This window comes from Pseudophryne corroboree, chromosome 11 (assembly GCF_028390025.1).
Source record: "Pseudophryne corroboree isolate aPseCor3 chromosome 11, aPseCor3.hap2, whole genome shotgun sequence".
Taxonomy (NCBI): Eukaryota; Metazoa; Chordata; class Amphibia; order Anura; family Myobatrachidae; genus Pseudophryne; species Pseudophryne corroboree.
Genome location: NC_086454.1, coordinates 337,962,391 through 338,023,338, shown reverse-complemented (window position 1 = coordinate 338,023,338; position 60,948 = coordinate 337,962,391). Strand labels below are relative to the sequence as shown.

General features: G+C 52.5%; 1 protein-coding gene across 2 annotated transcripts; it reads left to right on the top strand.

Annotated features, from left to right (window-relative positions):
* Positions 1-956: 956 nt before the first annotated feature.
* MMP15 (matrix metallopeptidase 15) lies at positions 957-50,080 on the top strand. 2 transcript variants are annotated; one of them, XM_063945847.1, is made up of 10 exons: positions 957-1,415; positions 14,090-14,238; positions 14,482-14,604; positions 17,665-17,969; positions 23,433-23,594; positions 28,858-29,066; positions 31,072-31,210; positions 32,310-32,460; positions 46,400-46,515; positions 49,056-50,080. In XM_063945847.1, the coding sequence occupies exons 1-10, from the start codon at positions 1,302-1,304 to the stop codon at positions 49,463-49,465; spliced, it is 1,878 nt and encodes a 625-aa protein (XP_063801917.1). In that variant the 5' UTR covers positions 957-1,301; the 3' UTR covers positions 49,466-50,080. The 2 variants fall into 2 exon arrangements, with proteins under 2 accessions (XP_063801917.1, XP_063801918.1); XM_063945848.1 differs by lacking the exon at positions 957-1,415 and adding an exon at positions 13,930-14,017.
* Positions 50,081-60,948: the final 10,868 nt, after the last annotated feature.

Sequence of the window (60,948 nt, the reverse complement as noted above, 5' to 3'; positions counted from 1 at the left end):
GGGGAGGGGGTAATGGCAGGGTAATGGAGGGGGTGTTGCTGGTAGGGGGGGGGGGGTGGTGTGTGTGTGTGTGTGTGTGTGTGTGTGTGTGTGTGTGTGTGTTGGCAGGGTAATGGAAATGGGGGGTACAGGCAAGGCAGGGAAAGATAATGGGATTGGGGAGGAGGGTACTGTCAGGACAGGGTAATGAAGAGGGGGGGACAGGATAATGGGAAAGGGGATACAGGCAGGGTAGGATAATGAGGAGGGCGATACAGGCAGGGTAATGGGGAGGGGGTACTGGCTGGGCCGGGTATTGGAATTGGGGAGGGGGGTACTGGTAGGGTAATGGGATTGGGGAGGGGGTTACAGGCAGGGCTGGATAATGGGGTGGGGGTACAGGCAGCGCAGGGAACGATAATGGGATCGGGATGGGGGTACTGGCAGGGTAATGGGGAGGGGATACAGGCTGTGTAATGGGATTGGGGAGGGGGTACAGGCAGGGCCGGGTAATGGGGTTGGGGAGGGGGGGTACTGGCAGGGCAGGGTAATGGGGAGGAGGTACTGCACGGCCGGATAATTTGGAAGGGGGTACTGGCAGGGCAGGGTAATGGGGTTCGGGAGGGGGGTACTGGCAGGGCAGGGTAATGGGGAGGAGGTACTGCACGGCCGGATAATTTGGAAGGGGGTACTGGCAGGGCAGGGTAATGGGATTGGGGAGGGGGGTACTGGCAGGGCAGGGTAATGGGGAGGAGGTACTGCACGGCCGGATAATTTGGAAGGGGGTACTGGCAGGTCAGGGTAATGGGATTGGGGAGGGGGGTACAGGCTGGGTAATGGGATTGGGGTACAGGCAGGGCAAAATAATGGGATTGGGGAGGGGGGGTACTGGCAGGGTAGTGGGGAGAGGGTATAGGTTGGGTAATGGGATTGGGGAGGGGGTACAGGCAGGGCAGGATAATGGGGAGGGCGGTGACCAGGGAGGGGCTCAGCCTCAGTGCATGGTGCAGTAGCAGCAGAGACAGATGGACGCCCCTCGCCCGCTGCCAGGGACTCTGGCCGCCGCCCTCCTGTCACACTGACCCGGGCTCTCCTGGGGTGGGGGAATCACCGTTCATGGATCACAGCGGGATTATTTCGGGGAGACTGAGCGCCTGAGATTTGCAGCCGGTGCCTGGCGGAGCCCAGCTCTAAACTGCGAGGTGTGCCGGGGGTGTGGCCTGGGATCCGGGCCAGCGGGCTCCGTTCAGGGAGCGTCACACAAGCCGCATCCCGACACCGGGCCGAAAGGAAACAGAGAGGGGAGAAAGTGACCCCCAAATATGGCCGAGAGGGGGGGACTGCGCCGGACTAAGGAGTTACTGCTGGAATGGGGTCTGATCCTCCTCTGCTGTCAGGGATACAATGCGAGCAATGAGGATGACTCCAGGACTGAGGTACAATGCATGCTGTGCAGCCCAGAGCCCTAACAGCCCTCTGCCCCCTTAATACCCCTGCAGCCTGCCCTCTACCCCCCCCCCCCAATACCCCTGCAGCCTGCCCTCTGTGTCCCCCTAATACCCCAGCAGCCTGCCCTCTGCCCCCCTTATTCCCATGCAGCCTGCCCTCTGTGTACCCCCAATGCCCCTGCAGCCTGCCATTGGCCCCCACTAATACCCCTGCAGCCTGCCCTCTGTGTCCCCCTTAATACCCCAGCAGCCTTCCCTCTATGTCCCCCTAATTCCCCAGCAGCCTGCCCTCTGCCCCCACTAATACCCCAGCAGCGTGCCCTCTGTGTCTCCCCTTATTACCCATAGCAGCCTGCCCTGTGTCCCCCTAATACCCCTGCAGCCTGCCCTCTGCCCCCACTAATACCCCTGCAGCCTGCCCTCTGTGTTCTCCTAATACTCCTGAAGCCTGCCCTCTGCCCCCACTAATACCCCTGCAGCCTGCCCTCTGTGTTCTCCTAATACTCCTGAAGCCTGCCCTCTGCCCCCACTAATACCCCTGCAGCCTGCCCTCTGTGTTCTCCTAATACTCCTGAAGCCTGCCCTCTGCCCCCACTAATACCCCTGCAGCCTGCCCTCTGCCCCACTAATACCCCTGCAGCCTGCCCTCTGCCCCACTAATACCCTTGCAGCCTGCCCTCTGCCCCACTAATATCCCTGCAGCCTGCCCTCTGCCCCACTAATACCCTTGCAGCCTGCCCTCTGCCCCACTAATATCCCTGCAGCCTGCCCTCTGTGTCCCCCTAATACTCCTGCAGCCTGCCCTCTGCCCCCCTAAAACCCCTGCAGCCTGCCCTGTGTCCCCCTTAATACCCAAGCAGCTTGCCCTCTGTGTCCCCCTCATACCCCTGCAACCTGCCCTCTGTGTCCCCCTTATACTCCTTCAGCCTACCCCACTAATACCCCTGCAGCCTGCCCGCTGTGTCCCCCCTAATATCCCAGCAGCCTGCCCTCTGCCCCCCTAATACCCCTTCAGCCTACCCTCTGCTCCCCCAAAACCCCTGCAGCCTGCCCTGTCCCCCCTAAAACCCCTGCACCCTGCCCTCAGCCCCAAATATCCCTTCAGCCTGCCCTCTGTCCCCCCCTAATATCCCTGCAGCCTTCCCTCTGCCCCCCTAATACCCCTGCACCCTGCCTTCAGTCCCCCCCCCCTAATATCCCTGCAGCCTGCCCTCTGTCCCCCCAATACCCCTGCAGCCTGCCCTCTGTGTCCCCCCAATACCCCTGCAGCCTGCCCTCTGTCCCCCCAATACCCCTGCAGCCTGCCCTCTGTCCCCCCAATACCCCTGCAGCCTGCCCTCTGTCCCCCCAATACCCCTGCAGCCTGCCCTCTGCCCCCCTAATACCCCTGCAACCTGCCCTCTGTGTCCCCCTTATACCCCTACAGCCTACCCACTAATACCCATGCAGCCTGCCCTCTGTGTTCTCCTAATACTCCTGAAGCCTGCCCTCTGCCCCCCTAATACCCCTGCAGCCTGCCCTCTGCTCCCCCAAAACCCCTGCAGCCTGCCCTCTGTCCCCCCTAAAACCCCTGCACCCTGCCCTCAGCCCCAAATATCCCTTCAGCCTGCCCTCTGTCCCCCCCTAATATCCCTGCAGCCTTCCCTCTGCCCCCCTAATACCCCTGCACCCTGCCTTCAGTCCCCCCCCCCTAATATCCCTGCAGCCTGCCCTCTGTCCCCCCAATACCCCTGCAGCCTGCCCTCTGTGTCCCCCCAATACCCCTGCAGCCTGCCCTCTGTCCCCCCAATACCCCTGCAGCCTGCCCTCTGTCCCCCCAATACCCCTGCAGCCTGCCCTCTGCCCCCCTAATACCCCTGCAACCTGCCCTCTGTGTCCCCCTTATACCCCTACAGCCTACCCACTAATACCCATGCAGCCTGCCCTCTGTGTTCTCCTAATACTCCTGCAACCTGCCCTCTGTGTCCCCCTTATACTCCTTCAGCCTACCACACTAATACCCCTGCAGCCTGCCCGCTGTGTCCCCCCTAATATCCAAGCAGCCTGCCCTCTGCCCCCCCTAATACCCCTTCAGCCTGCCCTCTGCTCCCCCAAAACCCCTGCAGCCTGCCCTCTGTCCCCCCTAAACCCCTGCACCCTGCCCTCAGCCCCCATATATCCCTTCAGCCTGCCCTCTGTCCCCCCCTAATATCCCTGCAGCCTTCCCTCTGCCCCCCTAATACCCCTGCACCCTGCCTTCAGTCCCCCCCCCTAATATCCCTGCAGCCTGCCCCCCCCCAATACCCCTGCAGCCTGCCCTCTGTCCCCCCAAATACCCCTGCAGCCTGCCCTCTGTCCCCCCAAATACCCCTGCAGCCTGCCCTCTGTCCCCCCAATACCCCTGCAGCCTGCCCTCTGCCCCCCTAATACCCCTGCAACCTGCCCTCTGTGTCCCCCTTATACCCCTACAGCCTACCCACTAATACCCCTGCAGCCTGCCCTCTGTGTCCCCCCTAATACCCCTGCAGCCTGCCCTCTGCCCCCCTAATATCCCTGCCCTCTGCCCCCCTAATACACCTGCACCCTGCACTCAGCCACCCAGTACCCCTTCAGCCTGCCCTCTGTCCCCCCCCCTAATATCCCTGCAGACTTCCCTCTGCCCCCCTAATACCCCAGCAGCCTGAGCTCTGCCCCCCCAATACCCCTGCAGCCTGCCCTCTGTCCCCCCCTAACACCCCTGCCCTCAGCCCCCCATACCCCTTCAGCCTGCCCTCTGTCCCCCCTAATACCCCTGCAGCCTACCCTCTGCCCCCTAATACACCTGCAACCTGCCTTCAGTCCCCCCTAATACCTCTGCAGCCTGCCCTCTGTGTCTCCCCTAATACCCCTGCAGCCTACCCTCTGCCCCCGCTTACCCCACCAGCAGCCTGCCCTCTGTGTCCCCCTAATACCCCAGCAGCCCGAGCTCTGTCACCTGAAGCTAAGCACAGTGAAGTGTAGCAGTGACATTTCCTCATGGTGTATAGTGTCTCCTGTGCTTCCCATCACTGTTACATTGTGTTACTGTTACACCTGTGCACATTCCTGCACTGTACATCACATATAATACACTGGATGCTCTTGAAGACTGTAAAGGGTTAATTGTTCCTCTACATCCTAATCCTGTTCCTCCTCGATACAGACATGCAGGGAGGTCACCTACCTCCCCGAAGTGCAGTACCATGTGCAGTATCTCCTGCCCATACATTATCATAGAGGTAGACCGGATTTCCATTAATCTGCACAATGTATCCATCCGCAGCTGTAGCCCATATTCTATCTATCTATCTATCTATCTATCTATCTATCTATCTATCTATCTATCTATCTATCTATCTATCTATCTATCTATCGATCTATCGATCTATCGATCTATCACCATATGTCTCTACATGAGCCTTGTGCAGCAGTCACTCTCTCCTGGTGATAACTATTGCTCCAATCACTCAGTTCTCCTGGCTCAGGACACATAGACGATCAGTAATTAGTAATAATACAGCCGCCTATTGTGTCTCTACATGAGCCTTGTGCAGCAGTCACTCTCTCCTGGTTGTGACCGGACGGTCCCGTATGAGAGCCCTCACCGCTTCGCATCCCGTCCCCAGTCACAGAATGGAGTTTTAGGTCACACGGGACCTGGCCAATTAGGGGATTCCCGCTTACCATCAGTAACCGCCTGTTACTGACTCCACCCACTGCGCAGTGAGCGGGTACTATGCTGCCACCACCAGACTCCTAACCTGCCATGGCGTCTGGAACTACGGTTCTGCTCTGTATGCGTCGACACGCTGTCTTACCACCCCTGTGTGGTGTGATGAATCCCCACTAGTCACTTGACTAGGCCTCTACCCGGTAGCTGGCTGGAGGCGGACCTTGGAGCTGGGTGCATCCTGGACAGCCGGAAAACTGAGCTAGGTTTCACCTAGTCCTGCAGGTCACAAGATCTTTATTTGCCCAAAAATAGTTCTGAAAAGAGCTCAGCAATACAGCAAGATGTTCACAGGAGAATGAAAATGGTATAATACACTGGAGCTCACAGGCCTCCTCTTCTTATCTCAATTCCACACACAGTACCACAGGGGGGTAAGCCCTCCCTGTCTTCTCCAACCAATCAGGTTATTGCACAAAATATAAATAAATACAAGTTACATTTCAAAAGTGTTAATAATCAGATAAAGCAATGTTCTGCTCCTTTTCATTCATGAACCAAACCAGTGGCTTTCCCAAACACAATCTGATTAACATGTTCCTGTCTCTTTCACAAATGTAAATATAACTTGAATTTCTATTGCAGTCACCCTCTCACACATAGACAACGTTCTTGACATTTTAAACATAAATCTTAATTGTTGTTACACGAAACCCACTAGTTTGCATTCGTAAAACACAATCTGATTTAGCAGCCACTTTTGTCTCACACCTCCATGTAAAACCAGTTTTGACTTATCACACAACAGGTGATGCTGAAAGCACAAGCAGTCTTCTTTCCAAACCTTAGTTTGTATCTAAAAGAAAATGTTTGACCACCAAAAGGCCTGTTAATCGCCACCTATCCCCTGCTGGAACTAGGACAATTACCATATGACTTGCTATGTATAAGTTGCTGAAGAACAATTGCCACAGCCTATTAGAAACAAAATAACTCATACCTGTGCTTTGTCCATGCAGTTCTATAACTGTGCAGTCTATAATTCTCCAACTACGCGCTGCACAGCGATATAACATATTAAGTCACATTATTAAACATGCATTTAGTCATGTATAGTGCATGGTGCCTAGAGCCAAGTGTTCCTTTTTAAAATGGCACCTAGTGCCCGTTGTCCATTTAAAATGGCGCCTGGCAGCTAAGGGTTAACTCCTTCAATGCCTCGGTTGCCATTATCCACGTGGCTGGGGGGTCTCCGGCCACACTTGTGATAACTATTGCTCCAATCACTCAGTTCTCCTGGCTCAGGACACCTAGACGATCAGTGATTAGTAATAATACAGCCGCCTATTGTGTCTCTACATGAGCCTTGCGCAGCAGTCACTCTCTCCTGGTGATAACTATTGCTCCAATCACTCAGTTCTCCTGGCTCAGGACACCTAGACGATCAGTGATTAGTAATAATACAGCCGCCTGTTGTGTCTCTACATGAGCCTTGCGCAGCAGTCACTCTCTCCTGGTGATAACTATTGCTCCAATCACTCAGTTATCCTGGCTCAGGACACCTAGACGATCAGTGATTAGTAATAATACAGCCGCCTATTGTGTCTCTACATGAGCCTTGTGCATCAGTCACTCTCTCCTGGTGATAACTATTGCTCCAATCACTCAGTTATCCTGGCTCAGGACACCTAGACGATCAGTGATTAGTACTAATACACCCGCCTATTGTGTCTCTACATGAGCCTTGTGCAGCAGTCACTCTCTCCTGGTGATAACTATTGCTCCAATTACTCAGTTATCCTGGCTCAGGACACCTAGACGATCAGTGATTAGTACTAATACACCCGCCTATTGTGTCTCTACATAAGCCTTGCGCAGCAGTCACTCTCTCCTGGTGATAACTATTGCTCCAATCACTCAGTTATCCTGGCTCAGGACACCTAGACGATCAGTGATTAGTACTAATACACCTGCCTATTGTGTCTCTACATGAGCCTTGTGCAGCAGTCACTCTCTCCTGGTGATAACTATTGCTCCAATCACTCAGTTCTCCTGGCTCAGGACACCTAGACGATCAGTGATTAGTACTAATACACCCGCCTATTGTGTCTCTACATGAGCCTTGCGCAGCAGTCACTCTCTCCTGGTGATAACTATTGCTCCAATCTCTCAGTTATCCAGGCTCAGGGCATCTATATTGGAGACATTACCACATAAATGTAGGGAACCCCCGGTAACACGTTGGCAGGGTATACTTCCTGCGGCCACACTAGGAGCAGCTCTGTGAGCACTGAAGCCCCTGCACCTGTATAGATATAATGCTGATTCTTCCTTTAGGTTATGCTGCAGAAGGCTTTATAACGTTATGCAACGATTGACACCTGGCTTTCCCAGTTTATGACCCCTGCGTGGCGCTGGTCCATATGGCTTCTGTGGGACAAGATTGCAGTGTGTTGCTAGTGTCCCGGCGAGGGTTAATGCGCTGAGTTTCCCGGCGAGGGTTAATGCACTGAGGTTATCGCTGTCCTTGGCTGGTTAATATGTTCTCATCAGACAAACACTTTCTATTTCAGGCCCTGGCACCTGATCTGTAATCTCACACCCTGGGAGGCTGCACTCCCCAGCCCCAAACACAGAGGCCCGTATCCCCTGAACACCCGCCTCTGGGAACCCATCGTCCCTTCCTGAGCCGTCTCTAATGTTTCCTTGGTTTGTGGCTAAAAGAGCCCGAGGCAGCCAAGGTCCACGCCAACGCGGGTTACTGATTTACCAATCATTGTGCCTCATAGCTCACTGAGAATTGCTGTACACTGTCCCTAATCACCTCCCGTATCTTACTGCAATTGTCAGTACAAACCTTTCCTGGTTAAGGGTGAGGTTTACCTTCAGTTTATACACGCCCGCCTTCAGCCTTTTCTTTTCAGCCATGTTTCTACATAATCAGTTGTGTATTCCCCTGGGCTGTGCTCTCTGCAGTGGACACAACTGGATCAGAAAAGTAGCTCCGTGTCATGCACTCAAGTCACACGCACAAGCCACTGCCCGATTATATAAAGACATGGCTAAAATACACGGAAGAAGCCTGCAAGGTGAAATAACCCTTGTTTCTCTATCGTCCTAGTGGATGCTGGGGTTCCTGAAAGGACCATGGGGAATAGCGGCTCCGCAGGAGACAGGGCACAAAAAGTAAAGCTTTACGATCAGGTGGTGTGTACTGGCTCCTCCCCCTATGACCCTCCTCCAAGCCTCAGTTAGATTTTTGTGCCCGGCCGAGAAGGGTGCAATCTAGGTGGCTCTCCTAAAGAGCTGCTTAGAAAAGTTTAGCTTAGGTTTTTTATTTTACAGTGAGTCCTGCTGGCAACAGGATCACTGCAACGAGGGACTTAGGGGAGAAGAAGTGAACTCACCTGCGTGCAGGATGGATTGGCTTCTTGGTTACTGGACATTAGCTCCAGAGGGACGATCACAGGTACAGCCTGGATGGTCACCGGAGCCTCGCCGCCGGCCCCCTTGCAGATGCTGAAACGAGAAGAGGTCCAGAATCGGCGGCAGAAGACTCCTCAGTCTTCTAAAGGTAGCGCACAGCACTGCAGCTGTGCGCCATTTTCCTCTCAGCACACTTCACACGGCAGTCACTGAGGGTGCAGGGCGCTGGGAGGGGGGCGCCCTGGTAGGCAAATGAAAACCTATTTTGGCTAAAAATACCTCACATATAGCCTCCGGGGGCTATATGGAGATATTTAACCCCTGCCAGAATCCACTAAAGAGCGGGAGACGAGCCCGCCGAAAAAGGGGCGGGGCCTATCTCCTCAGCACACAGCGCCATTTTCCTCACACAGCTCCGCTGGTCAGGAAGGCTCCCAGGCTCTCCCCTGCACTGCACTACAGAAACAGGGTAAAACAAGAGAGGGGGGGCAAAATTGTGGCAAAATTATATTATTAAAGCAGCTATACAGGGAGCACTTATTATAAGGCTATCCCTGTCATATATAGCGCTTTTTGGTGTGTGCTGGCAAACTCTCCCTCTGTCTCCCCAAAGGGCTAGTGGGGTCCTGTCTTCTTTAAGAGCATTCCCTGTGTGTCTGCTGTGGGTCGGTACGTGTGTGTCGACATGTATGAGGACGATATTGGTGTGGAGGCGGAGCAATTGCCAAATATGGGGATGTCACCCCCTAGGGGGTCGACACCAGAATGGATGCCTTTATTTATGGAATTACGGGATAGTGTCAACACGCTAAAGCAGTCGTTTGACGACATGAGACGGCCGGACAATCAATTAGCACCTGTCCAGGCGCCTCAAACACCGTCAGGGGCTGTAAAACGCCCTTTGCCTCAGTCGGTCGACACAGACCCAGACACAGGCACTGATTCCAGTGGCGACGGTGATGAATCAACCGTATTTTCCAGTAGGGCCACACGTTATATGATTTTGGCAATGAAGGAGGCGTTACATATTGCTGATACTACAGGTACCACAAAACAGGGTATTATGTGGGGTGTGAAAAAACTACCTATAGTTTTTCCTGAATCAGATGAATTAAATGAGGTGTGTGATGAAGCGTGGGTTGCCCCCGATAAAAAAATGCTAATTTCAAAGAAGTTATTGGCTTTATACCCTTTCCCGCCAGAGGTTAGGGCGCGCTGGGAAACACCTCCTAGGGTGGACAAGGCGCTCACACGCTTATCAAAACAAGTGGCGTTACCCTCTCCTGAGACGGCCGCACTTAAAGATCCAGCAGATAGGAGGATGGAAAATATCCAAAAAAGTATATACACACATACAGGTGTTATACTACGACCAGCTATAGCGACAGCCTGGATGTGCAGTGCTGGGGTAGCTTGGTCAGAGTCCCTGATTGAAAATATTGATACCCTGGATAGGGACAATGTTTTACTGTCTTTAGAGCAAATAAAGGATGCATTTCTTTATATGCGTGATGCACAGAGGGATATTTGCACACTGGCATCACGGGTAAGTGCTATGTCCATTTCGGCCAGAAGAAGTTTATGGACGCGACAGTGGTCAGGTGATGCGGACTCAAAACGGCATATGGAAGTTTTGCCGTATAAAGGGGAGGAGTTATTTGGTGTCGGTCTATCGGATTTGGTGGCCACAGCTACAGCCGGGAAATCCACCTTTTTACCTCAAGTCACTCCCCAACAGAAAAAGACACCGACTTTTCAACCGCAGCCCTTTCGTTCCTTTAAAAACAAGAGAGCAAAGGGATATTCATATCTGCCACGAGGCAGAGGAAGGGGGAAGAGACTGCAACAGGCAGCTCCTTCCCAGGAACAGAAGCCCTCCCCCGCTTCTACAAAAGCCTCAGCATGACGCTGGGGCTTCTCAAGCGGACTCGGGGGCGGTGGGGGTCGTCTCAAGAATTTCAGCGCGCAGTGGGCTCACTCGCAGGTAGATCCCTGGATCCTGCAGATAATATCTCAGGGGTACAGGTTGGAACTAGAGACGGATCCACCTCGCCGTTTCCTGAAGTCTGCTTTACCAACGTCCCCCTCCGACAGGGTGACGGTCTTGGAAGCCATTCACAAGCTGTACTCTCAGCAGGTGATAGTCAAGGTACCTCTTTTACAACAAGGAAAGGGGTATTATTCCACTCTATTTGTGGTACCGAAGCCGGATGGCTCGGTAAGACCTATTCTAAATCTGAAATCCTTGAACCTGTACATAAAGAAGTTCAAGTTCAAGATGGAGTCACTCAGAGCAGTGATAGCGAACCTGGAAGAAGGGGACTTTATGGTATCCTTGGACATCAAGGATGCGTATCTCCACGTTCCAATTTACCCCTCACACCAGGGGTACCTCAGGTTCGTCGTACAGAACTGTCACTATCCGTTTCAGACGCTGCCGTTTGGATTGTCCACGGCACCTCGGGTCTTTACCAAGGTAATGGCCGAGATGATGATTCTTCTTCGAAGAAAAGGCGTATTAATTATCCCATACTTGGACGATCTCCTAATAAGGGCAAGGTCCAGAGAACAGCTAGAGATGGGATTAGCACTGTCTCAAGAAGTGCTAAAACAGCACGGGTGGATTCTGAATATTCCAAAATCCCAGTTAATTCCGACAACACGTCTGCTGTTCCTAGGGATGATTCTGGACACGGTTCAGAAAAAGGTTTTTCTCCCGGAGGAAAAAGCCAAGGAGTTATCCGAACTTGTCAGGAACCTCCTAAAACCAGGAAAGGTGTCTGTACATCAATGCACAAGAGTCCTGGGAAAAATGGTGGCTTCTTACGAAGCAATTCCATTCGGCAGATTCCACGCAAGAATTTTCCAGAGGGATCTGTTGGACAAATGGTCAGGGTCGCATCTTCAGATGCACCAGCGGATAACCCTGTCTCCAAGGACAAGGGTATCTCTTCTGTGGTGGTTGCAGAGTGCTCATCTATTGGAGGGCCGCAGATTCGGCATACAGGATTGGATCCTGGTGACCACGGACGCCAGCCTGAGAGGCTGGGGAGCAGTCACACAAGGAAGAAACTTCCAGGGCGTGTGGTCGAGCCTGGAAACGTCTCTTCACATAAACATTCTGGAACTAAGAGCAATCTACAATGCTCTAAGCCAGGCAGAACCTCTGCTTCAAGGAAAACCGGTGTTGATCCAGTCGGACAACATCACGGCAGTCGCCCATGTGAACAGACAGGGCGGCACAAGAAGCAGGAGTGCAATGGCAGAAGCTGCAAGGATTCTTCGCTGGGCAGAGAATCATGTGATAGCACTGTCAGCAGTGTTCATCCCGGGAGTGGACAACTGGGAAGCAGACTTCCTCAGCAGACACGACCTTCACCCGGGAGAGTGGGGTCTTCATCCAGAAGTTTTCCACATGCTGGTAACCCGTTGGGAAAGACCAATGGTGGACATGATGGCGTCTCGCCTCAACAAAAAACTGGACAGGTATTGCGCCAGGTCAAGAGATCCGCAGGCAATAGCTGTGGACGCGCTGGTAACGCCTTGGGTGTACCAGTCGGTGTATGTGTTTCCTCCTCTGCCTCTCATACCAAAAGTATTGAGAATTATACGGCAAAGAGGCGTAAGAACGATACTAGTGGTTCCGGATTGGCCAAGAAGGACTTGGTACCCGGAACTTCAAGAGATGATCACGGAAGATCCGTGGCCTCTACCTCTGAGAAGGGACTTGCTTCAGCAGGGTCCCTGTCTGTTTCAAGACTTACCGCGGCTGCGTTTGACGGCATGGCGGTTGAACGCCGGATCCTAAAGGAAAAAGGCATGCCGGAAGAAGTCATTCCTACTTTGATTAAAGCAAGGAAGGAAGTAACCGCGCAACATTATCACCGCATTTGGCGAAAATATGTTGCGTGGTGCGAGGATCGGAGTGCTCCGACGGAGGAATTTCAACTGGGTCGATTCCTACATTTCCTGCAATCAGGATTGTCTATGGGTCTCAAATTGGGATCTATTAAGGTTCAAATTTCGGCCCTGTCGATTTTCTTCCAGAAAGAATTGGCTTCAGTTCCTGAAGTCCAGACTTTTGTTAAGGGAGTGCTGCATATACAGCCCCCTGTGGTGCCTCCAGTGGCACCGTGGGATCTCAATGTTGTTTTGGACTTTCTCAAATCTCATTGGTTTGAACCACTAAAAACTGTGGATTTGAAATATCTCACATGGAAAGTGACCATGCTACTAGCCCTGGCTTCGGCCAGGAGAGTGTCAGAACTGGCAGCTTTATCTTACAAAAGCCCATATCTGATTTTCCATTCGGACAGGGCAGAACTGCGGACTCGTCCGCATTTTCTCCCTAAGGTGGTGTCAGCATTTCATCTGAACCAGCCTATTGTAGTGCCTGCGGCTACAAGCGACTTGGAGGACTCCAAGTTGTTGGACGTTGTCAGAGCTTTAAAAATATACATTTCAAGGACAGCTGGAGTCAGGAAATCTGACTCACTGTTTATACTATATGCTCCCAACAAGTTGGGCGCTCCTGCGTCTAAGCAGACTATTGCTCGCTGGATTTGTAGTACGATTCAGCTTGCACATTCTGTGGCAGGCCTGCCACAGCCAAAATCGGTAAAAGCCCACTCCACAAGGAAGGTGGGTTCTTCTTGGGCGGCTGCCCGAGGGGTCTCGGCATTACAACTCTGCCGAGCGGCTACGTGGTCGGGGGAGAACACGTTTGTAAAATTCTACAAATTTGATACCCTGGCTAAGGAGGACCTGGAGTTCTCTCATTCGGTGCTGCAGAGTCATCCGCACTCTCCCGCCCGTTTGGGAGCTTTGGTATAATCCCCATGGTCCTTTCAGGAACCCCAGCATCCACTAGGACGATAGAGAAAATAAGAATTTACTTACCGATAATTCTATTTCTCGGAGTCCGTAGTGGATGCTGGGCGCCCATCCCAAGTGCGGATTATCTGCAATAATTGTACATAGTTATTGTTACCTAATTCGGGTTATTGTTGTAGGGAGCCATCTTTCAGAGGCTCCTCTGTTATCATACTGTTAACTGGGTTTAGATCACAGGTTGTACGGTGTGATTGGTGTGGCTGGTATGAGTCTTACCCGGGATTCATAAATCCTTCCTTATTGTGTACGCTCGTCCGGGCACAGTATCCTAACTGAGGCTTGGAGGAGGGTCATAGGGGGAGGAGCCAGTACACACCACCTGATCGTAAAGCTTTACTTTTTGTGCCCTGTCTCCTGCGGAGCCGCTATTCCCCATGGTCCTTTCAGGAACCCCAGCATCCACTACGGACTCCGAGAAATAGAATTATCGGTAAGTAAATTCTTATTTTTGTTCATACAGACTCTCATCAGCTGCTGATTGCACCATCATAGTGTCTCTGCATTGCAGGATAACCTGTACGCTCTGGCTGGTCAGTGTTGGAGTTGGCAGAAGGCTGTGTGGCCAGGGTTGGTCACTCCGGGCTCCTGTACAAGGCCTCCAGCTGTAAGGGCTGACAGGAACGTTCCGGCCTGTCTTTGGATTTTGGTGGGATACTGACCTGTCTCTCTGTTCCAGGCCTGGCTGCGGCTGTACGGGTACCTGCCTCAGACCAGCCGCCAGATGTCCACCTTACGCTCCGCGCAGATCCTGTCGTCGGCTGTTTCTGAAATGCAGCAGTTCTACGGCATTCCAGTGACTGGAGAACTGGACCAGACCACTAGAGAGTAAGTGGCACCCGGGCACGGGGAGAAGGGGGGTCCCATAAGCGCGTATCACCACACAGCCAGTAGGAGGCGACACGGCACAGTGTTCTCGAGGCACTGACGCATCTCATTATTGTAATAAATGAGGGAGGAACCTGTTATTCCGGTTCCGATTCTCCCAGTGATGAGCGATTGCCCCACTATGTGTTGCCCTGATGTCCCTAACTGCATATGTGTAACCTCACCGTGTACCCTCGTTATCAGGTGGATGCAGAAACCGCGCTGTGGCGTCCCAGACCAGTTCGGTAGTAGAGGCAAATCAAGCATGCGGCGAAAACGTTACGCTCACACAGGACGCAAGTGGAACCAGCATCAGCTGACGTACAGGTATACCGCGGCTGTGCGCGGCCTTTATACTACGAGACGGCGGATGCCTTGCCACCATAAGGTCACAGGGAAGCACACGGTTACTTACATAGCACCAGCATATTCCGTTGCTCTGTACAATTGGGAGCAAAGCAGTAATAAGGTGAGACTGGTCAGTAACAGGTGTGAGGGCCCTTCACACAGGCTTACACTCTATAGGGATCGTTTTTTATTGATTGCTCCGTGCTTCGATTGTACGCCTGACCCCAATTAGCCCAATGCAGTAATTTATTTATTTGTTACCAGTTATATATATATATATAGCGCACACATATTCCGCTGTACAGGGAATATTTGACCATTCACATCAGTCCCTGCCCCAGTGGAGCTTACACTCTATATTCCCTATCACATGTACACGCACACACATTCACGCTAGGGTTAATTTTTGTTGGGAGCCAATTAACCTGTTTATTTTTGGATTGTGGGAGGAAACCCACGCAATCACGGGGAGGATATACAAACTCCACACAGTTAGGGCCATGGTGGGAATCGAACCCATGACCTCAGTGCTGTGAGGCAGTAATGCTAACCATTACACCATCCGTACAGCCCAGTAATTATAGCTTATTAGCGGAGACTTTAAAAGAGAAATAACAGAATTTTTTATTTATTTTTGATTATGACAAGTTCCCCCACTAATTGTGAGGCCTGTGGTAGGACCCGTTATTCAGGTGTCTCTCCATCACGCCAGCTGCCCCGCTTAGTCGCTTTGTAGCCATTGTTTCTGTCTCTGTACCCTGCATTTATTCACGTGGTACCAGGACGTGGCATGTTACCTAGTGGGAGGAGCTATGTGACCTCTTTGGGAGCGTGGCAAAGCCGGACAATAAAGTCCTATAGCATCCAGACACCACCATGGTTGGGCACAGAGGCACAGAGTGACATCTGGTACATACAGTGCTCAGCACTCAGTTTGGGTAGAGAAATGTTGGAGCGCCCCTTTAGGTGCCAGAGTTTGGGATGACCGAAGTCCTTCCACAGACTCTGATTAGTGAACGTGGGTCCCCGTCCCGTTACCGGACCCTGTGCTGGGACACCTGTAACCTCGGTGAGGGGGTCAGTGGGTATCAGTAATGGGGGAAGCCTCTGACCCGTACCGTTACTGGACCCTGTGCTAGGACACCTGTAACCTCGGTGAGGGGGTCAGTGGGTATCAGTAATGGGGGAAGCCTCTGACCCGTACCGTTACTGGAGCCTGTGCTGGGACACCTGTAACCTCGGTGAGGGGGTCAGTGGTATCAGTAATGGGGGAAGCCTCTGACCCGTACCGTTACTGGAGCCTGTGCTGGGACACCTGTAACCTCGGTGAGGGGGTCAGTGGTGTCAGTAATGGGGGAAGCCTCTGACCCGTACCGTTACTGGAGCCTGTGCTGGGACACCTGTAACCTCGGTCAGGAGGTCAGTAATGGGGGAAGCCTCTGCTCCTCTCCAGGAAGTTACAATTACAATGTATACATCACTGCGTGCGATTATTACAATACACAGATGTATCTTCCATCTCACAGACTACACCAAAAGGTTTCATTATTATGTATCTGAAATGGCACCCCACGCCTGGTGCCTTACAGAGACCGTCCCAGTATCAGTGCTGGGAGGCAGTGGGTACATGGGGTACACAGACGCCATCCTTTATCAGAGCTGGGTGGCGGTGGGTACATGGGGTTATCAGATGCCATCCTTTATCAGTGCTGGGTGGCGGTGGGTACATGGGGTTCTCAGACGCCATCCTTTATCAGTGCTGGGAGGCGGTAGGTACATGGGGTTATCAGATGCCATCCTTTATCAGTGCTGGGAGGCGGTGGGTACATGGGGTTATCAGATGCCATCCTTTATCAGTGCTGGGTGGCGGTGGGTACATGGGGTTCTCAGACGCCATCCTTTATCAGTGCTGGGAGGCGGTAGGTACATGGGGTTATCAGATGCCATCCTTTATCAGTGCTGGGAGGCGGTGGGTACATGGGGTTCTCAGACGCCATCCTTTATCAGTGCTGGGAGGCGGTAGGTACATGGGGTTATCAGATGCCATCCTTTATCAGTGCTGGGAGGCGGTGGGTACATGGGGTTATCAGATGCCATCCTTTATCAGTGCTGGGTGGCGGTGGGTACATGGGGTTCTCAGACGCCATCCTTTATCAGTGCTGGGAGGCGGTAGGTACATGGGGTTATCAGATGCCATCCTTTATCAGTGCTGGGAGGCGGTAGGTACACGGGGTTATCAGACGCCATCCTTTATCAGTGCTGGGAGGCGGTAGGTACATGGGGTTCTCAGACGCCATCCTTTATCAGTGCTGGGTGGCGGTGGGTACATGGGGTTATCAGACGCCATCCTTTATCAGTGCTGGGAGGCGGTAGGTACATGGGGTTATCAGATGCCATCCTTTATCAGTGCTGGGAGGCGGTAGGTACACGGGGTTATCAGACGCCATCCTTTATCAGTGCTGGGAGGCGGTAGGTACATGGGGTTCTCAGATGCCATCCTTTATCAGAGCTGGGTGGCGGTGGGTACACGGGGTTATCAGACGCCATCCTTTATCAGTGCTGGGAGGCGGTAGGTACATGGGGTTCTCAGATGCCATCCTTTATCAGAGCTGGGTGGCGGTGGGTACATGGGGTTATCAGACGCCATCCTTTATCAGTGCTGGGAGGCGGTAGGTACATGGGGTTATCAGATGCCATCCTTTATCAGTGCTGGGAGGCGGTAGGTACACGGGGTTATCAGACGCCATCCTTTATCAGTGCTGGGAGGCAGTGGGTACATGGTGTACATAGACACCATCCTTTATCAGTGCTGGGAGGCGGTGGGTACACGGGGTTCTCAGACGGCATCCTTTTTCAGCGCTGGGAGGCGGTAGGTACATGGGGTTCTCAGACGCCATCCTTTATCAGAGCAGGGAGGCAGTGGGTATATGGGGTTATCAGACGCCATCCTTTATCAGTGCTGGGAGGCGGTGCGTACATGGGGTTCTCGCATGGTGGGCGTTGCTCTCACTGACCTCCCCTTCTATTTACACTTCGCAGTATCCAGAACCACTCGGACAAGCTGGGCGAGTACAACTCTGTGGACTCCATACGCAAAGCCTTTGCTGTGTGGTCAGCTGCCACTCCCCTGACCTTCAAGGAAGTGCCATACGAGTCTTTGCAACAGCGCCAGTCCTCTGCCGACATTGTCATCCTCTTCGCCTCTGGTTTCCATGGCGACAGCTCCCCTTTTGATGGGCCCGGAGGCTTCCTGGCGCACGCTTACTTCCCCGGGCCAGGGATGGGAGGTGACGCACACTTTGACCTAGAAGAACCTTGGACTGTGGACAACATGGATCTGTCCGGTAAGCCATGTGACGTGCGGGACTGTGCGCTGTGCTCACTGCTCTACCCGTGCTGGTGCAGTGGTAACGTTCTCAGAGTGACGAGATGGGCCCTACAGCGCGTAACACAGCCTGTAACATGGCAGCTAGGAGCTGATTGGCTGGCACTTTATCTCTCTCCCCCGTGGCGACCACTGTGTAATTAAGGTGACATTTGTCAGTACACGTTTCCCTATTATTTTCACACTGCGGGCGCACGATCATGGCGGTGGTCACATGGGCTGTGTTCTGCCACTTGTCGCGTCCTCTGTATCAGACACGGTTTCTGTATATGTGTGTATATATAATGTGGGAGGTGGCTCTTACCACAAGCTACTAGTGCCACGAGACTGGGCCACCTTGCTCCCTTACTGCTGTGAATATCATCTTCTGCGCCCTGAAGCGTATGAAACCTCCTGCCATTACTATTATATGTCCCTCACCACTGCCCCATACCCCCCTCTGTGCGCTCTACCTTACCGTAACCCCCCTCTGTGCGCTCTACCTTACCGTAACCCCCCTCTGTGCGCTGTACCTTCCCCGTAACCCACTCTGTGCGCTCTACCTTCCCGTAACCCCTCTGTGCGCTCTACCTTCCCCATATCCTCCTCAGTGTCCTCTACCTTCCCCGTAACCCCCTCTGTGCGCTCTACCTTCCCGTAACCCCTCTGTGCGCTCTACCTTCCCGTAACCCCTCTGTGCGCTCTACCTTCCCCATATCCTCCTCAGTGTCCTCTACCTTCCCCGTAACCCCCTCTTTGTCCTCTACCATCCCCGTATCCCCCCCTGTGCACTCTACCTTCCCCGTAACCCCCTCTATGCGCTCTACCTTCCCCGTAACCCTCTCCGTGCGCTCTACCTCCCCGTAACCCCTCTGTGTGCTCTACCTTCCCGTAATCCCCTTTGTGTGCTCTACCTTCCCGTAACCCCCTCTGTGTGCTCTACCTTCCCGTAACCCCCTCTGTGCGCTCTACCTTCCCCGTAACCCTCTCTGTGCGCTCTACCTCCCTGTAACCCCTCTGTGTGCTCTACCTTCCCGTAACCCCCTCTGTGCGCTCTACCTTCCCGGATCCGTCTCTGTGTGCTCTCCCTTCCCCATAACCTCCTCTGTGCGCTCTACCTTCCAGTAAACCCGTCTGGGTCCTCTACCTTTCCGTAACCCTTTCTGTTTGCTCTACCTTCCTGTAACCCCCTCTGTGCGCTCTACCTTTCCGTAACCCCCCTCTGTGCACTCTACTTCCCCGTCACCTCCTCTGTGCGCTCTACCTTCCCGTATCCGTCTCTGTGTGCTCTACCTTCCCATAACCTCCTCTGTGCGCTCTACCTTCCTGTATCCGTCTCTGTGTGCTCTCCCTTCCCCATAACCTCCTCTGTGTCCTCTACCTTCCAATAAACCCGTCTGGGTCCTCTACCTTTCCGTAACCCTTTCTGTTTGCTCTACCTTCCTGTAACCCCCTCTGTGTGCTCTACCTTCCCGTAGCCTCCTCTGTGCGCTCTACCTTCTCGTAACCACATCTGTGCGCTTTACCTTCTCGTAACCCTCTCTGTGCGCTCTAACTTCCCGTAACCCTCTCTGTGCGCTCTACCTCCCCGTAACCCCTCTGTGTGCTCTACCTTCCCGTAACCCCCTCTGTGCGCTCTACCTTCCCGTACCCGTCTCTGTGTGCTCTCCCTTCCCCATAACCTCCTCTGTGTCCTCTACCTTCCAGTAAACCCGTCTGGGTCCTCTACCTTTCCGTAACCCTTTCTGTTTGCTCTACCTTCCTGTAACCCCCTCTGTGCACTCTACCTTTCCGTAACCCCCCTCTGTGCACTCTACTTCCCCGTCACCTCCTCTTTGTGCTCTACCTTCCCGTAACCTCCTCTGTGCGCTCTACCTTCCCGTATCCGTCTCTGTGTGCTCTCCCTTCCCCATAACCTCCTCTGTGTCCTCTACCTTCCAATAAACCCGTCTGGGTCCTCTACCTTTCCGTAACCCTTTCTGTTTGCTCTACCTTCCTGTAACCCCCTCTGTGTGCTCTACCTTCCCGTAGCCTCTGTGCGCTCTACCTTCTTGTAACCACATCTGTGCGCTCTACCTTCCCGTAACCCTCTCTGTGCGCTCTACCTTCCCGTAACCCCCTCTGTGCGCTCTACCTTCCCGCAACCCCCTCTGTGCGCTCTACCTTCCCGTAACCCCCTCTGTGCGCTCTACCTTCCCGTAACCCCCTCTGTGCGCTCTACCTTCCCCGTAACCCCCTCTGTGCGCTCTACCTTCCCCGTAACCCCCTCTGTGCGCTCTACCTTCCCTATATCCTCCTCAGTGTCCTCTACCTTCCCCGTATCCCCCTCTGTGCACTCTACCTTCCCATAACCTCCAGTGTGCGCTCTACCTTCCCCGTAACCCCCTATGTGCGTGTCACCTTCCCCGTAACCCCCTATGTGCGTGTTACCTTCCCCGTAACCCCCTATGTGCGCGTTACCTTCCCCGTAACCCCCTCTGTGCGCTCTACCTTCTCATAACCCTCTCTGTGCGCTCTAATTTCCCGTAACCCTCTCTGTGCGCTCTACCTTCCCGTAACCCTCTCTGTGCGCTCTACCTTCTCGTAACCCCCTCTGTGCGCTCTACCTTCCCCGAAACCCTCTCTGTGCGCTCTACCTTCCCCGTAACCCCCTTTGTGCGCTCTACCTTCCCCGTAACCCCCTCTATGCGCTCTACCTTCCCTATATCCTCCTCAGTGTCCTCTACCTTCCCCGTATCCCCCTCTGTGCACTTTACCTTCCCATATCCTCTAGTGTGCGCTCTACCTTCCCCGTAACCCCCTATGTGCGCGTTACCTTCCCCGTAACCCCCTATGTGCGCGTTACCTTCCCCGTAACCCTCTCTGTGCGCTCTACCTTCTCATAACCCTCTCTGTGCGCTCTAACTTCCCGTAACCCTCTCTGTGCGCTCTACCTTCCTGTAACCCTCTCTGTGCACTCTACCTTCCCGTAACCCCCTCTGTGCGCTCTTCTCCCCGTAACTCCCTCTGTGCGCTCTACCTTCTCGTAACCCCCTCTGTGCCCTCTACCTTCTCGTAACCCCCTTTGTGCGCTCTACCTTCCCCGTAACCCTCTCTGTGCGCTCTACCTTCCCGTAACCCCCTCTGTATGCTCTTCTCCCCGTAGCTCCCTCTGTGCGCTCTACCTTCTCGTAACCCCCTCTGTGCGCTCTACCTTCTCGTAACCCCCTCTGTGCGCTCTACCTTCCCCGAAACCCTCTCTGTGCGCTCTACTTTCCCGTAACTCCCTCTGTGCGCTCTTCTCCCCGTAACTCCCTCTGTGCGCTCTACCTTCTCGTAACCCCCTCTGTGCGCTCTACCTTCCCCGTAACCCCATCTGTGCACTCTACCTTCCCGTATCCCCCTCTGTGCGCTCTACCTTTCCGTAACCCCGTCTGTGCGCTCTACCTTTCCGTAACTCCCCTCTGTGCGCTCTACTTCCCCGTCACCTCCTCTGTGTGCTTTACCTTCCCGTAACCACCTCTGTGCGCTCTTCTCCCCGTAACTCCCTCTGTGCGCTCTACCTTCTCGTAACCCCCTCTGTGCGCTCTACCTTCTCGTAACCCCCTCTGTGCGCTCTACCTTCTCGTAACCCCCTCTGTGCGCTCTACCTTCTCGTAACCCCCTCTGTGCGCTCTACCTTCCCCGTAACCCCCTCTGTGCGCTCTACCTTTCTGTAACCCTGTCTGTGCGCTCTACCTTTCCGTAAACCCCCTCTGTGCGCTCTACTTCCCCGTCACCTCCTCTGTGTGCTCTACCTCCCCGTAACCCCTCTGTGTGCTCTACCTTCCCGTAACCCCCTCTGTGCGCTCTACGTTCCCATCCCCGTCTCTGTGTGCTCTCCCTTCCCCATAACCTCCTCTGTGTCCTCTACCTTCCAGTAAACCCGTCTGGGTCCTCTACCTTTCCGTAACCCTTTCTGTTTGCTCTACCTTCTCGTAACCCCCTCTGTGTGCTCTACCGTCCCGTAACCCCCTCTGTGTGCTCTACCTTCTCGTAACTCTCTCTGTGCGCTCTAACTTCCCCGTAACCCTCTCTGTGCGCTCTACCTTCCCGCAACCCTCTCTGTGCGCTCTACCTTCCCGTAACCCCCTCTGTGCGCTCTACCTTCCCGTAACCCCCTCTGTGCGCTCTACCTTCCCCATATCCTCCTCAGTATCCTCTACCTTCCCCGTATCCCCCTCTGTGCACTCTACCTTCCCATAACCCCCAGTGTGCGCTCAACCTTCCCGTAACCCCCTATTGCGCGTTACCTTCCCCGTAACCCCCTTTGTGCGCTCTACCTTCTCATAACCCTCTCTGTGCGCTCTACCTTCCCGTAACCCCCTCTGTGCGCTCTACCTTCCCGTAACCCTCTCTGTGCGCTCTACCTTCCCGTAACCCCCTCTGTGCACTCTACCTTCCCGTAACCCCCTCTGTGCGCTCTACCTTCCCCGTATCCCCCTCTGTGCGGTCTACCTTCCCCATATCCTCCTCAGTGTCCTCTACCTTCCCCGTATCCCCCTCTGTGCGCTCTACCTTCCCGTAACCCCCTCTGTGCGCTCTACTTCCCCGTAACCCCCTCTGTGCGCTCTACCTTCCCCATATCCTCCTCAGTGTCCTCTACCTTCCCCGTATACCCCTCTGTGCACTCTACCTTCCCATAACCCCCAGTGTGCGCTCAACCTTCCCGTAACCCCCTCTGGGAGCTCTACCTTCCCGTAACCCCCTCTGTGCGCTCTACCTTCCCGTAACCCCCTCTGTGCGCTCTTCTCCCCGTAACTCCCTCTGTGCGCTCTACCTTCTGGTAACCCCCTCTGTGCGCTCTACCTTCTCGTAACCCCCTCTGTGCGCTCTACTTTCCCCGAAACCCCATCTGTGCGCTCTACCTTCCCGTATCCCCCTCTGTGCGCTCTACCTTCCCCGTAACCCCCTCTGTGCGCTCTACCTTCCCGTAACCCCCTCTGTGCGCTCTACTTCCCCGTAACCCCCTCTGTGCGCTCTACCTTCCCCATATCCTCCTCAGTGTCCTCTACCTTCCCCGTATACCCCTCTGTGCACTCTACCTTCCCATAACCCCCAGTGTGCGCTCAACCTTCCCGTAACCCCCTCTGGGAGCTCTACCTTCCCGTAACCCCCTCTGTGCGCTCTACCTTCCCGTAACCCCCTCTGTGCGCTCTTCTCCCCGTAACCCCCTCTGTGCGCTCTACCTTCTGGTAACCCCCTCTGTGCGCTCTACCTTCTCGTAACCCCCTCTGTGCGCTCTACTTTCCCCGAAACCCCATCTGTGCGCTCTACCTTCCCGTATCCCCCTCTGTGCGCTCTACCTTCCCCGTAACCCCCTCTGTGCGCTCTACCTTTCCGTAACCCCCTTCTGTGCGCTCTACTTCCCCGTCACCTCCTCTGTGTGCTCTACCTCCCCGTAACCACTGTTCTCTTACCGCAGGTAATCACCTGTTCCTGGTCGCTGTCCATGAACTCGGACATTCTCTCGGACTGGAGCATTCAAATAATCCCACCGCCATAATGGCTCCTTTCTACCAGTGGATGGACAGCGAGAATTTCCAGCTACCTGAGGATGATAGACGCGGGATACAGCAGCTGTATGGTGAGACAATGATGACTGTGTCCGACTGATATCTTCCACTGCTACACATCCCTGCTGACCTTCATCCTCATCCCTACTCATTGTCCCTACTGACCCCCCCTCTCCCCGTCCTCATCCTACTCATTGCCCCTACCGTCCTCATTTTACTCATTGTCCCTACTGACCCCCCACCCAGTCCTCATCCTACTCATTGACCCTACTGACCCCCCGTCCTCATCCTACTCATTGTCCCTACTGACCCCCCCCCCCGTCCTCATCCTACTCATTGTCCCTACTGACCCCCCCCCACGCTGTCATCATCCTACTCATTGTCCCTACTGACCCCCCCCCCATCCTCATCCTACACATTGTCCCTACTGACCCCCCCCCCCGCTGTCCTCATCCTACTCATTGTCCCCACTGACCCCCCTTCCTCATCCTACTCATTGTCCCTACTGACCCCCCTCCCCTGTCCTCATCCTACTTATTGGCCCTCATTCCGAGTTGTTCGCTCGCAAGCTGCTTTTAGCAGCTTTGCACACGCTAAGCCGCCGCCTACTGGGAGTGAATCTTAGCATATTAAAATTGCGAACGAAAGATTAGCAGAATTGCGAATACACACTTCTTAGCAGTTTCTGAGTAGCTCCAGACTTACTCGGCATCTGCGATCAGTTCAGTGCTTGTCGTTCCTGGTTTGACGTCACAAACACACCCAGCGTTCGCCCAGACACTCCTCCGTTTCTCCAGCCACTCCCGCGTTTTTCCCAGAAACGGTATCGTTTTTTTCACACACTCCCGTAAAACGGCCAGTTTCCGCCCAGAAACACCCACTTCCTGTCAATCACATTACGATCACCAGAACGAAGAAAAAACCTTGTAATGCCGTGAGTAAAATTCCTAACTGCATAGCAAATTTACTTGGCGCAGTCGCACTGCGGACATTGCGCATGCGCATTAGCGACTATTCGCTCCGTTGCGACAAAAAAATAACGAGCGAACAACTCGGAATGACCCCCATTGTCCCTACTAACCCCCCCCCCGTCCTCATCCTACTCATTGTCCCAATCGCACCCCCTGTCCTCATCCTACTCATTGTCCCTACTGACCCCCTGTCCTCATCCTACTCATTGTCCCTACTGACCCCCCCCCCCCCCCGCTGTCCTCATCCTACTCATTGTCCCTACTGATCCCCCTCCCCCCCTTCCTCATCCTACTCATTGTCCCTACTGACTCCCCCCCCCTGTCCTCATCCTACTCATTGCCCCTACTAACCCCCCCCCCCCCCCCCGTCCTCATCCTACTCATTGTCCCTACTGACCCCCCCCCTCCCCCCGTCCTCATCCTACTCATTGCCCCTACTGACACCCCCCCCCCCGTCATTTTACTCATTGTCCCTACTGACCCCCCACCCAGTCCTCATCCTACTCATTGTCCCTACTGACCCCCCCGTCCTCATCCTACTCATTGTCCCTACTGACCCCCCACGCTGTCCCCATCCTACTCATTGTCCCTACTGTCCCCCTCATCCTACTCATTGTCCCTACTGACCCCCCCCCCCCCCGCTGTCCTCATCCTACTCATTGTCCCTACTGACCCCCCCCCTTCCTCATCCTACTCATTGTCCCTACAGACCCCCCCCCCCCCCGTCCTCATCCTACTCATTGTCCCTGCTAACCCCCCCCCCCCCCCCGTCCTCATCCTACTCATTGTCCCAACTGCACCCCCTGTCCTCATCCTACTCATTGTCCCTACTGACCCCCCCGTCCTCATCCTACTCATTGTCCCTACCGACCCCCCGCTGTCCTCATCCTACTTATTGTCCCTACTGACCCCCCCACGCTGTCATCATCCTACTCATTGTCCCTACTGACCCCCCCCCCCCCCGTCCTCATCCTACTCATTGTTCCTACCGACCCCCCTACCCTCCCCCCCTTCCGCATCCTACTCATTGTCCCTACTGACCCCCCTCCCCTGTCCTCATCCTACTCATTGTCCCTACTAACCCCCCCCCCTCATCCTACTCATTGTCCCAACTGCACCCCCCGTCCTCATCCTACTCATTGTCCCTACTGACCCCCCCCCCCCCCGCTGTCCTCATCCTACTCATTGTCCCTACTGATCCCCCTCCCCCCCTTCCTCATCCTACTCATTGTCCCTGCTGACCCCACCCCCCCCTGTCCTCATCCTACTCATTGCCCCTACTAACCCCCCCCCCCCGTCCTCATCCTACTCATTGTCCCTACTGACACCCCCCCCCCCCCACCCGCTGTCCTCATCCTACTCATTGTCCCTACTGACCCCCCCCCCCCGTCCTCATCCTACTCATTGTCCACACTGACGCCCCACCCCGTCCTCATCCTACTCAGTGTCCCTACTGACCACCCCCGTCCTCATCCTACTCATTGTCCCTACTGACCCCCCCCCCCCGTCCTCATCCTACTCATTGTCCCTACTGACCCCCCCCCCACGCTGTCCTCATCCTACTCATTGTCCCTACTGTCCCCCTCATCCTACTCATTGTCCCTACCAGTGGCGGATCTAGACTTAACTTTTAGGGGGGGCGGTTTAAGCATGATGACCCCTCCCCCTAATCATAGCTCCTCCCACTGTGAAATGTCCCTCCCGTTCGCTTCTAAAATGTCCTATTATTGCCAGTTAGTGGAGAGAACCATGCGCACTGGTGATACAGACTGGCGAATCGCCATTCCTGCATGCATCTGCACATTCATAGATCACACATGCACAATCATGCAGACCAGATTTGGGCTACCAGTCCACTTTCAGAGAAAAAAAAGTGAAATAAATTTACTTTAGCAGGAAAAAAATGCTTTATATAAATACTCATTTCTTTTAATAGATCCTGTGATGGCATAAGTAATAAGACAACAATGGTACACATTATTGCACACAGTATGAGCCGAAATTCACATTATACCACACAGAATGAGCCGAAATTCACATTATAGCACACAGAATGAGACGAAATTCACATTATACCACACAGAATGAGCCGAAATTCACATTATAGCACACAGTATGAGCCGAAATTCACATTATAGCACACAGAATGAGCCGAAATTCACATTGTAGCACACTGAATGAGCTGAAATTCACATTGTAGCACACTGAATGAGCCGAAATTCACAATATAGCACACTGAATGAGCTGAAATTCACATTATAGCACACTGAATGAGCCAAAATTCACATTATAGCGCACAGAATGAGCCGAAATTTACATTGTAGCGCACTGAATGAGCTGAAATTCACATTGTAGCACACTGAATGAGCTGAAATTCACATTGTAGCACACTGAATGAGCCAAAATTCACATTGTAGAACACTGAATGAGCCAAAATTCACAATATAGCACAGGGTATGAGCCGAAATTCACATTGTAGCACACTGAATGAGCCAAAATTCACAATATAGCACAGGGTATGAGCCGAAATTCACAATATAGCACACTGAATGAGACGAAATTCACAATATAGCACACTGAATGAGACGAAATTCACAATATAGCACACTGAATGAGCCAAAATTCACATCATGCCACATGGAATGAGATAGCAGGGACATAGGTAGTGACAGAGTGACAGGGAAGTGACAGATCTAGACAGCTCACCTACACACACAATGAGGCAATTACAGGCTTTAGCTCCTCTCTCCGTGCCCACTCCTCTGCTGCTGGAAAAATGGCGCCAGCCTGCCCCTGAATAAAACCTTGGCGTACACAAATGCCCATTGCCTACTGCGCATGACAGTGTTTGTCATTGCGCAGAGGCATCGTATCACTGAGGAGGAGGAGGAGCTGGAGCGGCTGAGACAGGGTTGTGTCTATGCTCCCTTCGTGATCAGGACCTGGAAGGTCCTCTCCATGAAGGGAAATTAGACGCTACCGCTGGTACGGGGGACTGGGGAGCCGGGCGCGGTGGAGATGACAGTGAGAACACTGCTTGCTTCGGGGCTCCGGCTCCTGCACTTACTAGCCTCTCCCTCAGTCAGACTCTCAGCGGTGGCGGGCGCTGCGGGCTGTGTTAGTGCTGCCGCAGCCGAAGGTCCTGCTCGTCGCGGTTACCGGAACCGGCCCCTTTTATCCCGCCGCAGTATGTGTAGGGGGGGCGTTCGCCCATTTCGCCCCTGTCTGTATCCGCCACTGGTCCCTACTGACCCCCCCCCCCCCCCCGCTGTCCTCATCCTACTCATTGTCCCTAATGACCCCCCTCCTTCCTCATCCTACTCATTGTCCCTACAGACCCCCCCCCCCCCCGTCCTCATCCTACTCATTGTCCCTACTGACTCCCCCCCGCTGTCCTCATCCTACTCATTGTCCCTACTGACCCCCCCACGCTGTCCTCATCTTACTCATTGTCCCTACTGACCCCCTCATCCTACTCATTGTCCCTACTGACCCCCCCATCCTACTCAATGTCCCTACTGACCTCCCTCCCCTCCCCCCCTTCCTCATCCTACTAATTGTCCATACTGACCCCCCCCCCCCCCCCCCCCGTCCTCATCTTACTCATTGTCCCTACTGACCCCCTCATCCTACTCATTGTCCCTACTGACCCCCCCATCCTACTCAATGTCCCTACTGACCTCCCTCCCCTCCCCCCCTTCCTCATCCTACTCATTGTCCATACTGACCCCCCCCCCCCCCCCCCCCCCCCCCCCCCCGTCCTCATCCTACTCATTGTCCCCACTAAACCTCCCCGTCCTCATCCTACTCATTGTCCCAACTGCACCACCCGTCCTCATCCTACTCATTGTCCCTACTGACCCGCCCCCCCCCCCCCCCCCGCTGTCCTCATCCTACTCATTGTCCCTACTGACCCCCCTCCCCGCCCTACTGATCCCCCTCCCCCCCTTCCTCATCCTACTCATTGTCCCTACTGACCCCCCCCCCCCCCCCCGTCCTCATCCTACTCATTGTCCCTACTGACCCCCCCCCCCCCCCCGTCCCCGTCCTTTTCCTACTCATTGTCCCTACTGACCCCCCTCCCCGTCCTCATCCTACTCATTATCCCTACTGACCCCCCCCCCCCCTCTCCCCCCTGTCCTCATCCTACTCATGGTTCCTACTGACCCCTCCCCTGTCATCATCCTACTCATTGTCCCTACTGGCCCCTCCGCTATCCTCACCCTGCCCATTGTCCCATCCCTAGTGGGTAAGCTACTGTGGGCTGTTACCATGGATGCCATGCATAATGTGATCCTTTCCATTACATGTAACCCGCGTTCCACCCAGCTCAGACTGAGTATTCTGTTGCTTGTTCTTCCAGGGAGTCCTGACAATGAGGAACTGAGCACCCTACCTCCAATTCCCACACCAGGCACACCTGAGAAGAGACCCCCGAAGCCACCACCAAGAGGGAAACCAGAGCGGCCTGGGAATGCCCCCCCACGCACCCCCGAGCAGTATGGCCCAAACATCTGTGATGGAAACTTCGATGCCGTGTCTATGCTGCGCGGAGAGATGTTTGTGTTCAAGGTCAGTCTGTGTCCATGTTCCCATCGCTCCCTACACGTATCCCTCAGTATAACATGCCTCTGTGTCCGTGTTCCCATCGCTCCCTACACTTTCCCCTCAGTATAACACGCCTCTGTGTCCGTGTTCCCATCGCTCCCTACACTTTCCCCTCAGTATAACACGCCTCTGTGTCCGTGTTCCCATCGCTCCCTACACGTCCCCCTCCGTATAACACGCCTCTGTGTACGTGTTCCCATCGCTCCCTACATGTTCCCCTCAGTGTAACACGCCTCTGTGTCCGTGTTTCCATTGCTCCCTACACGTATCCCTCAGTATAACATGCCTCTGTGTCCGTGTTCCCATCGCTCCCTACATGTTCCCCTCAGTGTAACACGCCTCTGTGTCCGTGTTCCCATCGCTCCCTACACGTCCCCCTCCGTATAACACGCCTCTGTGTCCGTGTTTCCATCGCTCCCTACACGTTTCCCTCAGTGTAACACGCCTCTGTGTACGTGTTTCCATCGCCCTCTACACGTTCCCCTCGGTGCAACACGCCTCTGTGTCCGTGTTTCCATTGCCATCTACACGTTCCCCTCAGTATAACACGCCTCTGTATCCAGGATCCCATCGCTCCCTACATGTTCCCTTCAGTATAACACGCCTCTGTGTCCGTGTTCCCATCGCCCCCTACACGTTCCCCTCAGTATAACACGCCTCTGTATCCAGGATACCATCGCTCCCTACATGTTCCCTCAGTATAACACGCTTCTGTGTCCGTGTTCCCATCGCTCCCTACACTTTCCCCTCAGTATAACAAGCCTCTGTATCCAGGATCCCATCGCTCCCTACATGTTCCCCTCAGTATAACACGCCTTTGTGTCCGTGTTCCCATTGCTCCCTACACTTTCCCCTCAGTGTAACACGCCTCTGTGTCCATGTTCCCATCGCTCCTTACACTTTCCCCTCAGTATAACACTCCTCTGTGTACGTGTTCCCATCGCTCCCTACACTTTCCCCTCAGTATAACACGCCTCTGTGTCCGTGTTCCCATCGCTCCCTACATGTACCCCGCAGTATAACACGCCTCTGTGTCCAGGATCCCATCGCTCCCTACACGTTCCCCTCAGTGTAACACGCCTCTGTATCCAGGATCCCATCGCTCCCTACATGTACCCCGCAGCATAATACGCCTCTCTGTACGTGTTCCCATCGCTCCCTACACGTTCCCCTCAGTGTAACACGCGTCTGTGTCCGTGTTTCCATCGTCCTCTTCACGTTCCCCTCGGTGTAACACGCCTCTGTGTCCGTGTTTCCATCGTCCTCTTCACGTTCCCCTCGGTGTAACACGCCTCTGTGTCCGTGTTCCCACCGCTCCCTACACTTTCCCCTCAATGTAACACGCCTCTGTATCCAGGATCCCATCACTCCCTACATGTTCCCCTCAGTATAACACGCCTCTGTATCCGGGATCCCATCACTCCCTACACGTACCCCTCAGTGTAACACGCCTCTGTGTCCGTGTTCCCATCGCTCCCTACACGTATCCCTCAGTATAACACGCCTCTGTATCCAGGATCCCATCACTCCCTACACGTACCCCTCAGTATAACACGCCTCTGTGTCCGTGTTCCCATCGCTACCTACACGTATCCCTCAGTATAACACGCCTCTGTATCCAGGATCCCATCACTCCCTACACGTACCCCTCAGTATAACACGCCTGTGTGTCCAGGATCCCATCGCTCCCTACACGTACCCCTCAGTATAACACGCCTCTGTATCCAGGATCCCATCACTCCCTACACGTACCCCTCAGTATAACACGCCTGTGTGTCCAGGATCCCATCGCTCCCTACACGTACCCCTCAGTATAACACGCCTCTGTATCCGGGATCCCATCACTCCCTACACGTACCCCTCAGTGTAACACGTCTCTGTGTCCAGGATCCCATCGGTGCAACCCATGACATTCGGGGGCTATGTTGGGGTTCGGAATCTGTTGCCCACACTGTGGTTTCCTGTGCAGGGTGCCTGGTTCTGGAGGGTACGACATAACAGAGTCCTGGATAATTACCCTATGCCCATTGGCCATTTCTGGAGAGGACTTCCAGCTAACATAAGCGCCGTCTACGAGCGTCATGATGGCAAATTTGTCTTCTTTAAAGGTCAGTAGTGATAACGGTGCTGGTCCCACACTGTACACGGGATATAGATTATATAGGATCAGGGAGGGGACGCTGTAATATGGGGGGGCCCTGACACAGCGCTGATAGTCCCCGGACCTCTCCCTGACCCAGTAACTGCAGTGGTCAGTAGTGTACACAGGATATAGATTATATAGGATCAGGGAGGAGACGCTGTAAGATTGGGGGGCCCTGACACAGCGCTGATAGTCCCCGGACCCCTCCCTGACCCAGTAACTGCAGTGGTCAGTAGTGTACACAGGATATAGATTATATAGGATCAGGGAGGAGACGCTGTAATATGGGGGGGCCCTGACACAGAGCTGATAGTCCCCGGACCCCTCCCTGACCCAGTAACTGCAGTGGTCAGTAGTGTACACAGGATATAGATTATATAGGATCAGGGAGGAGACGCTGTAATATGGGGGGGCCCTGACACAGCGCTGATAGTCCCCGGACCCCTCCCTGACCCAGTAACTGCAGTGGTCAGTAGTGTACACAGGGTATAGATTATATAGGATCAGGGAGGAGACGCTGTAATATGGGGGGGCCCTGACACAGCGCTGATAGTCCCCGGACCCCTCCCTGACCCAGTAACTGCAGTGGTCAGTAGTGTACACAGGATATAGATTATATAGGATCAGGGAGGAGACGCTGTAATATGGGGGGGCCCTGACACAGCGCTGATAGTCCCCGGACCCCTCCCTGACCCAGTAACTGCAGTGGTCAGTAGTGTACACAGGGTATAGATTATATAGGATCAGGGAGGAGACGCTGTAATATGGGGGGGCCCTGACACAGCGCTGATAGTCCCCGGACCCCTCCCTGACCCAGTAACTGCAGTGGTCAGTAGTGTACACAGGATATAGATTATATAGGATCAGGGAGGGGACGCTGTAAGATGTGGGGGCCCTGACACAGCACTTATAGACCCCGGACCCCTCCCTGACCCAGTAGCTGCAGTGGTCAGTGCCGTATAACCTACCTATTCTGTGCCGCTGTCCGCTCATTGATTATCAGCCATGTGTTAGGTGTGGGATTGCTGATGAATGATAACTGACAGGACTGTATTGGTCTGCAGGAGATAAGTATTGGCTGTTCCGCGAGGCCAATCTAGAATCCGGCTACCCGCAGCCTCTCACTAACTTTGGCTACGGCATTCCCTACGACAGGATTGATACGGCGATATGGTGGGAGCCGACGGGACACACTTACTTTTTCCAAGGAGACAGGTAAGGGACAAAGCTACAGAGGATGTAAAATTGAAAGCGCGACGGGGATCATTGTGCCAGACACAGACGCTCAGTGAGACGCACAATTATACACGGTATATCTCTTACTGTTGTGTCACATATAACCAGTAATGTCTGAGCTCACAGGAGAAAGGAAAGCATCACCTACACCTGGCTGTTCCCCTGTGCTCCCTCTGTTACCACACAGTATATGTGGGAGGGCACAGAGCACAGTATATGCGGGAGGGCACAGCGCACAGTATATGCAGGAGGACACAGCGCACAGTATATGTATGAGGGCACAGCGCACAGTAAATGCAGGAGGGCACAGCGCACAGTATATGCAGGAATGCACAGCGCACAGTATATGTATGAGGGCACAGCGCACAGTATATGTATGAGGGCACAGCGCACAGTAAATGCAGGAGGGCACAGCGCACACTAAATGCAGGAGGGCACAGCGCACACTAAATGCAGGAGGGCACAGCGCACACTAAATGCAGGAGGGCACAGCGCACACTAAATGCAGGAGGGCACAGCGCACACTAAATGCAGGAGGGCACAGCGCACACTAAATGCAGGAGGGCACAGCGCACACTAAATGCAGGAGGGCACAGCGCACACTAAATGCAGGAGGGCACAGCGCACACTAAATGCAGGAGGGCACAGCGCACCGTAAATGCAGGGGGCACAGCACACAGTAAATGCAGTGGGGCACAGTAAATGCAGGAGGGCACAGCACACAGTAAATGCAGGAGGGCACAGCACACAGTAAATGCAGGAGGGCACAGCACACAGTAAATGCAGGGGGCACAGCACACCGTAAATGCAGGGGGCACAGCACACAGTAAATGCAGTGGGGCACAGTATATCTAGGAGGGCACAGCACACAGTAAATGCAGGAGGGCACAGCGCACAGTATATGGAGGAGGCTTATGCGCACAATATAGATGGGGGGAGGCTCATGCGCACAATATAGATGGGGGGAGGCTCATGCGCACAATATAGATGGGGGAGGCTCATGCGCACAATATAGATGGGGGAGGCTCATGCGCACAATATAGATGGGGGAGGCTCATGCGCACAATATAGATGGGGGAGGCTCAAGCGCACAGTATATGGAGGAGGCTGACGCGCACAATATAGATGAGGGGGCTCATGCACACAATATAGATGGGGGAGGCTCATGCACACAATATAGATGAGGGGGCTCATGCACACAATATAGATGGGGGAGGCTCATGCGCACAATATAGATGGGGGAGGCTCATGCGCACAATATAGATGGGGGAGGCTCATGCACACAATATAGATGGGGGAGGCTCATGCGCACAATCTAGATGGGGGAGGCTCATGCGCACAATATAGATGGGGGAGGCTCATGCGCACAATATAGATGGGGGAGACTCATGCGCACAATATAGATGGGGGAGGCTCATGCACACAATATAGATGGGGGAGGCTCATGCGCACAGTCTAGATGGGGGGAGACTCATGCACACAATATAGATGGGGGAGGCTCATTCGCACAATATAGATGGGGAGGCTCATGTGCACAATATAGATGGGGGAGGCTCATACACACAATATAGATGGGGGAGGCTCATGCGCACAATATAGATGGGGGAGGCTCATGCGCACAATATAGATGGGGGAGGCTCATGCGCACAATATAGATGGGGGAGGCTCATGCGCACAGTCTAGATGGGGGGAGACTCATGCACACAATATGGATGGGGGCACAACCAGACAATATTAGGGAATATGCACGGACCGGGCAGACATAGCGCAGACTCACACAGTGACAGAAGCGCGGGATGTTTAGAGGAATCGGGGTGGAAAACAGGAAACGTATAAGAATAGATAAAGCCAGAAAGCTGGGACAGGAAGGTCTCCCCTCTCCCAGAGAGCTCCTGAGAGGAGATAACACGTGTGTCCCAGGTCACACAAGGGCCAGGAGAAAGACTGTATGTATTCACCATCAGCAGCCGTGTGCCACGTCCCTGTCTTACAACGGGGAAACATATTTTATAATTAATGGAAGAGGCCGGGATGGGAAATACTAAAAGGTTAGTCCTCCGCACATGATCTGCCCCGTCCTCCCCCTCTCCTGCCCCCGCACATGATCTGCCCTGTCCTCCCCCTCTCCTGCCCCCGCACATGGGGGGTAATTCTGAGTTGATCGCAGCAGGAACTTTTTTAGCAGTTGGGCAAAACCATATGCACTGCAGGGGAGGCAGATATAACATGTGCAGAGAGAGTTAGATTTGGGTGTGGTGAGTTCAATCTGCAATCTAAAATAAAGCAGCCAGTATTTACCCTGCACAGAAACAAAATAACCCATCCAAATCTAACTCTCTCTGCACATGTTATATCTGCCTCCCCGGCAGTGCACATGGTTTTGCCCAACTGCTAAAAAATGTCCTGCTGCGATCAACTTGGAATTACCCCCATGATCTGCCCCGTCCTCCCCCTCTCCTGCCCCCGCACATGATCTGCCCTGTCCTCCCCCTCTCCTGCCCCCGCACATAATCTGCCCTGTCCTCCCCCCGCACATAATCTGCCCTGTCCTCCCCCTCTCCTGCCCCCGCACATAATCTGCCCTGTCCTCCCCCTCTCCTGCCCCCGCACATAATCTGCCCTGTCCTCCCCTTCTCCTGCCCCCGCACATAATCTGCCCTGTCCTCCCCCTCTCCTGCCCCCGCACATAATCTGCCCTGTCCTCCCCCTCTCCTGCCCCCGCACATAATCTGCCCTGTCCTCCCCCTCTCCTGCCCCCGCACATAATCTGCCCTGTCCTCCCCTTCTCCTGCCCCCGCACATAATCTGCCCTGTCCTCCCCCTCTCCTGCCCCCGCACATAATCTGCCCTGTCCTCCCCCTCTCCTGCCTCCGCACATAATCTGCCCTGTCCTCCCCTTCTCCTGCCCCCGCACATAATCTGCCCTGTCCTCCCCCTCTCCTGCCCCCGCACATAATCTGCCCTGTCCTCCCCCTCTCCTGCCCCCGCACATAATCTGCCCTGTCCTCCCCTTCTTCTGCCCCCGCACATAATCTGCCCTGTCCTCCCCCTCTCCTGCCCCAGCACATAATTTGCCCCATCTCCCTCTCCTGCCTCTGCACATGATCTGCCCCCGCACATAATCTGCCCCGTCCTCCCCCTCTCCTGTCCCCACACATGATCTGCCCCGTCCTCCCCCTCTCCTGCCCCCGCACATAATTTGCCCTGTCCGCCCCCTCTCCTGCCCCGCACATATTCTAGCTCGTCCTTTTCCTCTCCTGTTCCTGCATATAATCTGTCCCGTTTTCTCCCTGTCCCATTCCTGCATATAATCTGACTCGTCCTGTTCCTGCAAATAATCTGACCCGTCCTCTTCCTGTCCCATTTCTGCATATAATCTGACTCGTCCTTTCCCTGTCCCGTTCCTGCATATAATCTGACCCGTCCTCTTCCTGTCCCGTTCCTGTATATAATCTGACTCGTCCTCTCCCTGTCCCATTCCGGCAGATAATCTGACTCATTCTCTCTGTCCCGTCCCTGCATATAATCTGACTTGTTCTCTGTCCCGTTCCTGCATATAATCTGACTCGTCCTCTCCCTGTCCCATTCCTTCATATAATCTGACTCGTTCTCTCCCTGTCCCGTTCCTGCATATAATCTGACCCCTTCTCTCCCTGTCCCATTCCTGCATATAATCTGACTCGTCCTCTCCCTGTCCCATTCCTTCATATAATCTGACTCGTTCTCTCCCTGTCCTGTTCCTGCATATAATCTGTCCCGTTTCCTCCCTGTCCCATTCCTGCATATAATCTGACTCGTCCTCTTCCTCTCCTGTTCCTGCATATAATCTGACCCGTTCTCTCCCTGTCCCGTTCCTGCATATAATCTGACCCGTCCTCTTACTGTCCCAACCCTGCATATAATCTGACCCGTTCTCTCCCTGTCCCATTCCTGCATATAATCTGACTCGTTCTCTCTCTGTCCCGTCCCTGCATATAATCTGACTCGTCCTCTCCCTGTCTCGTTCCTGCATATAATCTGACCCGTTCTCTCCCTGTCCCATTCCTGCATATAATCTGACTCGTTCTCTCCCTGTCCCGTTCCTGCATATAATCTGACCTGTCCTCTCCCTGTCCCATTCCTGCATATAATCTGACCCGTTCTCTCTTTGGTCCCGTTCCTGCATATAATCTGACCTGCCCTCTCTCTGTCCTGTCCCTGCATATAATCTGACCTGCCCTCTCTCTGTCCCGTTCCTGCATATAATCTGACTCGCCTCTCCCTGTCCCGTTCCTGCATATAATCTGACCTGCCCTCTCTCTGTCCTGTTCCTGCATATAATCTGACATGCCCCCTCCCTGTCCTGTTCCTGCATATAATCTGACCCGTTCTCTCCCTGTCCCGTCCCTGCATATAATATGACTCGTCCTCTCCCTATCCCGTTCCTGCATATAATCTGACCTGCCCTCTCCCTGTCCCGTTCCTGCATATAATCTGACCCGTTCTCTCCCTGTCCCGTTCCTGCATATAATCTGACCTGCCCTCTCCCTGTCCCGTTCCTGCATATAATCTGACTCGCCTCTCCCTGTCCCGTTCCTGCATATAATCTGACTCGCCTCTCCCTGTCTCGTTCCTGCATATAATCTGACCTGCCCTCTCCCTGTCCCGTTCCTGCATATAATCTGACCTTCCCTCTCCCTGTCCCGTTCCTGCATATAATCTGACTCACCTCTCCCTGTCTCGTTCCTGCATATAATCTGACCTGCCCTCTCTCTGTCTAATTCCTGCATATAATCTGACCTGCCCTCTCCCTGTCCCGTTCCTGCATATAATCTGACTCGTCCTCTCTCTGTCTCATTCCTGCATATAATCTGACCTGTCCTCTCCCTGTCCCGTTCCTGCATATAATCTGACTCGTCCTCTCTCTGTCCTGTTCCTGCATATAATCTGACCTGCCCTCTCTCTGTCCCGTTCCTGCATATAATCTGACTCGTCCTCTCTCTGTCCCGTTCCTGCATATAATCTGACCTGTCCTCTCCCTGGTCCCGTTCCTGCATATAATCTGACCAGCCCTCTCCCTGTCTCGTTCCTACATATAATCTGACTCGCCTCTCCCTGTCCCGTTCCTGCATATAATCTGACCTGTCCTCTCCCTGTCCCGTTCCTGCATATAATCTGACTCGTCCTCTCTCTGTCTCATTCCTGCATATATTCTGACTCGTCCTCTCTCTGTCCCGTTCCTGCATATAATCTGACTCATTCTCTCTGTCCCGTCCCTGCATATAATCTGACCTGTCCTCTCCCCGTCTCGTTCCTGCATATAATATGACTCGTCCTCTCTCTGTCTCATTCCTGCATATAATCTGACCTGTCCTCTCTCTGTCCCGTTCCTGCATATAATTTGACTAGTCCTCTCCCTGTCCCGTTCCTGCATATAATCTGACCTGTCCTCTCCCTGTCTCGTTCCTGCATATAATCTGGCCTGTCCTCTCCCTGGTCCCGTTCCTGCATATAATCTGACCTGCCCTCTCCCTGTCTCGTTCCTGCATATAATCTGACTCGCCTCTCCCTGTCCCGTTCCTGCATATAATCTGACCTGTCCTCTCCCTGTCCTGTTCCTGCATAGAATCTGTCCCGTTTTCTCCCTGTCCCATTCCTGCATATAATCTGACTCGTCCTCTTCCTCTCCTGTTCCTGCATATAATCTGACCCGTCCTCTTTCTGTCCCGTTCCTGTATATAATCTGACTCGTCCTCTCCCGGTCCCATTCCTGCAGATAATCTGACTCATTCTCTCTGTCCCGTCCCTGCATATAATCTGACTTGTTATCTGCCCTGTTCCTGCGTATAATCTGACCCGTCCTCTTACTGTCCCAACCCTGCATATAATCTGACCCGTTCTCTCCCTGTCCCGTTCCTGCATATAATCTGACTCGTCCTCTCTCTGTCCTGTTCCTGCTTATAATCTGACCTGCCCTCTCCCTGCATATAATCTGACTCGTCCTCTCCCTGTCCCTGTTCCTGCGTATAATCTGACCCGTCCTTTTACTGTCCCAACCCTGCATATAATCTGACCCGTTCTCTCCCTGTCCCGTCCCTGCATATAATCTGACCCGTTCTCTCCCTGTCCCATTCCTGCATATAATCTGACTCGTTCTCTCTCTGTCCCATCCCTGCATATAATCTGACCCGTTCTCTCCCTGTCCTGTTCCTGCATATAATCTGACCTGTCCTCTCCCTGTCCAGTTCCTGCATATAATCTGACCCGTTCTTTCCCTGTCCCATTCCTGCATATAATCTGACTCGTCCTCTCCCTGTCCCATTCCTGTATATAATCTGACTCGTTCTCTCCCTGTCCCGTTCCTGCATATAATCTGACTCGTCCTCTCTCTGTCCCGTTCCTGCATATAATCTGACTCGTCCTCTCTCTGTCCCGTCCCTGCATATAATCTGACTCGTCCTCTCTCTGTCCCGTCCCTGCATATAATCTGACTCGTCCTCTCTCTGTCTCATTCCTGCATATAATCTGACTCGTCCTCTCTCTGTCTCATTCCTGCATATAATCTGACCTGTCCTCTCCCTGTCCCGTTCCTGCATATAATCTGACTCGTCCTCTCTCTGTCCTGTTCCTACTTATAATCTGACCTGCCCTCTCTCTGTCCCGTTCCTGCATATAATCTGACCCGTTCTCTCCCTGTCCCGTTCCTGCATATAATCTGACCTGCCCTCTCCCTGTCCCGTTCCTGCATATAATCTGACTCGCCTCTCCCTGTCCCGTTCCTGCATATAATCTGACTCGCCTCTCCCTGTCTCGTTCCTGCATATAATCTGACCTGCCCTCTCCCTGTCCCGTTCCTGCATATAATCTGACCTGCCCTCTCCCTGTCCCGTTCCTGCATATAATCTGACTCACCTCTCCCTGTCTCGTTCCTGCATATAATCTGACCTGCCCTCTCTCTGTCTAATTCCTGCATATAATCTGACCTGCCCTCTCCCTGTCCCGTTCCTGCATATAATCTGACTCGTCCTCTCTCTGTCTCATTCCTGCATATAATCTGACCTGTCCTCTCCCTGTCCCGTTCCTGCATATAATCTGACTCGTCCTCTCTCTGTCCTGTTCCTGCATATAATCTGACCTGCCCTCTCTCTGTCCCGTTCCTGCATATAATCTGACTCGTCCTCTCTCTGTCCCGTTCCTGCATATAATCTGACCTGTCCTCTCCCTGGTCCCGTTCCTGCATATAATCTGACCAGCCCTCTCCCTGTCTCGTTCCTGCATATAATCTGACTCGCCTCTCCCTGTCCCGTTCCTGCATATAATCTGACCTGTCCTCTCCCTGTCCCGTTCCTGCATATAATCTGACTCGTCCTCTCTCTGTCTCATTCCTGCATATAATCTGACTCGTCCTCTCTCTGTCCCGTTCCTGCATATAATCTGACTCATTCTCTCTGTCCCGTCCCTGCATATAATCTGACCTGTCCTCTCCCCGTCTCGTTCCTGCATATAATATGACTCGTCCTCTCTCTGTCTCATTCCTGCATATAATCTGACCTGTCCTCTCTCTGTCCCGTTCCTGCATATAATTTGACTAGTCCTCTCCCTGTCCCGTTCCTGCATATAATCTGACCTGTCCTCTCCCTGTCTCGTTCCTGCATATAATCTGGCCTGTCCTCTCCCTGGTCCCGTTCCTGCATATAATCTGACCTGCCCTCTCCCTGTCTCGTTCCTGCATATAATCTGACTCGCCTCTCCCTGTCCCGTTCCTGCATATAATCTGACCTGTCCTCTCCCTGTCCTGTTCCTGCATAGAATCTGTCCCGTTTTCTCCCTGTCCCATTCCTGCATATAATCTGACTCGTCCTCTTCCTCTCCTGTTCCTGCATATAATCTGACCCGTCCTCTTTCTGTCCCGTTCCTGTATATAATCTGACTCGTCCTCTCCCGGTCCCATTCCTGCAGATAATCTGACTCATTCTCTCTGTCCCGTCCCTGCATATAATCTGACTTGTTATCTGCCCTGTTCCTGCATATAATCTGACTCGTCCTCTCCCTGTCCCATTCCTTCATATAATCTGACTCGTCCTCTCCCTGTCCCTGTTCCTGCGTATAATCTGACCCGTCCTCTTACTGTCCCAACCCTGCATATAATCTGACCCGTTCTCTCCCTGTCCCGTTCCTGCATATAATCTGACCCGTCCTTTTACTGTCCCAACCCTGCATATAATCTGACCCGTTCTCTCCCTGTCCTGTTCCTGCATATAATATGACCCGTTCTCTCCCTGTCCCATTCCTGCATATAATCTGACTCGTTCTCTCTCTGTCCCATCCCTGCATATAATCTGACCCGTTCTCTCCCTGTCCTGTTCCTGCATATAATCTGACCTGTCCTCTCCCTGTCCAGTTCCTGCATATAATCTGACCCGTTCTTTCCCTGTCCCATTCCTGCATATAATCTGACTCGTCCTCTCCCTGTCTCGTTCCTGCATATAATCTGACCCGTTCTCTCCCTGTCCCATTCCTGTATATAATCTGACTCGTTCTCTCCCTGTCCCGTTCCTGCATATAATCTGACTCGTCCTCTCTCTGTCCCGTTCCTGCATATAATCTGACTCGTCCTCTCTCTGTCCCGTCCCTGCATATAATCTGACACGTCCTCTCTCTGTCTCATTCCTGCATATAATCTGACTCGTCCTCTCTCTGTCTCATTCCTGCATATAATCTGACCTGTCCTCTCCCTGTCCCGTTCCTGCATATAATCTGACTCGTCCTCTCTCTGTCCTGTTCCTACTTATAATCTGACCTGCCCTCTCTCTGTCCCGTTCCTGCATATAATCTGACCCGTTCTCTCCCTGTCTCGTTCCTGCATATAATCTGACCTGCCCTCTCCCTGTCCCGTTCCTGCATATAATCTGACCTGCCCTCTCCCTGTCCCGTTCCTGCATATAATCTGACTCACCTCTCCCTGTCTCGTTCCTGCATATAATCTGACCTGCCCTCTCCCTGTCCCGTTCCTGCATATAATCTGACTCGTCCTCTCTCTGTCTCATTCCTGCATATAATCTGACCTGTCCTCTCCCTGTCCCGTTCCTGCATATAATCTGACTCGTCCTCTCTCTGTCCTGTTCCTGCATATAATCTGACCTGCCCTCTCTCTGTCCCGTTCCTGCATATAATCTGACTCGTCCTCTCTCTGTCCCGTTCCTGCATATAATCTGACCTGTCCTCTCCCTGGTCCCGTTCCTGCATATAATCTGACCAGCCCTCTCCCTGTCTCGTTCCTGCATATAATCTGACTCGCCTCTCCCTGTCCCGTTCCTGCATATAATCTGACCTGTCCTCTCCCTGTCCCGTTCCTGCATATAATCTGACTCGTCCTCTCTCTGTCTCATTCCTGCATATAATCTGACTCGTCCTCTCTCTGTCCCGTTCCTGCATATAATCTGACTCATTCTCTCTGTCCCGTCCCTGCATATAATCTGACCTGTCCTCTCCCCGTCTCGTTCCTGCATATAATATGACTCGTCCTCTCTCTGTCTCATTCCTGCATATAATCTGACCTGTCCTCTCTCTGTCCCGTTCCTGCATATAATTTGACTAGTCCTCTCCCTGTCCCGTTCCTGCATATAATCTGACCTGTCCTCTCCCTGTCCCATTCCTGCATATAATCTGACTCGTTCTCTCTCTGTCCCATCCCTGCATATAATCTGACCCGTTCTCTCCCTGTCCTGTTCCTGCATATAATCTGACCTGTCCTCTCCCTGTCCAGTTCCTGCATATAATCTGACCCGTTCTTTCCCTGTCCCATTCCTGCATATAATCTGACTCGTCCTCTCCCTGTCTCGTTCCTGCATATAATCTGACTCGTCCTCTCCCTGTCCCATTCCTGTATATAATGTGACTCGTTCTCTCCCTGTCCCGTTCCTGCATATAATCTGACTCGTCCTCTCTCTGTCCCGTTCCAGCATATAATCTGACTCGTCCTCTCTCTGTCCCGTCCCTGCATATAATCTGACTCGTCCTCTCTCTGTCCCGTCCCTGCATATAATCTGACTCGTCCTCTCTCTGTCTCATTCCTGCATATAATCTGACTCGTCCTCTCTCTGTCTCATTCCTGCATATAATCTGACCTGTCCTCTCCCTGTCCCGTTCCTGCATATAATCTGACTCGTCCTCTCTCTGTCCTGTTCCTACTTATAATCTGACCTGCCCTCTCTCTGTCCCGTTCCTGCATATAATCTGACCTGTCCTCTCCCTGGTCCCGTTCCTGCATATAATATGACCTGCCCTCTCCCTGTCTCTTTCCTGCATATAATCTGACCTGTCCTCTCCCTGTCCCGTTCCGGCATATAATCTGACTCGTCCTCTCTCTGTCTCATTCCTGCATATAATCTGACCTGTCCTCTCTCTGTCCCGTTCCTGCATATAATCTGACTCTCCCTGTCCCGTTCCTGCATATAATCTGACCTGCCCTCTCTTTGTCTCATTCCTGCATATAATCTGACTCATTCTCTCTGTCCCGTTCCTGCATATAATCTGACCTGCCCTCTCCCTGTCCCGTCCCTGCATATAATCTGACTCGTCCTCTCCCTGTCTCGTTCCTGCATATAATCTGACCTGCCCTCTCCCTGTCCCGTCCCTGCATATAATCTGACCTGTCCTCTCCCTGGTCCCGTTCCTGCATATAATCTGACCTGCCCTCTCCCTGTCTCTTTCCTGCATATAATCTGACTCGCCTCTCCCTGTCCCGTTCCTGCATATAATCTGACATGTCCTCTCCCTGTCCCGTTCCGGCATATAATCTGACTCGTCCTCTCTCTGTCTCATTCCTGCATATAATCTGACCTGTCCTCTCTCTGTCCCGTTCCTGCATATAATCTGACTCTCCCTGTCACGTTCCTGCATATAATCTGACCTGCCCTCTCTTTGTCTCATTCCTGCATATAATCTGACTCATTCTCTCTGTCCCGTTCCTGCATATAATCTGACCTGCCCTCTCCCTGTCCCGTCCCTGCATATAATCTGACCTGCCCTCTCCCTGTCCCGTCCCTGCATATAATCTGACTCGTCCTCTCCCTGTCTCGTTCCTGCATATAATCTGACTCGTCCTCTCCCTGTCTCGTTCCTGCATATAATCTGACCTGCCCTCTCCCTGTCTCGTTCCTGCATATAATCTGACCTGCCCTCTCCCTGTCTCGTTCCTGCATATAATCTGACTCGTCCTCTCCCTGTCCCGTTCCTGCATATAATCTGACCTGCCCTCTCCCTGTCTCGTTCCTGCATATAATATGACTCGTCCTCTCCCTGTCCCGTTCCTGCATATAATCTGACCTGTCCTCTCCCTGTCCCTTTCCTGCATATAATCTGACCTGTCCTCTCCCTGTCTCGTTCCTTCATATAATATGACTCGTCCTCTCCCTGTCTCGTTCCTGCATATAATATGACTCGTCCTCTCCCTGTCTCGTTCCTGCATATAATCTGACCTGCCCTCTCCGTCTCGTTCCTGCATATAATATGACTCGTCCTCTCCCTGTCTCGTTCCTGCATATAATATGACCTGCCCTCTCCCTGTCCTGTTCCTGCATATAATCTGACCTGTCCTCTCCCTGTCCTGTTCCTGCATATAATATGACCTGCCCTCTCCCTGTCCTGTTCCTGCATATAATCTGACCTGTCCTCTCCCTGCATATAATCTGACCTGCCCTCTCTCTGTCTCATTCCTGCATATAATCTGACTCGTCCTCTCCCTGTCTCGTTCCTACATATAATCTGACCTGTCCTCTCCCTGTCCTGTTCCTGCATATAATATGACCTGCCCTCTCCCTGTCCTGTTCCTGCATATAATCTGACCTGTCCTCTCCCTGCATATAATCTGACCTGTCCTCTCCCTGCATATAATCTGACCTGCCCTCTCTCTGTCTCATTCCTGCATATAATCTGACTCGTCCTCTCCCTGTCTCGTTCCTGCATATAATCTGACTCGTCCTCTCCCTGTCTCGTTCCTGCATATAATCTGACTCGTCCTCTCCCTGTCTCGTTCCTGCATATAATCTGACCTGCCCTCTCCGTCTCGTTCCTGCATATAATATGACTCGTCCTCTCCCTGTCTCGTTCCTGCATATAATCTGACCTGTCCTCTCCCTGTCCTGTTCCTGCATATAATATGACCTGCCCTCTCCCTGTCCTGTTCCTGCATATAATCTGACCTGTCCTCTCCCTGCATATAATCTGACCTGCCCTCTCTCTGTCTCATTCCTGCATATAATCTGACTCGTCCTCTCCCTGTCTCGTTCCTGCATATAATCTGACTCGTCCTCTCCCTGTCTCGTTCCTGCATATAATATGACTCGTCCTCTCCCTGTCTCGTTCCTGCATATAATCTGACCTGCCCTCTCCGTCTCGTTCCTGCATATAATCTGACTCGTCCTCTCCCTGTCTCGTTCCTGCATATAATCTGACCTGTCCTCTCCCTGTCCTGTTCCTGCATATAATATGACCTGCCCTCTCCCTGTCCTGTTCCTGCATATAATCTGACCTGTCCTCTCCCTGCATATAATCTGACCTGCCCTCTCTCTGTCTCATTCCTGCATATAATCTGACTCGTCCTCTCCCTGTCTCGTTCCTGCATATAATCTGACTCGTCCTCTCCCTGTCTCGTTCCTGCATATAATATGACTCGTCCTCTCCCTGTCTCGTTCCTGCATATAATCTGACCTGCCCTCTCCGTCTCGTTCCTGCATATAATATGACTCGTCCTCTCCCTGTCTCGTTCCTGCATATAATATGACCTGCCCTCTCCCTGTCCTGTTCCTGCATATAATCTGACCTGTCCTCTCCCTGTCCTGTTCCTGCATATAATATGACCTGCCCTCTCCCTGTCCTGTTCCTGCATATAATCTGACCTGTCCTCTCCCTGCATATAATCTGACCTGCCCTCTCTCTGTCTCATTCCTGCATATAATCTGACTCGTCCTCTCCCTGTCTCGTTCCTGCATATAATCTGACCTGTCCTCTCCCTGTCCTGTTCCTGCATATAATATGACCTGCCCTCTCCCTGTCCTGTTCCTGCATATAATCTGACCTGTCCTCTCCCTGCATATAATCTGACCTGCCCTCTCTCTGTCTCATTCCTGCATATAATCTGACTCGTCCTCTCCCTGTCTCGTTCCTGCATATAATCTAACTCGTCCTCTCCCTGTCTCGTTCCTGCATATAATCTGACTCGTCCTCTCCCTGGTTCATTCCTGCATATAATCTGACCTGTCCTCTCCCTGTCTCGTTCCTGCATATAATCTGACTCGTCCTCTCCCTGTCTCGTTCCTGCATATAATATGACTCGTCCTCTCCCTGTCTCGTTCCTGCATAGAATCCGACTCGCCTCTCCCTGTCTCGTTCCTGCATATAATATGACTCGTCCTCTCCCTGTCCCGTTCCTGTATAGAATCTGACCTGCCCTCTCCCTGTCTCGTTCCTGCATATAATCTGACCTGCCCTCTCCCTGTCTCAGTCCTGCATATAATATGACTCGTGTTCTCCCTGTCCTGTTCCTGCATATAATCTGACCTGTCCTCTCCCTGTCCTGTTCCTGCATATAATCTGATTGGGTCTGTCCCGTTCCTGCAATCTGACTCGTCCTCTCCCTGTCCCATTCCTGCATATAATCTGACTCGTTCTCTCTGTCTCGTTCCTGCAGATAATCTGACTCGTTCTCTCCCTGTCCCATTCCTGCAGATAATCTGACTCGTTCTCTGTCTCGTTCCTGCAGATAATCTGACTCGTCCTCTCCGTCCCATTCCTGCAGATAATCTGACTCGTTCTCTCTGTCTCGTTCCTGCAGATAATCTGACTCGTTCTCTCCCTGTCCCGTCCCTGCATATAATCTCCCCCATGCTTCTCTTCTCACATTCCTGCACATATTGATTTGTTTTCTGCTCTGCATTAGGTACTGGCGATTTAACGAGGAGTCTCGTTCTGCAGATGCAGGCTACCCCAAACACATTAAAGTCTGGGCCGGTATCCCAGACACCCCAAAAGGTGCCTTTCTTGGGTCAGACACATGTGAGTATCAGATCACCGCACAGCACTGAATTCCTGTATTGCAGATACCAGCCACATGAATGCTCCAGGTGTGGTCTGTAGGTGATTGTAATATATCAGTATATATCTTGTTCTGTGGATGTGAGAATGGGGCGAGGAATTCATCATCTTGTGTAGCAGACAAATCTCCCTGCTATCTGCTGCTTTTACTGTAGAGAAATCCTCCCGCAGCTGGGACATGATTATAGGACATCAGCAGCTCCTGGTATCCTATCCCTTGCCATCCGGGGGGTCACGTCACGTTACGTTCTGTGTCTGTGTGGGGTATGTAATACGGGTCACCATCCGGGGGGTCACGTCACATTCTGTGTCTGTGTGGGGTATGTAATACGGGTCACCATCCGGGGGGTCACGTCACGTTCTGTGACTGTGTGGGGTATGTAATACGGGTCACCAGCCGGGGGGTCACGTCACGTTCTGTGTCTATGTGGGGTATTTAATACGGGTCACCAGCCAGGGGGTCACGTCGCATTCTGTGTCTGTGTGGAGTATGTAATACGGGTCCATCCGGGGGTTCACGTCACGTTCTGTGTCTGTGTGGGGTATGTAATACGGGTCACCATCCGGGGGATCACGTCACGTTCTGTGACTGTGTGGGGTATATGTAATACGGGTCAAAAGCCGGGGGGTCACGTCGCATTCTGGGTCTGTGTGGAGTATGTAATACGGGTCACCAGCCGGGGGGTCACGTCGCATTCTGGGTCTGTGTGGAGTATGTAATACGGGTCACGCCGCATTCTGGGTCTGTGTGGAGTATGTAATACGGGTCACGCCGCATTCTGGGTCTGTGTGGAGTATGTAATACGGGTCACCAGCTGGGGGGTCATGTCGCATTCTGGGTCTGTGTGGAGTATGTAATACGGGTCACGCCGCATGGTCACGCCGCATTCTGGGTCTGTGTGGGGTATGTAATACGGGTCACCAGCTGGGGGTCACGTCGCATTCTGGGTCTGTGTGGGGTATGTAATACTTGTCACCAGCCTGGGGGGGTCACGTCGCATTCTGGGTCTGTGTGGGGTATGTAATACGTGTCACCAGCCTGGGGGTTACGTCGCATTCTGGGTCTGTGTGGGATATGTAATACGGGTCACCAGCCGGGGGGTCACGTCACGTTCTGTGTGGAGTATGTAATGCGAGTCACCAGCCGGGGGGTCACGTCGCATTCTGGGTCTGTGTGGAGTATGTAATACGGGTCACGTCGCATTCTGGGTCTGTGTGGAGTATGTAATACGGGTCACCAACCGAGGGGTCACGCCGCATTCTGGGTCTGTGTAGAGTATGTTATACGGCTCACCAGCTGGGAGGTCACGTCGCATTCTGGGTCTGTGTGGTATATGTAATACGGGTCACCAGCTGGGGGGTCACGTCGCATTCTGGGTCTGTGTGGGGTATGTAATACGGGTCACCAGCAGGGGGGTCACGCCGCATTCTGGGTCTGTGTGGTATATGTAATACGGGTCACCAGCTGGGGGGTCACGTCGCATTCTGGGTCTGTGTGGGATATGTAATACGGGTCACCAGCCTGGGGGTCACGTCGCATTCTGGGTCTGTGTGGGGTATGTAATACGGGTCACCAGCCTGGGGGTCACGTCGCATTCTGGGTCTGTGTGGGGTATGTAATACGGGTCACCAGCCGGGTGGTCACGTCGCGTTCTGGGTCTGTGTGGGGTATGTAATACGGGTCACCAGCCGGAGGGGTCACATCGCGTTCTGGGTCTGTGTGGGGTATGAAATACGGGTCACCAGCCAGGGGGTCACGTCGCATAATGGGTCTGTGTGGGTTATGTAATATGGGTCACGTCGCATTCTGGGTCTGTGTGGGGTATGTAATACGGGTCACCAGCCGGGATGTCACGTCGCATTCTGGGTCTGTGTGGAGTATGTAATACGGGTCACCAGCCGGGGGGTCACGTCATGTTCTGGATCTGTGTGGGGTATGTAATACGGGTCACCAGCAGGGGGGGTCGCGTTCTGGGTCTGTGTGGGGTATGTAATACGGGTCACCAGCCTGGGGGTCACGTCGCATTCTGGGTCTGTGTGGGGTATGTAATACGGGTCACCAGCCGGGTGGTCACGTCGCCTTCTGGGTCTGTGTGGGGTATGTAATACGGGTCACCAGCCGGGGGGTCACGTCACGTTCTGTGTCTGTGTGGGGTATGCAATACGGCTCACCAGCCGGGTGGGTTACGTTCTGGGTCTGTGTGGGTATGTAATACGGGGATACATTACAGCTGATCTGTATGAGGGTCCCAGCACGGTGCAGAAAAACGCGCTGATAGAGGTTCATGCCGACTGTCGGGATTTTGAGGCGGCGGGATGTAGGTGGATATGGTGGCCGACTGTCACTTTCATGTTATTTATCTGATCTGGGCTTTTTTCTGACGGTTCCGGAATGTATTACTTCAGAGACTGTTCATTATTACTGAGACCTCTGTTATCTAATACTTCATTATCTTCTGGTATATTACACACACTAATTGTGACCCTCTCCCCTCCCCCAGCCTACACCTACTTCTATAAGGGGACCAAGTACTGGAAGTTTGACAATCAGCAGCTGAAAACAGAGGTGGGATACCCCAAGTCTATACTACGAGACTTCATGGGGTGTCAGGAGGAAGTTATCAGAGACCCGGACGCTGCCCCCCGGTGGCCAGACGTGGAGCGGCCTCCGTTTGATCCCGTTGTAGAGACTGACGATGGGGACCAGGAAGACTCGGACACTGGACGCGACGTGGATGTTGTTGTCCAAATTGACGAGTATACCCAGGCGGTCAGCGTCGCCATGGTGATAGTACCGCTACTGCTGCTGCTGTGCATCCTGGGATTGGTCTTTGTCATTGTTCAGATGCACCGGAAAGGTCCCCCGAAAGCCCTGCGATACTGTAAGCGCTCCCTGCAGGAATGGGTGTAGCGTCGCCCCCTTCAGCCACTCACCGGCCATCGCTTTCTTTCCACCTAACTTCATTTCCTCATTAATTTACAGACTTTTTTGTGGTGCTAATATGGAGACTGTGATCGGGAGCGAAACGCGTCAGCCCTGTCTTCCATTCCGTGGTGCACTGGATCCCAGAGGATGAGCAGACGGAATGCTGCACTCCGTGGCCTGCTTGTGTTGCCCCCTGCTGGTCACTGTGAATGTGTGGCTGCGCTGTGAATGGCTCCCTGCGGCAGTACAGCTGGAGGTACGTTTTGTTGCACATTTGCCACCCATGCCCCGATCGTTGCGAGGAGTCTGTGTCCCGGGCACTGTGAGGACGCCCATGAATGTTAATCCTGCATTTTGCACTGAACAAGTCCTAAGACGGTAGAGAAGGCTGTACAGACCCCTCCCCAGGTGACGGGGGTCCGAGGGTCTGTTCTCTGGTTGGTTGTTCCTGTGGAATCTCACTATGAAGAAGGGAGGAGGCTGTGTCTGTCCGGTCTCTGATAAGTTATATAGGGGCCGCACCCAGACCCCTCCGTACCATGTCATTCACCCCATGTTTTATCTGTTTCTTTGTTTTTATTAAAGATTTTTTTAACAGTATCTGGTTCTTTGTCTTGTGTTATACAGTCGCCACTAGATATGTATAAAGGGACAGCGTATTATACGTTATAGGAATCGCCATACAAGTAACATGAAGTGGAAGGTAACACCGATTCCAGGAGCTGATAAAACACAACTGCAACGTATCTGTTACACAGTGGTGCTCTTACTCATCTGCCTGTTACACAGTGGTGCTCTTACTCATCTGCCTGTTACACAGTGGTGTTCTTACTCATCTGCCTGTTACACAGTGGTGCTCTTACTCATCTGCCTGTTACACAGTGGTGCTCCTACTCATCTGCCTGTTACACAGTGGTGCTCTTACTCATCTGCCTGTTACACAGTGGTGCTCTTACTCATCTGCCTGTTACACAGTGGTGCTCTTACTCATCTTCCTGTTACACAGTGGTGCTCTTACTCATCTGCCTGTTACACAGTGGCGCTCTTACTCATCTGCCTGTTACACAGTGGCACACTTACTCATCTGCCTGTTACACAGTGGCGCTCTTACTCATCTGCCTGTTACACAGTGGTGCTCTTACTCATCTGCCTGTTACACAGTGGTGCTCTTACTCATCTGCCTGTTACACAGTGGTGCTCTTACTCATCTGCCTGTTACACAGTGGTGCTCTTACTCATCTGCCTGTTACACAGTGGTGCTCTTACTCATCTGCCTGTTACACAGTGGTGCTCTTACTCATCTGCCTGTTACACAGTGGCGCTGTTACTCATCTGCCTGTTACACAGTGGCGCTCTCACTCATCTGCCTGTTACAAAGTGGTGCTCTTATCTGCCTGTTACACAGTGGCGCTTTTACTCATCTGCCTGTTACAGTGGTGCTCTTACTCATCTGTGTTACACAGTGGTGCTCTTACTCATCTGCCTGTTACACAGTGGTGCTCTTACTTATCTGCCTGTTACACAGTGGTGCTCTTACTCATCTGCCTGTTACACAGTGGCACACTTACTCATCTGCCTGTTACACAGTGGTGCTCTTACTCATCTGCCTGTTACACAGTGGCGCTCTTACTCATCTGCCTGTTACACAGTGGTGCTCTTACTCATTTGCCTGTTACACAGTGGCACACTTACTCATCTGCCTGTTACACAGTGGCGTTCTTACTCATCTGCCTGTTACACAGTGGCGCTGTTACTCATCTTCCTATTACACAGTAGCGCTGTTACTCATCTGCCTGTTACACAGTGGCGCTGTTACTCATCTGCCTGTTACACAGTGGCGCTCTCACTCATCTGCCTGTTACAAAGTGGTGCTCTTATCTGCCTGTTACACGGTGGCGCTTTTACTCATCTGCCTGTTACAGTGGTGCTCTTACTCATCTGTGTTACACAGTGGTGCTCTTACTCATCTGCCTGTTACACAGTGGTGCTCTTACTTATCTGCCTGTTACACAGTGGTGCTCTTACTCATCTGCCTGTTACACAGTGGCACACTTACTCATCTGCCTGTTACACAGTGGTGCTCTTACTCATCTGCCTGTTACACAGTGGCGCTCTTACTCATCTGCCTGTTACACAGTGGTGCTCTTACTCATTTGCCTGTTACACAGTGGCACACTTACTCATCTGCCTGTTACACAGTGGCGTTCTTACTCATCTGCCTGTTACACAGTGGCGCTGTTACTCATCTTCCTATTACACAGTAGCGCTGTTACTCATCTGCCTGTTACACAGTGGCGCTGTTACTCATCTGCCTGTTACACAGTGGCGCTCTCACTCATCTGCCTGTTACAAAGTGGTGCTCTTATCTGCCTGTTACACAGTGGCGCTTTTACTCATCTGCCTGTTACAGTGGTGCTCTTACTCATCTGTGTTACACAGTGGTGCTCTTACTCATCTGCCTGTTACACAGTGGCGCTGTTACTCATCTTCCTGTTACACAGTAGCGCTGTTACTCATCTTCCTATTACACAGTGGTGCTCTCACTCATCTTGTTACACAGTGGCACTCTTACTCATATTCCTGTTACACAGTGGTGCTCTTACTTATCATCCTGTTACACAGCGGTGCTGTTACTCATCTTGTTACACAGTGGCGCTCTTACTCATCTTCTTGTTACACAGTGGCACTCTTACTCATCATCCTGTTACACAGTGGTGCTCTTACTCATCTTCCTGTTACACAGTAGCGCTGTTACTCAACTTCATGTTTCACAGTGGTGCTCTCACTCATCTTGTTACACAGTGGCACTCTTACTCATCTTCCTAATTCACAGTGGTGCTCTTACTCGTCTGTCTGTTACACAGCGGTGCTCTTACTCATCGTCCTGTTACACAGCGGTGCAGTTATTCCTCTTCCTGTTACACAGTGGCACTCTTACTCATCTGCCTGTTACACAGTGGTGCTCTTACTCATCTTCCTATTACACAGTGGTGCTCTTACTCATCTTCCTGTTACACAGTGGCGCTCTTACTCGTCATCCTGTTACACAGTGGCGTTCTTACTCATCTTCCTGTTACAGAGCAGTGCTGTTACTCATCTTCCTGTTACACAGTGGCACTCTTACTCATCTGTGTTACACAGTGGCGCTCTTACTCATCTTCCTGTTACAGAGCAGTGCTGTTACTCATCTTCCTGTTACACAGTGGCACTCTTACTCATATTCCTGTTACACAGTGGTGCTCTTACTTATCATCCTGTTACACAGCGGTGCTGTTACTCATCTTGTTACACAGTGGCGCTCTTACTCATCTTCTTGTTACACAGTGGCACTCTTACTCATCATCCTGTTACACAGTGGTGCTCTTACTCATCTTCCTGTTACACAGTAGCGCTGTTACTCAACTTCATGTTTCACAGTGGTGCTCTCACTCATCTTGTTACACAGTGGCACTCTTACTCATCTGCCTGTTACACAGTGGTACTCTTACTCATCTTCCTAATTCACAGTGGTGCTCTTACTCGTCTGTCTGTTACACAGCGGTGCTCTTACTCATCTTCCTGTTACACAGCGGTGCAGTTATTCCTCTTCCTGTTACACAGTGGCACTCTTACTCATCTGCCTGTTACACAGTGGTGCTCTTACTCATCTTCCTATTACACAGTGGTGCTCTTACTCATCTTCCTGTTACACAGTGGCACTCTTACTCATCTGTGTTACACAGTGGCGCTCTTACTCATCTTCCTGTTACAGAGCAGTGCTGTTACTCATCTTCCTGTTACACAGTGGTGCGCTTACTCATCTGTGTAACACAGTGGCACTCTTACTCATCTGCCTGTTACACAGTGGCGCTGTTACTCATCTTCCTGTTACACAGTGGCGCTCTTACTCATCTGTGTTACACAGTGGCACTCTTACTCATCTGCCTGTTACATAGTGGCACTCTTACTCATCTGCCTGTTACATAGTGGCGCTGTTACTCATCTTCCTGTTACACAGTGGCACACTTACTCATCTGTGTTACACAGTGGCACTCTTACTCATCTGCCTGTTACACAGTGGTGCTCTTACTTATCATCCTGTTACACAGCGGTGCTGTTACTCATCTTCTTGTTACACAGCAGTGCTGTTACTCATCTTGTTACACAGTGGCACTCTTACTCATCTTCTTGTTACACAGTGGTGCTCTTACTCATCATCCTGTTACACAGTGGCGCTCTTACTCATCTTCTTGTTACACAGTGGCACTCTTACTCATCATCCTGTTACACAGTGGCGCTCTTACTCCTCTGTCTGTTACACAGTAGCGCTCTTACTCATCTTCCTGTTTCACAGTGGCGCTCTTACTCATCTTCCTGTTTCACAGTGGCGCTCTTGCTCCTCTGTCTGTTACACAGTAGCGCTCTTACTCATCTTCCTGTTACACAGTGGCACTCTTACTCATCATCCTGTTACACAGTGGCACTCTTACTCATCATCCTGTTACACAGTGGCACTCTTACTCATCATCCTGTTACACAGTGGTGCTATTACTCATCTTCCTGTTTCACAGTGGCGCTCTTACTCCTCTGTCTGTTACACAGTAGCGCTCTTACTCATCTTCCTGTTACACAGTGGCACTCTTACTCATCTTCCTGTTACACAGTGGCACTCTTACTCATCTTCCTGTTACACAGTGGTGCTATTACTCATCTTCCTGTTTCACAGTGGCGCTCTTACTAGTCTGTCTGTTACACGGTAGCGCTCTTACTCATCTTCCTGTTACACAGTAGTGCTCTTACTCATCATCCTGTTACACAGTAGTGCTCTTACTCATCATCCTGTTACACAGTAGTGCTCTTACTCATCATCCTGTTACACAGTGGTGCTATTACTCATCTTCCTGTTTCACAGTGGCGCTCTAACTCGTTTTCCTGTTATACAGTGGCGTACTTACTCATCTTCCTGTTACACTGTTGTGTTCTAACTCATCAGACTGATGAGTAAGAGCACCCTTGTACCTCATAGCAATATACTGGAGGGCAAAAGCTCCCTGGTGTCTGGTGATGGGTTGCTGAATAAGTGGTCCCTGGTTCTGTAGTGTTATGAGTTGATGAATGAGTATCACAGTGCAGCAGACTGAGGAGCAAGAGCTCCCAGGTGGCCCTGGTCTCGTGGTATAACAGGTTAATGAGTAAGAGCGCCCTGGTGTCATAGTGCATCCCTGTGAAATGGCTGCTGGTGAGTATGTGTGATCCTGGCAGATTGAGAATACAGTGATGGCCCCTGTATGGCACACGTGACATGGGGGGAGGCTAAGGCTGTGGAACGTGCCTTGGATCCATGAGGAAGTGCTCCCCCCGGGGACTCTGCTCTTATGGGACAATAGGGGTTAATCTAACATCCTTTCACTTAGACTGACATTATGCATTTCCTATTCCACTGGTGGGGGGTTGGGGGTCTCCCAGGGTGGGAGCTGTGGTCCGTCATCCCCTTATTATGCAGCACTTAGTATTATACAGTTATGTTGGCTACTGGGGGGGAGAGGATGTGGCTGTTATTATACACTCAGGTGACAAAGGCAGGTCACCAATGTAACACAGCAATGAGGACGGCTAGTCAGATGCTTGGTGCATAGGGAGAGGAATCAGCAGCAGAGAGAAGTAATAATGCCACTGTATAGGTCATTGGTACGGCCTCATCTAGAATACTGTGCCCAGTTCTGGAGGCCAAATCTTCAGAAGGATATTAATACATTAGAGACTGTACAAAGAAGGGCAACTAACATGGAGCATGGCCAGCATCACACAACTTACCTGGAGGGACTAGAGCAGTGATTTTCAACCTTTTTCAACTCGCGGCACACCAATACGATTTTCAAATTTCCAAGGCACGCCATTAGTGCGCCACGGGAAAAAAAACACATTGGCCCCACAGTAATCATACAGACGGGATGCCGCTGTCGCTCTTCTGACAGACAATATCCCGTTTGTCGGTAAAACAAATCTATTTCTTAATAATGCCACACGCTTTTCCCCCCAGTGATTCCAACATACACTGCCCCCCATAATAATTCCACTCACTGCCCCCCATAATAATTCCACTCACTGCCCCCCATAATAATTCCATCACTGCCCCCCATAATAATTCCACTCACTGCCCCCCATAATAATTCCACTCACTGCCCCCCATAATAATTCCACTCACTGCCCCCCATAATAATTCCATCACTGCCCCCCATAATAATTCCACTCACTGCCCCCCATAATAATTCCACTCACTGCCCCCCAATAATAATTCCACTCACTGCCCCCCAATAATAATTCCACTCACTGCCCCCCATAATAATTCCACTCACTGCCCCCCATAATAATGCCACTCACTACCCCCAATAATTACTCCACTCACTGCCCCCCATAATAATTCCACTCACTGCCCCCCATAATAATGCCACTCACTCCCCCCCCCCCCAGTGATTCCACCACTCACTGCCCCCCATAATAATTCCACTCACTGCCCCCAATAATAATTCCACTCACTGCCCCCCATAATAATTCCACTCACTGCCCTAATAATAATTCCACTCACTGCCCCCCATAATAATTCCACTCACTGCCCCCCATAATAATTCCACTCACTGCCCCCCATAATAATTCCACTCACTGCCCCCAGTAATAATCGCTGCTGTCCCCCCCCCCCCCCCCCCCAGTGATTCCAAACATTCCTTACATAAATACATTTTTTATTTTAAGTATAAAACCTGCAGCTGTGACGCTGAGATGGCAGCATGGATCGAGGAGCAGCAATGGACGGACGGGCACTCCAGGCAGAAATGCGACATGGAGCGGCCAGTAGGCGGGCGGGACATCCAGGCAGGAATGCGAGGTGCAGCGGCCAGTAGGCGGGCACTCCAGGCAGGAATGCGACATGGAGCGGCCAGTAGGCAGGCGGGCACTCCAGGTAGAAATGCGACGTGGCGTGTATGACCTATGAGTCACACACGCGGAAGTGCACACTGCACACAGCGCTGCCCAAGCCGGCTATTGATTACGGCGGGTTTCTGGGTGGCGGGCAGCAACGGATCTCTCTGGCGGGCAGCGGCGGGGAGCATCTCTGGCTGGCGGCGGCACAGTGGTTGAAAATCGCTGAACTAGAGGATCTTACTCTGAGCGGGATGTACTAAAGGAAAATGCATACCCTTCAGCTGCACCTTTTTGGCAGGTACCGTACCTTTTTTTTTATGATCTGTACCGATTTTTGACTCTCCAAACTTCCATTGAAACTATAGGAAAGGGGGCGTAGCCACATTCTTTCCATGACCATGCCCCCTTTTCTAATTTATGCTGATTTTTATGTGTAAAATGTAGAGATGAGCGGGTTCGGTTTTACTCTGATTTACTCGGTTCTCAAAACGGCATCTTATTGGCTCACGGATGTCACGTGTTTTGGATATCCAATAAGAAAAATACGGATAAAACCGAACTGGCGTTAATTCTGGTGTTATATCTGAACCCGCTCATCTCTAGTAAAATGTTGGAGGGTATGAAAATGGGGTAAACTGCCGTTTACCGCATTTTCCTAATGTACTAACCCCCAGCCAACAGGTCAGTGCCGCGGCAGGGTTCTCCAGCTTTTGCTGGCAATACCCCATAAAAGCCTATGGGCTTCTCTCCGCAGCGATTCTCTCCCAGCATGCCTTGCGCTTGCCCCCGTCACCCTGCGTATGCGCAGACTAACTCCCGGGGGCCGAATCCCGGAAGTAAGGAGCCGCTGCGCATCACGGAGGACAGCTCTTATCGGAAGATCTGTCCTCCGCAATGCTGATCGCATATGTAAGTACATTTGTGATCAGCATCGTGGCGCTGGGCGGCGATGTGCATTAGTACATTCCTCCCTATGTATAGTGTAAGGCAGAGAAGGGAAAGGGGGGACATGAAAGAGACTGTCAAAAATATCAGGGGTATCACTACGGTACAGGGGGAGACATTCCTCACAGGGAGAGAAGTATTAGACCACGAGGACATGAGAGAGACTGTCACATATATCAGGGGTATCACCACGGTACAGGGGGAGACATTCCTCACAGGGAGAGAAGTATTAGACCACGAGGACATGAGAGAGACTGTCACATATATCAGGGGTATCACCACGGTACAGGGGGAGACATTCCTCACAGGGAGAGAAGTATTAGACCACGAGGACATGAGAGAGACTGTCACATATATCAGGGGTATCACCACGGTACAGGAGGAGACATTCCTCACAGGGAGAAAAGTATTAGAACACGAGGACATGAGAGAGACTGTCACATATATCAGGGGTATCACCACGGTACAGGGGGGGGGAGACTTTCCTCACAGGGAGAGAAGTATTAGGACACGAGGACATGAGAGAGACTGTCACATATATCAGGGGTATCACCACGGTACAGGGAGGAGACATTCCTCACAGGGAGAGGAGTATTGAACCACGAGGACATGAGAGAGACTGTCACATATATCAGGGGTATCACCACGGTACAGGGGGAGACATTCCTCACAGGGAGAGAAGTATTATACCACCAGGACATGAGAGAGACTGTCACATGTATCGGGGGTATCACCACGGTACAGGAGGAGACATTCCTCACAGGGAGAGAAGTATTAGACCACAAGGACATGAGAGAGACTGTCACATATATCAGGGGTATCACCACGGTACAGGAGTGGAGACATTCCTCACAGGGAGAGAAGTATTAGAACACGAGGACATGAGAGAGACTGTCACATATATCAGGGGTATCACCACGGTACTGGGGGAGACATTACTTACAGGGAGAGAAGTATTAGAACACGAGGACATGAGAGAGACTGTCACATATATCAGGGGTATCACCACGGTACAGGAGTGGAGACATTCCTCACAGGGAGAGAAGTATTAGAACACGAGGACATGAGAGAGACTGTCACATATATCAGGGGTATCACCACGGTACAGGGAGGAGACATTCCTCACAGGGAGAGAAGTATTAGACCACGAGGACATGAGAGAGACTGTCACATATATCGGGTGTCACCACGGTACAGGGGGAGACATTCCTCACAGGGAGAGAAGTATTAGACCACGAGGACATGAGAGAGACTGTCACATATATCAGGGGTATCACCACGGTACAGGGGGGGGGGAGACTTTCCTCACAGGGAGAGAAGTATTAGACCACGAGGACATAAGAGAGACTGTCACATATATCGGGTATCACCACGGTACAGGGAGGAGACATTCCTCACAGGGAGAGAAGTATTAGACCACGAGGACATAAGAGAGACTGTCACATATATCGGGTATCACCACGGTACAGGGGGAGACATTCCTCACAGGAAGAGAAGTATTAGACCACGAGGACATGAGAGAGACTGTCACATATATCAGGGGTATCACCACGGTACAGGGGGGAGACATTCCTCACAGGGAGAAAAGAATTAGACAACGAGGACATGATAGAGACTGTCTCATATATCAGGGGTATCACCACGGTACAGGGGGGAGACATTACTTGCAGGGAGAGAAGTCATAGACCACGAGGACATGAGAGAGACTGTCACATATATCAGGGGTATCACCACGGTACAGGAGTGGAGACATTCCTCACAGGTAGAGAAGTATTAGAACACGAGGACATGAGAGAGACTGTCACATATATCAGGGGTATCACCACGGTACAGGGGGAGACATTCCTCACAGGGAGAGAAGTATTATACCACCAGGACATGAGAGAGACTGTCACATGTATCGGGGGTATCACCACGGTACAGGAGTGGAGACATTCCTCACAGGTTGAGAAGTATTAGAACACGAGGACATGAGAGAGACCGTCACATATATCAGGGGTATCACCACGGTACAGGAGGAGACATTCCTCACAGGGAGAGAAGTATTAGGACACGAGGACATGAGAGAGACTGTCACATATATCAGGGGTATCACCACGGTACAGGGGGGGGGAGACTTTCCTCACAGGGAGAGAAGTATTAGACCACATGGACATGAGAGAGACTGTCACATATATCAGGGGTATCACCACGGTACAGGGAGGAGACATTCCTCACAGGGAAAGAAGTATTAGACCACAAGGACATGATAGAGACTGTCACATATATCAGGGGTATCACCACGGTACAGGGGGAGACATTCCTCACAGGGGGCGGGATGTATTAACATACATCGCCGCCCCTCGCCGGTTACCGCAGCGATGTTGATCGCATATGTACTAACATATGCGATCAACATCGCGATGCGGTGACGGAGGCCCCCCGCGATACCTGTTAGGTGGTCTGCGGGGGGTCTCCGTCACCTCCCCGGGGTCCCCACACTGGCTAGATGCCGGGAAGCAGCAGCAGGCTGCCCCCGGCACCTCCTCCTCCCCCCTGCAGCCGGAAGGACGTCCGGCTGCGTTGCTAGGGGGAGGAGGACACTACCTTCCGGGTCCAGGGCAGCCTGGAGGAAGGTAAGCCAGGGGGAAGGGGGGTCGGCGTCTGCGGCGGGGGTCGACGGTGTCGGCGGGTTGCGGCGGTCGGCGAAAAGAAGCCCATAGGCTTCTATAGGGTTTCGCCATCCAGAGATGGCGAAACCCTGGACGCCGAAAACGCTGCGGTAGGGTCTTAGTAAATATGAAAATGCGGTAAAACCCCCGTTTTCGGGGGTTTTACCGCATTTTTGCTTTAGTACATCCCGCCCAGGGAGAGAAGTAATAGAGCCCGAGGACATGAGAGAGACTGTCACATATATCAGGGGTATCACCACGGTACAGGGAGGAGACATTCCTCACAGGGAAAGAAGTATTAGACCACAAGGACATGATAGAGACTGTCACATATATCAGGGGTATCACCACGGTACAGGGGAGAGACATTCCTCACAGGGAGAGAAGTATTAGACCACGAGGACATGAGAGAGACTGTCACATATATCAGGGGTATCACCACGGTACAGGGGGAGACATTCCTCACAGGGAGAGAAGTATTATACCACGAGGACATGAGAGAGACTGTCACATATATCAGGGGTATCACCACGGTACAGGGGGAGACATTCCTCACAGGGAGAGAAGTAATAGAGCCCGAGGACATGCGCTGACACTGGAGGGAGGGACAGGGGGAATCAGAGGAAACTTCACCCCACAGAAAGGGTAGTAGATAAGTGGAATGGCCTCCTGTCAGAGGTGGTAGAGGATAAGAGAGTAGAGCAACGTAAACATGCATGGGATAGACATAAGGATCAAATAGGGCTGAGGTTACCTACAGGATAAGAAAAAGGGGCAGACAAGATGGGGCAGGTGGTTCCTATCTGCCGTCACATTCTACGTTTCTATCAATGGAGAAATAAACTGTGCAGAGAATAATATAGACAGAGTCTTCCCATCTGCTGTATAGAGACGAAGGGGGTCTGAGATGGGAAGCCCCCCACCTATAGATGCCATTCTTGTTAGGAAGCCCCCCACCTATAGATGCCACTC

Bases quoted from the DNA above. Each gene is read 5' to 3' on its own strand.
- MMP15 (XM_063945847.1), top strand. From the start codon at position 1,302: ATGGCCGAGAGGGGGGGACTGCGCCGGACTAAGGAGTTACTGCTGGAA. The intron at 14,239-14,481 runs GTAAGTGGCACC...CCTCGTTATCAG, and splicing joins CTGGACCAGACCACTAGAGA to GTGGATGCAGAAACCGCGCT. The intron at 14,605-17,664 runs GTATACCGCGGC...TACACTTCGCAG, and splicing joins CAGCATCAGCTGACGTACAG to TATCCAGAACCACTCGGACA.